The sequence below is a fragment of the Lithobates pipiens genome, unplaced genomic scaffold (assembly GCF_037356315.1).
Source record: "Lithobates pipiens isolate NorthernLeopardFrog02 unplaced genomic scaffold, aLitPip1_a1.2 Scaffold_63, whole genome shotgun sequence".
NCBI classification, from domain to species: Eukaryota; Metazoa; Chordata; class Amphibia; order Anura; family Ranidae; genus Lithobates; species Lithobates pipiens.
Window position 1 is genome coordinate 21,125 of NW_027507885.1, and position 60,948 is coordinate 82,072.

Consider the following 60,948-nt stretch of genomic DNA (forward strand, 5'->3'; position numbering starts at 1 on the left):
CAAATTACACCCCAACATAAATTCTGCTGCTTCTCCCGATTACGGGGATACCACATGTGGGGGACTTTTTGGGAGCCTAGCCAAGTACGGGACCCCGAAAACCAAGCACCGCCTTCCGGATTTGAATATAAAATTCGAAAATATTTCAACCAAATTCGAAAATATTTCTACCGGATTCCAAATTATTTCAACCGCATTGGAAACTATTTCAACAGGATTCGAAAATATTTCGCGACCCGAATTTAGGGCCATGTATCTCGGGGTCACTTGGTGCTAGAAAGCCCAAATTTGGAGATGTTGTAGTGCTAGGTCTACTGTGTTTGTATACCAAATTTGGTGTTTCTAACTATAAGTGACCCCGGGATACGTGGCCCCAAATTCGGGTCGCAAAATGTAATTTTTTGGAATTTGATTCGAATTTCGTTTGAATTGGTTAGCATTGTAATTCGGTTATTTGGATCCATCCGAATGTCCGAATAATGAAAATTCGTCCGAATTTCTATTCGGAACGAAACAAAATGCACATGTCTATAATAATTGTGCTCGCCCTCGGTGCAGACAAAAGAATGTTGAAATGTTCATTTCATCCGTGATATATTTGATCCAAAGAAGAACACCCTGGTGCTGACACCACATGCAAAAAGAAGGATGTGAGCTTACCGACTCCCAATGACCCTTATAAGCATACGCTCCAGGGGTCGGAAACGCTTTTCAATTGTATCGATAGAAGATCATCCAATCAGGAAAGATGAGCTTTAGATATTGATGCTAACTCCTCTCTCGTTCAAGCTGAGTTGGACACGGAAGCAATACTCCCAGAAAGATCGCACCCTCATTCATGGGATCATATTGGACAAGAAGAAATGAGGCCACATAGCATAATTCCGTATAGTGAATACATTTAATAAAGTAAAATCACACTTACATTAGAGAAGTGAGAAAAGCACTTTACAGATAATAAGCAGCAGTAGAGTCCTACCGACGCGTTTCGTCTCATTTAGACATCGTCTGGGGGTCACCTTTTAACAAAGGACTTCTTCACATTTTTTCTTGGCTTATTAAGTCAGCAGCTGCTGAATTTTAATTTTTTTTTTTTTTTTTTAAACGGCCCTCCTCTTTAATGTAGATAAATAGAGCATATAATACTCCCAAACGGTTACTTAAGTTCGGGAAAAAGAGCGGATGATAGCTGCCCGACATGTGGGGGTACCGGGGACCTTCTACATATGATGTTGAAATGCCCCAAATTATTCCGTTATTGGGAAGGAGTAATTAAAACCCCCACAAGAAAAACGTTTGATATTAGGCTGAAAAAAGAAGCGGCGGGATGCCTATTGGGTTACAGGCAGGAGCAAGGGGGGGAAATAGGAGCACAACGGTAGCAATTTGGAGGAGGATGTTTCAAGCTAGGAAACTGATAGCAATAAGATGGCAATCCAGGGCGCCGCCTACAGTTAAAAATGGGATTGATGCTATGAATGGAACCCTCCCTAAGGAGAGAGCAGTTTATGTAAGGAGACGCAAGCCTCAAGGAGTCTGTGGTTGAACTGGATGGACTTGTGTCTTTTTTCAACCTAACTATGTAACTATTAGAATGTGGGAACCCTGGTAGAAAAGGAAAATATAGTAACCTACCATGTGATTAAAATGTAGGGGGAGTTAATGGGGGGGGGGAGGGGGAGGGACTATAGGCCATAAAATGTAGGAGGATGGGGGGTAGGAATACCTGCCCTGTGTTCCTCCCACTACGACATATAGATGGACACCTTTATCCTGAGATTGATACTCGGCTAAAAGCAACCCTGGTTATCTGCTCTCTGCTTGTGGGTCCTTTTGGGATTAAAGGGGTTGTAAAGGTTCGTTTTTTATTTTCTAAATAGGTTCCTTTAAGCTAGTGCATTGTTGGTTCACTTACCTTTTCCTTCGATTTCCCTTCTAAATGTTGTTTTTCTTTGTCTGGATTTCTCACTTCCTGTTCCTCCTCAGTAAACTTCACACCATTATCCGAGCCGTGTTTAGTCAGCCAGAACAGCTTACTGAGGAGGAACAGGAAGTGAGAAATTCAGACAAAGAAAACAAAGAAAAAAAACATTTAGAAGGGAAATCGAAGGAAAAGGTAAGTGAACCAACAATGCACTAGCTTAAAGGAACCTATTTAGAAAATAAAAAACGAACCTTTACAATCCCTTTAAGTTAGAGGGTGTCTGTCTAAATATATTTATTAAGATTGTATGTTGTTATTGTTATTAAGGGGAATTCCTTGTATGGGGGGGGGGGTAAAAAGATGGAAAAAAATTAATAAAGATTAATTAAAAAAAAAAGTTTTGGGTTTATTTGTCTAAATTTCACTTCTGTGTCAGTCTGACTGGGCTGTGAGATGTTCAGCCTGGCCACAGGGGGCACTGTCTCTTGTGGCAGGCGTGGAACTACGGTCTGGTCAGGTGCATAAGTTACTCTCTTTTGGAGTCAGGTCAGGGGGAGTGGCGCTCTCGCTGTGCCCTCTGGGGGAGGGTATATAAGACACGGACATCACGTGGTTCGGGGGTTGCGGTCCAGTATGAAGTGCTGATTACATGGTCCTGGTCCTCCTGACCAGCCTCCAGGAAGGCTATGGCCTGGGGTGCGGATCCACCCGACTGTAATGTCTCGAGGCTGACTAGGCCAAGGCATGGAAACTAAAGGAGGATTCTGAGGTGGTTGGGTTCCGTCTCCAGTTCGGGAGAGACCCAGTGTACTTCAAGCATTCCAGGGGAGGACTCTTCAGAAGAAGACCACGTACGGGTTGGTTTTCTTAACAAGAGCCTGGAAGGGCTGAAGTACCCGAGAGAATCCGGTCTTGTGGATATCACCAAGTGGGCTGAGAGATCCAGGAATCCTACAAGAGTTCTACAGATTAGTGTCCTCCATGTTCTACAACAACGTCTGTGATAAAGACTTTGTTCCTGAGGAAGCACCTTGTTGGTTGCGAGACCTTGTGAGAGACGGACTGTCCAATCTGAGTGATCCTCCAGCTGTGATTGGCTGTTCTCTGGATGCAGTCAAAGTAATCAAGTTCTTCAATGTTTATAGACTTTGACACTAAGAGACCCGGAATTCCTTCCCAACCCTCTGATCCCAAGTTATAGACTCTTCAATGTCTGAGCTTTGCAAATAAATTCCATTCAACTGGATCTATTGTCAGTCTGAAGTTACTGGGCCACCGACCACGAGACACCGACCACGGGACACCAACCACGAGACACCGACCACGAGACACCGACCACGAGACACCGACCACGAGACACCGACCACGAGACACCGACCACGGGACACCGACCACGAGACACCGACCACGAGACACCGACCACGAGACACTGACCACGGGACACCGACCACGAGACACCGACCATGGGACACCGACCACGAGACACCGACCACGGGACACCCCCTAGAGGTGTCACAAGGAGAACGGAAGGTAACGGTAAGCCCAAAAATAACCAGCGGCTCCTTCTGGGGTCAGTGCTACATTTGTATATAGCTTAAGATGTACGTTGAAAAGCGATATAGGTCTATAACTACGGCACACTGTGGGGTCTTTTCCTTCTTTATGTATGACAGAGATGTGGGCTCCCAATGTGTCCCTGGCAAAAGAGGAGCCAGAGTCTATGGCATTAAATAGTTGGTAGTAATGTCTTATAGTATTGTATTGGGTAGCCGTCTGGGCCTGGTGCCTTCCCGGGATTCATGGATCCCAGTGCTGGCTGTAATTCTAGTAGGGAGATGGGGAAGTCTAATTCTTCGTGAAGTTTCCGGGGTAGGGTTGGTCATTGAGATGCTTTGACGTTTTCCTCCATGGTCAAATGGGTCGACTTGGTAATGGTAAATTTTACAGGTGAGAGTAAAAATGTCTGAACTCCTGCGTGATCTGTGCTGGGAGGACTACTTTTCTAGGGGGGATATATAAGGAACGTTTGTGTTCCCTGACCTGCCTCGCAAGGAGTTTCTCCCGATTCATAACTTGCCTTTGCGGCAAAACTGCAATAGCTCTTTAGCTTTATATAGAAGCAGATCGGTGATTTGCTTTCTGATCACCGTGAGATCCGCCGCCGCCGAGGCCTGGCAGGGGGCGTGTTTGTGTCTGGCTTCCGTGACTTCTAGTTTTTGTAGTAGTTGGGAAAGTTACTTCTGTCTTTCTTTTTTTTAATGCGGGCCCCGTGCTTGATGAGGATTCCCCTGAGAACAGGTTTGTGTGCTTCCCATAGTATGCTCGGGGCACATTCCGGTTGGTTTGTTTGAAGGTATAGTTCAAGTTCTTTTGTCAGCCTCTGTAAGCCCCCGTACACACGGTCGGAGAATCCGTCGGAATGTGTCCTATCGGACCGTGTCGTCGGATAATGCGACTGTGTGTGGTCTGCATCGGACTGATTCCGTCCGAATCTCAATTTTCCAACTTGTTGGAAATATTTCCCAACCAACTGGTCCGGTCGGACATACTCCGATCATGTGTAGAGAATTTTGATCGGACCAAGTGCCACGCATGCTCAGATCAAATTCCTACATCAAAGCTATTGGCTACTAGCCTGAATGTAGTCCCATCGTAACGAAATGACGTCATCACGTTCTGAATGATCGGATTTTCCGACAACTTAGTCCGACCCGTGTGTATGCAACAGTTTCGGACAAGATCCGACGGATTTGGTTGGCAGAATGTCCAACCCGTGTACAGGGGCTTAGAGGCTTTCATTCAGGCGCCAGAAGCAGTATGTGGGCTATGTGGCGCCAGACAGGGTGTATGTCCAGGGCCGGATTAAGAGTATCATGGGCCTGGTGCTGAGGATTTTGATGGGCCTTTTTAAAGTAAATTAAATATTTTAAACAAACCCCTCGTTCACACTGTATGCGCAAGAGAACCCATGTGAATGAGTCCTTGATTTTTTTTTAATTATTTATTACATTTTTTAATTATTTTCTTCATTTATTATTATTATTTGTTGGAGTTTTTTTTATTTTTTACATTTTTTTTTTACTACTTTTAATACTTTTTCAGGATAATGGAGCAGTGGAAGGTGTCAGTACTGCATACACATGGGGGGGGGGGCCCAGAGCAGGGGGAATCTAATGGACAGTCTGGGGTGATCAGTACTGGGGGGGGGGAGGAGCAATTACAAGAACTGAACTGACTTGACCGCTGCTGAAGACGTCAATGACGAAACGCGTTCGACAGAGTTACGCTTACTACGTCACTTCCAGGTCGCCTACGGTGGTTGGAACGCAGTTGGAGCGCACGCTGCGCATCCACCGAGCGGAACCCGCATTGTGCTTGAGATTTTCGCTATAAGGGCTCTACCCTAGGGGAATTTATAAATATTATATATATTTATACAGACAGAACTAATCTGGGAATATTGCTCATCATCATCATTTCTATTAGAGCAATTTACATTATTCAGGATTGCCCCTGTTCCCCTGGGACAGAGAGTCATTAGTGTTTATTTTAAGTTTGTTTTTTATTATATATATATATTTTTATCCTGATTTTTTTTGGGGTTGATATCTAAGAAATGGATCAATAACCCACGGAGTCTATGTTAAGTGGAAGTTTTGGTGGACTGTGTTCCATATTGATTACCATTCCTTTTTATCATATGAATTTTGTTTTTTGTTTTTTGTGGAAATAAACGTTTTTTATACGGATTACACTATGGAGATGATAATTTCTTTCTTATGAGGATATAAATGGAATTCCCTTCCGGACACGAATGATCATACAATATACGGACCAAGGAGCTGGATTTCTTCAAATTTGGTTTAAAGGCGAATTACCCCTGCAGGGGTGTATTCTTCTGGTGAGTGGGGGAGCACGGAAGTCACTCTGAAGATTTTACAACAAGCACTAAAGTCACCTTATGAACATTTATTGTTGGACTTATATATTATTGAAGATTTTTTTGGACAAGTGGACACTATATTATCTTTTTTTTTTTTTTTTTTTTTAATTAATTAATTTTGGTTTTTTATTCATTAATATTTTTTATTTTTATTTTATTTTTAGTTTCTGGTGTAGATTTTGTGAGGGGGGGGGGGGAGTAAAACGCGTAGTCACGTTCTCCAGAGTGTTGTAATCTCCAAGCATCTATTAATTGGGCTTTGTGTAAAGTTCTGAATATGCGTTTTGAGGTGGCTCGGGGGGAATTGACGATGTACCAGTTGAGGTATACGATGATGGTATTAGGGGGGGCGTTAAAGTCCCCCCCCTCCGAGGATCAGTTGTCCCAGTGTGAAGTCCTGGAGTTTGCTTAGGGTGTTGTCTAGGAATGAGGCCTGATTCTTATTGGGGGTGTAGACAGTCGCTAATGTGACTTGTGTATGTAGCACTAACCCCCGAAGGAGCTGCTGGTTATTATTTTTTTTTCCGTTCTCCTTGTGACACGTCTAGGGGGTGTCTCGTGGTCGGTGTCTCGTGGTCGGTGTCTCGTGGTCGGTGTCCCGTGGTCGGTGTCCCGTGGTCGGTGTCTCGTGGTCGGTGTCTCGTGGTCGGTGTCCCGTGGTCGGTGTCCCGTGGTCGGTGTCCCGTGGTCGGTGTCTCGTGGTCGGTGTCCCGTGGTCGGTGTCCCGTGGTCGGTGTCCCGTGGTCGGTGTCTCGTGGTCGGTGGCCCAGTAACTTGAGACTGACAATAGATCCACTTGAATGGAATTTATTTGCAAAGCTCAGAAATTGAAGAGTCTATAACTTGGGATCAGAGGGCTGGGAAGGAATTCAGGTTCTCTTAGTGTCAAAGTCTATAAACATTGAAGAACTTGATTACTTTGACTGCATCACAGCTGGAGGATCACTCAGGTTGGACAGTCCGTCTCTCACAAGGTCTCGCAGCCAACAAGGTGCTTCCTCAGGAACAAAGTCTTTATCACAGACGTTGTTGTAGAACATGGAGGACACTAATCTGTAGAACTCTTGTAGGATTCCTGGATCTCTCAGCCCACTTGGTGATATCCACAAGACCGGATTCTCTCGGTATCTTCAGCCCTTCCAGGCTCTTGCTCAGAAAACCAACCCGTACGTGGTCTTCTTCTGAAGAGTCCTCCCCTGGAATGCTTGAAGTACAATATCTCCCGAACCGGAGACGCCACCCAACCACCTCAGAATCTTTCCTTAGTTCCCTAGCAAAAAGTAAAAAATAATGCGTTTTTTTCAAAATCGTCGCTCTTTTTTTTTTGTTTATAGCGCAAAAAATAAAAACCGCAGAGGTGATCAAATACCACCAAAAGAAAGTTCTATTTGTGGGCAAAAAAGGACGTCAATTTTGTTTTGGGAGCCACGTCGCAACGACCGCGCAATTCTCAGTTAACCACTTGCAGACCGGACCATTTTGCTGGTCAAAGACCAGACCACTTTTTGCGATTCGGCACTGCGTCGCTTTAACTGACAATTGCGCGGTCGTGCGACGTGGCTCCCAAACAAAATTGATGTCCTTTTTTTTCCCCACAAATAGAGCTTTCTTTTGGTGGTATTTGATCACCTCCTGCGGTTTTTATTTTTTGCGCTATAAACAAAAATAGAGCGACAATTTTGAAAAAAACACATTATTTTTTTACTTTTTGTTATAATAAATATCCCCCAAAAATATATAAAAAAACTTTTTTTTCCCTCAGTTTAGGCCGATACGTATTCTTCTACATATTTTTGGTAAAAAAATCGCAATAAGCGATTATTGATTGGTTTGCGCAAAAGTTATAGCGTTTACAAAATAGGGGATAGTTTTATAGCATTTTTATTAATAATTTTTTATTATTTTTTTTTTACTAGTAATGGCGGCGATCAGCGATTTTTATTGTGACTGCGACATTGTGGGGGACCCATCTGACATTTTTGACACATTTTTGGGACCATTGTCATTTATACAGCAATCAGTGCTATATAAATGCAGTGATTCCTGTGTAAATGACACTGGCAGTGAAAGGGGTTAACCAGTGGGTGGCAGTGTAGGGGTTAACCAGTGGGTGGCAGTGTAGGGGTTAACCAGTGGGTGGCAGTGTAGGGGTTAAGTGTTCCTAGGAGTGTGTTACTAACTGTGGGGGGTTGGGCTTTCATTTAGTGAACACTGATCTCTGCTCCAATCACATGGAGCAGAGATCAGCGTCACTAGTTGCTAGGCAGAACGGGGAGATGCTGTTTACACGGCATTTCCTCCATTCGGCCGCTCCGTGAGACGATCGCAGGGACGCCCGCGTGGCGATCGAGTCCGCGGGTCCCGCGACCGGACTCACGGGGGTCCCGACCAGCGCGGGCGCGCTCCCGATGCAGGGCGGCATTGAATATTGGACGTACCTGTACGCCAATATGCCTGCCCCCGTGCCATTCTGTCGACGTACATTGTCGTGCGCTGGTCGGGAAGTGGTTAAAGAGACGCAGTGGCCGAATCGCAAAAAGTGGTCTGGTCAGGAAGGGGGTAAAATCTCTTCCGGGGCTGAAGTGGTTAACTTGTAAACACCAAACGCCAGAAATAGGCTTAGTCATGAAAGGGATAAATTCCCGATGTCACCCCGATGGCAAATCATACATAAGATAAGGTAAGGGTATCAGATATTTTCACTTATATTTAAAGGGACATGCACCTTTTATTGTTGGGTTTGCTCTGAAATGAACATGTGAAGAATTTATTTATTTATTTATTTTTGTCGTTTGACGCGATTTTCCCGTTTTGTATTTAGTTGTCACTGACTTAAAGGAAAAGCGCTACTATTTTATATTTCTTTTCTTTATGTTGTATTGAGGTATGCGGAGTTCTGCTTTCCTGTGTATGATAGATTATAGATTATATGCTGATCAGTAAGGAGAGCTCAATCATATCCGGTGCTTTCCTTTACCAATATGTCTGAGGAGAGGAGCACTGGCACACAGGAGAGGAGCACAAAGCTTATCAGGGTGGTAGGCACTGCCATTGGCTGCCCCCTTCTGATGAAAATACTACTGATGTAGAAGGTCCCGGACCCCCAAAGGCCTAATGATGACCTGCAGAGTCAGGGATAGCTTTGCAGAGGGGGTTACAAGGCATGGTGGGTGTGATGCAAGAAGGAGTGATGGACAACAGACACTTTTTGAATGCAAAAGAGGTTTATTGTCTCTTAACAGAACTGTGGGAGAGAGGGTTAGGGCCAGGACACCCTTAGGTAGATGCAATAGTAGTTGGCAGACTCCGAGATTTCTATAGGTAGACAGCCATACAGGGGAAGGCCTCCAACTGGACACCACTTCTGGATATGTAGGACCGCCGTCTCCTATGGCAACAAATCTTGTAACAGTCACTAAAGGTAGTTGTACTTGACATTTGGCAGCACAGAATAGTTCTTCTCTAAGCCGTTGTACAAACGGCGGGACATTCCGATGGAGAAAGGTCCGATCGGACCGTGTTCTCGGATAATCCGACCGTGTGTGTGGGCTCCATCTGACTTTTTCCGTCGGAATCTCCGACCGACAAAGTTTGAGAGCTGGATATAAAAATTTTCCGACGACATGATCCGATCGTTTGTAGAGAATTTCCAATCGGACAAAGTGCCGCGCATGCTCAGATCAAATTCCTAGACAAACGCTATTGGCTACTAGCCTGAATGTAGTCCCGTCGTAACTAAATAACGTCATCACGTTACGAACTAACGTATTTTCGGACAACTTTGTCTGACCGTGTGTATGCAACACCAGTTTCGAGACAAAATCCGTTGGAAAAAATCCGACGGATTTTGTTGTGGGAATGTCCGACCCGTGTGTACAAGGGGCTTACACTACATCCTCTCACTGTAGACTTTTACTCACTGAACTTCCAGTCTCTCACTAGACTCTCAGACCCAATCGCCACTGAATCTCCTGAGCTCCTACACTTCCATAACTCAGCATCTTCCTCAAGTGTCACCCCCACTTCCAGGCTGGGTCCCTGGCTTGGCACTCACTGATACTCCTCAATCATCACCTCTGCTGTCCCGTTGGGTCCCTGGCTTGGCACTCACTGATACTCCTCAATCATCACCTCTGCTGTCCCGTTGGGTCCCTGGCTTGGCACTCACTGATACTCCTCAATCATCACCTCTGCTGACCCGCTAAGTCCCTGGCTTGGCACTCACTGATGCTCCTCAATCGTCGCCTCTGCTGTCCCGTTGGGTCCCTGGCTTGGCACTCACTGATGCTCCTCAATCATCACCTCTGCTGACCCATTGGGTCCCTGGCTTGGCACTCACTGATGCTCCTCAATCATCACCTCTGCTGACCCGCTAAGTCCCTGGCTTGGCACTCACTAATGCTCCTCAATCGTCGCCTCTGCTGTCCCATTGGGTCCCTGGCTTGGCACTCACTGATGCTCCTCAATCGTCTCCTCTGCTGACCCGCTAAGTCCCTGGCTTGGCACTCACTGATACTCCTCAAGTGTCATCCCCACTTCCAGGCTGGGTCCCTGGCTTGGCACTCACTGATGCTCCTCAAGTGTCATCCCCACTTCCAGGCTGGGTCCCTGGCTTGGCACTCACTGATGCTCCTCAAGTGTCATCCCCACTTCCAGGCTGGGTCCCTGGCTTGGCACTCACTGATGCTCCTCAAGTGTCATCCCCACTTCCAGGCTGGGTCCCTGGCTTGGCACTCACTGATGCTCCTCAAGTGTCATCCCCACTTCCAGGCTGGGTCCCTGGCTTGGCACTCACTGATGCTCCTCAATCATCACCTCTGCTGTCCCGTTGGGTCCCTGGCTTGGCACTCACTGATACTCCTCAATCATCACCTCTGCTGACCCGCTAAGTCCCTGGCTTGGCACTCACTGATGCTCCTCAATCGTCGCCTCTACTGATCCGCTAAGTCCCTGGCTTGGCACTCACAGATACTCCTCAATCATCACCTCTGCTGTCCCGTTGGGTCCCTGGCTTGGCACTCACTGATACTCCTCAATCATCACCTCTGCTGTCCCGTTGGGTCCCTTGTTTCGCACTCACTGATGCTCCTCAATCATCATCTCTGCTGACCCGCTAAGTCCCTGGCTTGGCACTCACTGATACTCCTCAATCATCACCTCTGCTGTCCCGTTGGGTCCCTGGCTTGACACTCACTGATACTCCTCAATCGTCGCCTCTGCTGTCCCGTTGGGTCTCTGGCTTGGCACTTGCTGAAGTTTTCCCACTTCTTCACCGTCCCCGGCTGGTGAGAAGACTGCTCTGGTATTGGCTCCAACTTACACACGGTAGTCTCCGGTAATGAGGTGGACGATCCCCTTAGCGGCAACAGCTTCCCCTACACCTTCCGAACACAACTGCTTCCCCATCCGGCTGAACCGTTATGCCACGTACACGTGACCGGTTTTCCCGTTGGAATAAACTCCGAAGGTTTTTCTGACGGAGCTCCGACAGAGTTCCGCATACACACGATCACGCCAAAGTCTGACCGCTTGGAACGCGGTGACGTACAACACGTACGACGGGACTAGAAATAGGAAGTTCAAGATCCAGTGTGCCACCCTTTGGGCTCCTTCTGCTGATCTCGCGTTTTTATCTGGTGTTAGTAGAAGTTTGGTGAGAGACGATCCGCACTTTTCAGACTTAAGCTTATTGCGATCGTTTTGCTGCTGTGCGGGTTGTGCTTGTGGGTTCGTGTCTGGATTTCAGTGCGTTCTGCTCCGCTCGTTACTGTTCTTCAGCTCGCTCTTCACAGGCCTTGCTGTTCTTCAGCGCATTCTGTTAAGTTTGTTCTGACCAGCCGTCCGTTTTGAGGCCATGGTGCGCGGACGTACTCATCGTCGTGTTCGTACTGTGCGGGGGTTTGGTGTTGGGGGTTCATACTTTGACCCAAGCCCAGTCCATGAACAGGGAGGGGAGGAGTTCATGGACCAAGAATTGGTTACTCCAGCCTGACCAATTCTCTCACATGATTGAATGAATGAAATACTTGTATAGCGCACAATGCGAACTGAATCGCCTCTAGGCGCTGTGGCGAGCTTTGATCATCTGCTAGAAGAGGAAGGTCTTGAGTTTTTTCCTAAAAGCCAGGTGATTTTCTTCCAGGCGGATGTTGATTGGTAGAGCATTCCATAGCCGAGGCCCTTGGACAGCGAATCTCCGATCCCCCTTGGATTTATACCGGGCTTTGGGCACGAGGAGGAGGTTTTTGTTGGCTGATGGAAGACTGCGGTTTGGTGTGTAATGATTTATTTTCTCCATTAGGTATTGCGGAGCTTCTCTATGCACGCATTTGTGGGTGAGGCAAAGGGTCTTGAACGTGATCCCATTTTTTACGGTTAGCCAATGTAAGCTCCTCAGTGAAGGAGAGATGGATTCCCAGGGTTTTTTTTCCTGTTATCAGCCTTGCCGCCGTGTTTTGGATCACATGCCTTTGCTTCCTGAGATCCGGGAGAATAATCGTGATGATTTCAGGAATTATCTCCGGATGGCGGACCCCGTTTTTCAGTCTGTTGGCTTTGCTGTCCCCTTATATCACCAGGCAGGATACCTGCATGTGGCAAGCCATCGCTCCGGAGCAGAGGCTCATCGCCACGTTGCGCTACTTAGGGTTACTTACTATTTTTTTTCTTGCTTGACTCCACAGTTTCCTTCAACACCACTGGAATGGCAGAGTGCGGCCTCCCATTTTGCTGCCCATTGGGACTTTCCCAGCTGTGGAGGGGCGATGGATGGGAAGCACGTCCACATTGTGCCGCCACCCCATTCGGGGTCATACTATTATAACTATAAGGGGTTTAATAGTGTAGTGTTAATGGCGGTGGTGTCGGCACACTATGAGTTCCTCTATGTGGACGTGGGGAAGAATGGCCGGATGTCAGAGGAGTCTTCGCCCAGATGGAGTTTTACCAATGTCTCCAGACTGGTGGCCTGGCATTGCCACCTGATGCGGACAACGTGGAAGGACTCCCCTTTGTCTTCATTGCTGATGAAGCGTCTAGTGTGGGCAAGCACCTGATGAGGCCATTCCCCCAAAGGACCCTCACCCCGGAGAGGAGGGTTTTTAACTACAGGCTGGCCAGAGCAAGAAGAGTCATTGAGAATACCTTTGGGATAATGGCCAGCCGGTTCTGCCTGTTTCTGACAGCAATCCATATGGCGGACTACAAAATCATCCTGTGCTGCTGCACCCTGCACAATTAATTAAGGAAACATTCCCTGAATTATCTATCCTCAGGTGGGCCTGAGGCCAGACTTATTACAGACAATTCCCTGACAGGTCTGGGTACTGGCCATACTGGCTTGGCACCCCAAAGCGCCTGTGAAGTTCGGGAGAGATATGTTAACTATTTTACGGGTAGGGGGGCCATTACAATGCCAGACAATGTATAAAATTTTTAGTAATTCCATTTTTTTTTCTGATAAAATGTAGAATTTTGTGTAACGCCGGGTTCCTGAAGAGCATGCGCCATGTGTTTTTCAGAACTTAACTTTACCCAAACTACAGTTCGGTTTGGGTCTATTTGACTAAATTTGACTTCTGTGTCAATCTGACTGGGCTGTGAGATATTCAGCCTGGCTACAGGGGGGCGCTGTCTTTGGTGGCAGGCGTGGAACTATGGTCTGGTCAGGCGCTTAATTTACTCTCTCTCAGAGTCAGGTCAGTGGGAGTGGCGCTCTCGCTGTGCCCTCTGGGAGAGGGTATTTAAGATGTGGACGTCACGTGGTTCGGGGTTCCGGTCCAGTATACTGTGCTGATTACATGGTCCTGGTCCTCCTGACCAGCCCCCAGGAAGGCTATGGCCTGGGGTGCGGATCCACCCCACTTTAATGTCTCGAGGCTGACTAGCCCAAGGCAAGGGAACTAAGAATGGATTCCAAGGTGGTTGGGTGCCATCTCCGGTTCGGGAGAGGCCCAGTGTACTTCCAGCATGCCAGGGGAGGACTCTTCAGAAGAACACCACGTACGGGTTGGTTTTCTTAACAAGAGTCTGGAAGGGCTGAAGATACCGAGAGAATCCGGTCTTGTGGATATCACCAAGCTGGCTGAGAGATCCAGGAATCCTACAAGAGTTCTACAGCTTGGTTCCCCTACGAGTTCTACAACAACGTCTGTGATAAAGACTTTGTTCCTGAGGAAGCACCTTGTTGGCTGCGAGACCTTGTGAGAGAGGGACTGTCCAACCTGAGTGATCATCCAGCTGTGATTGGCTGTTCTCTGGATGCAGTCAAAGTAATCAAGTTCTTCAATGTTTATAGACTTTGACATTGAAAGTACCTGAATTCCTTCCCAACCCTCTGATCCCAAGTTATAGACTCTTCAATGGTTGAAGTTGGCAAATAAAATCCATTCAACTGGATCTATTGTCAGTCTCAAGTTACTGGGCCACCAACTACGGGACACCCCCTAGACGTGTCACAAGGAGAACGGCAGGTAACAGTAAGCCCAAAAATATTCAGCCGCTCCTTCGGGGGTAAGTGCTACATTTGTTTATTGCTTGCTTTTCTTTTTGGCTGTCTCCTAGGTTCTCCTAGTGCGCTTGTAGTGCCAAGTGGATTTTCCTTTAGTAAATAAGCCCCATTGTCACTGTAAACACAAAATGACTTACAAAACTGGTATTGAAAGAAGAAGCCGCACATTGTTGTATTTCAAAAGGTTACTATGTGCACATCACACATGTGTGTTTCTAAAATTAGTTAAAACTTTTTTTGTGTTTTTTCTCAATTTTTTGGGGTATTTCTTTTTGGTTTTCACAATATATATATTTTTTTTCATCAATTTTTTTTTCTTAGAAACAGATAAGTTTTAAAACATAACATACAACACTGGAACTTACAAAGTTCAATGTATAAAAACTTCATTTTTGACACTATAATGTCTGATATTGCCTTCATCAGATGGGGTGATGTCACCCCTGTAAAAGCCAAATTTTGAAGATGTACACAAATTGGGAGTCGAAATGGGTAATGTCAACATGTGCTGTCTCCCATCATGGGGGATCAATGGACATGTTTTGGGGGTGCAATCCCTTCCTCTTACCTACTAGCGTTATGAGGAAGGGGTTGCACTCACAAAACTCGTACATTGATGTAGCGCCGGTACTCCTAACGAGTACATGCTATGTATTTAAATTTAGTTTTTGCTAAAAACTATAGTAAGTTTTGGGGCTAATTGTGCTAAATTGTACTTTGGCATCAGTTTGGCTGGTCTGTATAGAAGTTCTGCCTGGTCATAGGTGGGGGTTGTACACCTGTGATAGGATTTGGAACGCAGTCTGGTTGGACGCATTGGGTACCAATCTCCATCTCGGAGCCAATCAGTGGGCGCGTTTGTCTCACTGCATAATCTGGGAGAGGGAACTTAAGGTGCCGAAGTCCCATGGTTCTGGGTTCTGGTCCAGTAGTTGTTGCTGACTCCGTGGTCCTAGTCCTCCTGACCAGCCCCCAGGAGCCTTCATGGCCTGGGGTGCAGATCCTTTAGTTTCTGAGTCTCGGAACTTGCTAGTTAGAGGTGCAGTAACTGGAAGGAGGATTCTAAGGTGTTCCGGTGCCGTCTCGGGTTTGGAGAGGCCCAGCGGCTCTACACGCGACCAGGGGAAGACTCTTCAGTAAGAGAGCCACACACGAGGCTGGCTGCTCGGTAAGAGCCTGGAAGCTGAGCTGCCATGGACATTGATTGAATCCACAATTCTTAAGGTATCGCCGGACCGGCTGAAAGATTCTGGTACAGTAAGAAAAGTTCCTACTTCTACCCTTCCAGTTATAACAAAGTTTCCAACCAAGTCTGTGTGAGAGACTTTGAAAGGCCAGAATTACCTGTTGGCTGCTAAACCAAAACGCAAGGATTTATCCAACAGGTGAAGATTCCAGTTGTGAGCGGCTGTTCCCTGGAAGGACAACGAGTACGAAACCCTGGGAACCCCTAGACAAGGACAATGAGTGCGAAACCCTGGGAACCCCTAGACAAGGACAATGAGTGCGAAACCCTGGGAACCCCTAGACAAAGACAACGAGTGCGAAACTCTGGGAACCCCTAGACAAGGACAACGAGTATGAAACCCTGGGAACCCCTAGACAAGGACAACGAGTACGAAACTCTGGGAACCCCTAGACAAGGACAACGAGTACGAAACCCTGGGAACCCCTAGACAAGGACAACGAGTATGAAACCCTGGGAACCCCTAGACAAGGACAACGAGTACGAAACCCTGGGAACCCCTAGACAAGGACAATGAGTGCGAAACCCTGGGAACCCCTAGACAAGGACAACGAGTGCGAAACTCTGGGAACCCCTAGACAAGGACAACGAGTATGAAACCCTGGGAACCCCTAGACAAGGACAACGAGTGCGAAACTCTGGGAACCATTAGACAAGGACAACGAGTACGAAACCCTGGGAACCCCTAGACAAGGACAACGAGTACGAAACCCTGGGAACCCCTAGACAAGGACAACGAGTGCGAAACTCTGGGAACCCCTAGACAAGGACAACGAGTACGAAACTCTGGGAACCATTAGACAAGGACAACGAGTACGAAACCCTGGGAACCCCTAGACAAGGACAACGAGTACGAAACCCTGGGAACCCCTAGACAAGGACAACGAGTGCGAAACTCTGGGAACCCCTAGACAAGGACAACGAGTACGAAACCCTGGGAACCCCTAGACAAGGACAACGAGTACGAAACCCTGGGAACCCCTAGACAAGGACAATGAGTACGAAACTCTGGGAACCCCTAGACAAGGACAATGAGTGCGAAACCCTGGGAACCCCTAGACAAGGACAATGAGTGCGAAACTCTGGGAACCCCTAGACAAGGACAATGAGTGCGAAACTCTGGGAACCCCTAGACAAGGACAATGAGTGCGAAACCCTGGGAACCCCTAGACAAGGACAATGAGTGCGAAACTCTGGGAACCCCTAGACAAGGACAACGAGTACGAAACCCTGGGAACCCCTAGACAAGGACAACGAGTGCGAAACCCTGGGAACCCCTAGACAAGGACAACGAATACGAAACCCTGGGAACCCCTAGACAAGGACAACGAGTACGAAACCCTGGGAACCCCTAGACAAGGACAACGAGTGCGAAACTCTGGGAACCCCTAGACAAGGACAACGAGTACGAAACCCTGGGAACCCCTAGACAAGGACAACGAGTACGAAACCCTGGGAACCCCTAGACAAGGACAATGAGTGCGAAACCCTGGGAACCCCTAGACAAGGACAATGAGTGCGAAACTCTAGGAACCCCTAGACAAGGACAACGAGTACGAAACCCTGGGAACCCCTAGACAAGGACAACGAGTGCGAAACCCTGGGAACCCCTAGACAAGGACAACGAGTACGAAACCCTGGGAACCCCTAGACAAGGACAACGAGTATGAAACCCTGGGAACCCCTAGACAAGGACAACGAGTACGAAACTCTGGGAACCCCTAGACAAGGACAACGAGTACGAAACCCTGGGAACCCCTAGACAAGGACAACGAGTATGAAACCCTGGGAACCCCTAGACAAGGACAACGAGTACGAAACCCTGGGAACCCCTAGACAAGGACAATGAGTGCGAAACCCTGGGAACCCCTAGACAAGGACAACGAGTGCGAAACTCTGGGAACCCCTAGACAAGGACAACGAGTATGAAACCCTGGGAACCCCTAGACAAGGACAACGAGTGCGAAACTCTGGGAACCATTAGACAAGGACAACGAGTACGAAACCCTGGGAACCCCTAGACAAGGACAACGAGTACGAAACCCTGGGAACCCCTAGACAAGGACAACGAGTGCGAAACTCTGGGAACCCCTAGACAAGGACAACGAGTACGAAACCCTGGGAACCCCTAGACAAGGACAACGAGTACGAAACCCTGGGAACCCCTAGACAAGGACAATGAGTACGAAACTCTGGGAACCCCTAGACAAGGACAATGAGTGCGAAACCCTGGGAACCCCTAGACAAGGACAATGAGTGCGAAACTCTGGGAACCCCTAGACAAGGACAATGAGTGCGAAACTCTGGGAACCCCTAGACAAGGACAATGAGTGCGAAACCCTGGGAACCCCTAGACAAGGACAATGAGTGCGAAACTCTGGGAACCCCTAGACAAGGACAACGAGTACGAAACCCTGGGAACCCCTAGACAAGGACAACGAGTGCGAAACCCTGGGAACCCCTAGACAAGGACAACGAATACGAAACCCTGGGAACCCCTAGACAAGGACAACGAGTACGAAACCCTGGGAACCCCTAGACAAGGACAACGAGTGCGAAACTCTGGGAACCCCTAGACAAGGACAACGAGTACGAAACCCTGGGAACCCCTAGACAAGGACAACGAGTACGAAACCCTGGGAACCCCTAGACAAGGACAATGAGTGCGAAACCCTGGGAACCCCTAGACAAGGACAATGAGTGCGAAACTCTAGGAACCCCTAGACAAGGACAACGAGTACGAAACCCTGGGAACCCCTAGACAAGGACAACGAGTGCGAAACCCTGGGAACCCCTAGACAAGGACAACGAGTACGAAACCCTGGGAACCCCTAGACAAGGACATCGAGTGCGAAACCCTGGGAACCCCTAGACAAGGACAACGAGTGCGAAACCCTGGGAACCCCTAGACAAGGACAACGAGTACGAAACCCTGGGAACCCCTAGACAAGGACAACGAGTGCGAAACCCTGGGAACCCCTAGACAAGGACAACGAGTACGAAACCCTGGGAACCCCTAGACAAGGACAACGAGTACGAAACCCTGGGAACCCCTAGACAAGGACAACGAGTACGAAACCCTGGGAACCCCTAGACAAGGACAACGAGTACGAAACCCTGGGAACCCCTAGACAAGGACAACGAGTACGAAACCCTGGGAACCCCTAGACAAGGACAACGAGTACGAAACCCTGGGAACCCCTAGACAAGGACAACGAGTATGAAACCCTGGGAACCCCTAGACAAGGACAACGAGTACGAAACCCTGGGAACCCCTAGACAAGGACAATGAGTACAAAACCCTGGGAACCCCTAGACAAGGACAACGAGTGCGAAACTCTGGGAACCCCTAGACAAGGACAATGAGTGCGAAACTCTGGGAACCCCTAGACAAGGACAACGAGTACGAAACCCTGGGAACCCCTAGACAAGGACAACGAGTACGAAACCCTGGGAACCCCTAGACAAGGACAACGAGTGCGAAACCCTGGGAACCCCTAGACAAGGACAACGAGTACGAAACCCTGGGAACCCCTAGACAAGGACAACGAGTACGAAACCCTGGGAACCCCTAGACAAGGACAACGAGTGCGAAACTCTGGGAACCCCTAGACAAGGACAACGAGTACGAAACCCTGGGAACCCCTAGACAAGGACAACGAGTACGAAACCCTGGGAACCCCTAGACAAGGACAATGAGTGCGAAACCCTGGGAACCCCTAGACAAGGACAATGAGTGCGAAACTCTGGGAACCCCTAGACAAGGACAACGAGTACGAAACCCTGGGAACCCCTAGACAAGGACAACGAGTGCGAAACCCTGGGAACCCCTAGACAAGGACAATGAGTACGAAACCCTGGGAACCCCTAGACAAGGACAACCAGTACGAAACCCTGGGAACCCCTAGACAAGGACAACGAGTGCGAAACCCTGGGAACCCCTAGACAAGGACAACGAGTACGAAACCCTGGGAACCCCTAGACAAGGACAACGAGTACGAAACCCTGGGAACCCCTAGACAAGGACAACGAGTACGAAACCCTGGGAACCCCTAGACAAGGACAACGAGTACGAAACCCTGGGAACCCCTAGACAAGGACAACGAGTACGCAACCCTGGGAACCCCTAGACAAGGACAACGAGTACGAAACCCTGGGAACCCCTAGACAAGGACAACGAGTACGAAACCCTGGGAACCCCTAGACAAGGACAACGAGTACGAAACCCTGGGAACCCCTAGACAAGGACAACGAGTACGAAACCCTGGGAACCCCTAGACAAGGACAATGAGTACAAAACCCTGGGAACCCCTAGACAAGGACAACGAGTACGAAACCCTGGGAACCCCTAGACAAGGACAACGAGTACGAGCTGGTGGACGTAATCGGTAAGCCCAGAAAAAAAATCAGCAGCTCCTTCGGGGGAAAGTGCTACATTGAGATCCCCTGATGGCAGATAGCACATGTTGACACACAGTGTGCCTCTTCAAAATTTGGCTTTTAAAATGTTAAAATCAAAAAAAAAGAATCTGATCACCTAAAAAGGAAATAAAGAACAAGTACGGTACTTACTTTTTTGAAGCACCTTCTTGATTCCTCGACACTGATCCAGTTCCCTCAGTTTAAGGTCGGACCAGCGCTTTCTCAATTGGCCTTTAGACCATCGTACCTCAAAATGCAGCTCCAGAGTGGTCACAACTGAGGACAGTGGCAGACAGGAGGAGGCCGTGCCCAGTGGCAGCCAGGAGGAGGCCATGCCAAGCATCAGCCAGGAGGAGGCCATGCCAAGCATCAGCCAGGAGGAGGCCATGCCAAGCATCAGCCAGGAGGAGGCCGTGCCCAGTGGCAGCCAGAAGGAGGCCGTGCCCAGTGGCAGCCAGGAGGAGGCCATGCCAAGCATCAGCCAGGAGGAGGCCGTGCCCAGTGGCAGCCAGGAGGAGGCAATGCCAAGCATCAGCCAGGAGGAGGCCGTGCCCAGAGGCAGCCAGGAGGAGGCCGTGCCCAGTGGCAGCCAGGAGGAGGCCATGCCAAGCATCAGCCAGGAGGAGGCCGTGCCCAGAGGCAGCCAGGAGGAGGCCGTGCCCAGTGGCAGCCAGGAGGAGGCAATGCCAAGCATCAGCCAGGAGGAGGCCATGCCCAGTGGCAGCCAGTAGGAGCCTTTCCCAATCCCAGGTGCCTCCCCTCTGCCTTACCACCAAAAGGCCCAGGAAGGGGACAATGACTGAGGACGCAGCACTGGGCCTCATTGGGGAAGCTAGTGATTTCCTGAGGAGCCCCCCTCAATGCTCAAGAGGCCTATGGCTGCTATCTAGCCACCAGGTTGCTGGAATTAGAGAAGGGCCAACGCCTCGTCTGTGAGGACATTTTTTATGAGGCCCTTCAGAAGGGGTTGAGGGGCCAGCTCACTGAGAACAGCCACATATATGAGAAAGCCCCTCCTCCTCCTCCTCCTGCCACAAGTCCACCAGCAGAGCCACAGCCTCCAAGGAGGGCAGCGTAGAGGGAAGGCTGCAGGGAAGAGAATAAGGCCCCATTCACACCTGAGCATAGCGCTTTCAGGCAGAAAATCGTGCGATTTTACCGCAATTTTGCGGCGTTTTTTACCGCGGTTTGCCGAGATTTTGTGCAGGGCAAAAGGTCACCAATGTAAAAAGAAGAAAAACACCCAAATCTGCCCAATTGGCTGCAAATGACACTGACAAGGCTGCAAATTACACTGAAAAGGCTGCAGATGGACACTAACAAGGCTACATTGGGCATTTAAATGTACGTTTTTTTCGTTAAATCATTTTTCCTTAAAATTCCCCCCTAAACTTGGAGTGCGTAAAAAATCATTTTTAATTAATCCTAAAATAAATCTTGATGAAATCAAAAATTATAAAAGATGAGTATAAAAAATGACCGTAAACATTATTCTGGAGATCGGGCTTTTAAAAACTAGAATATTATTCCTGAGATGAGGAGAAATAATGAAGAAAGAAGTTTGTGAGAACTCTGTGTGAATCTGAGCAGCAAAACGACTTCATTCCTCCAGCATTATAAAGAAGAAAAGGACGCTCTGTATTAAAAGATCAGAGAATTAGTAGCATGAGGAATGTGCTCGCTCCAATAGGAACGCTCGTTTTACCACACCGATCGCGTCCGTCTTGTACTTGCTGCAGAGCGTGCGTAGTTTTTGGTCCGTCGGACCAGCATACAGACAAGCGTTTTTTTTCCGATAGGAATTGATTCCATCGGAAAGATTTAAAACATGTTCTATTTCTGGGTCCTTCAGAATTTTTGAAAAAAAAGGTCCGCTGAGGCCCCACACATGATCGGAATATACGATGGAATGATTCCGTCTGACCTTTTCTGCCGGAAAGTGCGACGTGTCTACACGGCATTACTCTGGATTGGACAGTCCCAACCCTGAGCTGCGTCTCCTGCTTCTGGATAGGCCTCAGACAGGCAGGTGTCCCCAGGATAGGCCCTCAGACAGGCAGGTGTCCCCAGGATAGGCGTCAGACAGCCAGGTGTCCCCAGGATAGGCCCTCAGACAGGCAGGTGTCCCCAGGATAGGCCCTCAGACAGGCAGGTGTCCCCAGGATAGGCCTCAGACAGGCAGGTGTCCCCAGGATAGGCGTCAGACAGGCAGGTGTCCCCAGGATAGGCCCTCAGACAGCCAGGTGTCCCCAGGATAGGCCCTCAGACAGCCAGGTGTCCCCAGGATAGGCCTCAGGATTCCGGCCTAGCCACCCGCGGCAGCATAACACACATCCACCCAGACGGCTGTCCAAGTGGCACCGAACCCCGATCACCTGACTCCACCCAAATAAATAGGCTCTCCCAGCAGGCCAAGGGACTAAAGAAACCCCCGCCAATTGGCTGACACACCTCGTCCATTCATAACCTGACCTTGTCTATCTAATGTCACCAGCAGAGCACCACCTAGCGACAGTAGAGAGAAGGTGCAGCAAGTCCAGAACTAGAGAGGAATCAGTGGATCTACTAACAATTGACCAGGGCAACTACCGCCTGGCAAGCTAAATTTACTAGCAACCCTGCCCAAACACCAGGGCGCTACATCCATAACTGGTTATGTATTGTGATTAAATCTGTAGGAATTCTTTAGGCTTAGGTGTCACCTGTGTCCCTATATTCCAGGGTGTAAAGATGGCGGTCGGCTCTTCGGGGTGTCCGACTCACAATGTTATCCTGATGTCTGCGGTCACCTTCATCCTTCTCATACAGGTAAGTCACCAATCCTACATCTGGTTTAGGATCGGAGAACATTGTCTCTATAGTAATAATGTCCACCCCAAAGCAAACACCGCTCGATGTGTAACCGCCGCCATGATACAAAGAGAGATAGAATTACAATTCTAAATGTATTCAAATGTAAAATGAGGAGTAGCGGAGTGCCCCCTTACCTCCCATGAGAAGGCCCCTTTAATTCCTTTTCCCACAAAAGGACAGAGAAGATCCTCCCTCCCTCAGCCGCTCAAAGAGGCCACATCTGATGAGGTAGAGGTAGATAACTGGGTAGGTGATCTTCAGCTGGGTGAAAGGCCACATCTGATGAGGTAGAGGTAGGTAACTGGGCAGGTGATCTTCAGCCAGGTAAGAGGCCACATCTGATGAGGTAGGTAACTGGGCAGGTGATCTTCAGCCAGGTGAGAGACCACATCTGATGAGGTAGGTAACTGGGCAGGTGATCTTCAGCTAGGTGAAAGGCCACATCTGATGAGGTAGAGGTAGGTAACTGGGCAGGTGATCTGCAGCCAGGTGAGAGGCCACATCTGATGAGGTAGAGGTAGGTAACTGGGTAGGTGATCTTCAGCTAGGTGAAAGGCCAGAGGTAGAGGTAGGTAACTGGGCAGGGGATCTGTAGCCAGGTGCGAGACCATATCTGATGAGGTAGAGGTAGGTAACTGGGTAGGTGATCTGTAGCCAGGTGAGAGACCATATCTGATCAGGTAGAGGTAGGTAACTGGGTAGGTGATCTGTAGCCAGGTGAGCGGCCACATCTGATGAGGTAGAGGTAGGTAACTGGGCAGGGGATCTGTAGCCAGGTGAGCGGCCACATCTGAGGAGGTAGAGGTAGGTAACTGGGCAGGGGATCTGTAGCCAGGTGAGAGACCATATCTGATGAGGTAGAGGTAGGTAACTGGGCAGGTGATCTTCAGCCAGGTGAGAGGCCACATCTGATGAGGTAGAGGTAGGTTACTGGGCAGGTGATCTGTAGCCAGGTGAGCGGCCACATCTGATGAGGTAGAGGTAGGTAACTGGGTAGGTGATCTGCAGCCGGGTGAAAGGCCACATCTGATGAGGTAGAGGTAGGTTACTGGGCAGGGGATCTGCAGCCGGGTGAGAGACCATATCTGATGAGGTAGAGGTAGGTAACTGGGCAGGTGATCTGTAGCCAGGTGAGAGACCATGTCTGATGAGGTAGAGGTAGGTAACTGGGTAGGTGATCCTCAGCCAGGTGAGAGGCCACATCTAATGAGGTAGAGGTAGGTAACTGGGCAGGGGATCTGTAGCCAGGTGAGAGACCATATCTGATGAGGTAGAGGTAGGTAACTGGGCAGGTGATCTGTAGCCAGGTGAGAGACCATATCTGATCAGGTAGAGGTAGGTAACTGGGCAGGTGATCTGTAGCCAGGTGAGAGACCATATCTGATCAGGTAGAGGTAGGTAACTGGGTAGGTGATCTGTAGCCAGGTGAGCGGCCACATCTGATGAGGTAGAGGTAGGTAACTGGGCAGGTGATCTGTAGCCAGGTGAGAGACCATATCTGATGAGGTAGAGGTAGGTAACTGGGCAGGTGATCTTCAGCCAGGTGAGAGGCCACATCTGATGAGGTAGAGGTAGGTAACTGGGCAGGTGATCTGTAGCCAGGTGAGCGGCCACATCTGATGAGGTAAAGGTAGGTAACTGGGTAGGTGATCTGCAGCCGGGTGAAAGGCCACATCTGATGAGGTAGAGGTAGGTTACTGGGCAGGGGATCTGCAGCCGGGTGTGAGACCATATCTGATGAGGTAGAGGTAGGTAACTGGGCAGGTGATCTGTAGCCAGGTGAGCGGCCACATCTGATGAGGTAGAGGTAGGTTACATGGCAGGTGATCCTCAGCCAGGTGAGAGGCCACATCTAATGAGGTAGAGGTAGGTAACTGGGCAGGGGATCTGTAGCCAGGTGAGAGACCATATCTGATGAGGTAGAGGTAGGTAACTGGGCAGGTGATCTGTAGCCAGGTGAGAGACCATATCTGATGAGGTGAAGGTAGGTAACTGGGTAGGTGATCTGTAGCCAGGTGAGCGGCCACATCTGATGAGGTAGAGGTAGGTAACTGGGCAGGTGATCTGTAGCCAGGTGAGAGACCATATCTGATGAGGTAGAGGTAGGTAACTGGGCAGGGGATCTGTAGCCAGGTGAGAGACCATATCTGATGAGGTAGAGGTAGGTAACTGGGCAGGTGATCTGTAGCCAGGTGAAAGGCCACATCTGATGAGGTAGAGGTAGGTTACTGGGCAGGGGATCTGCAGCCGGGTGAGCGGCCACATCTGATGAGGTAGAGGTAGGTTACTGGGCAGGTGATCCGCAGCCAGGTGCGAGGCCACATCTCATGAGGTAGAGGTAGGTAACTGGGCAGGTGATCTGTAGCCAGGTGAGAGACCATATCTGATGAGGTAGAGGTAGGTAACTGGGCAGGTGATCTGTAGCCAGGTGAGAGACCATATCTGATGAGGTGAAGGTAGGTAACTGGGTAGGTGATCTGTAGCCAGGTGAGCGGCCACATCTGATGAGGTAGAGGTAGGTAACTGGGCAGGTGATCTGTAGCCAGGTGAGAGACCATATCTGATGAGGTAGAGGTAGGTAACTGGGCAGGGGATCTGTAGCCAGGTGAGAGACCATATCTGATGAGGTAGAGGTAGGTAACTGGGCAGGTGATCTGTAGCCAGGTGAAAGGCCACATCTGATGAGGTAGAGGTAGGTTACTGGGCAGGGGATCTGCAGCCGGGTGAGCGGCCACATCTGATGAGGTAGAGGTAGGTTACTGGGCAGGTGATCCGCAGCCAGGTGCGAGGCCACATCTCATGAGGTAGAGGTAGGTAACTGGGCAGGTGATCTGTAGCCAGGTGAGAGACCATATCTGATGAGGTAGAGGTAGGTAACTGGGCAGGTGATCTTCAGCCAGGTGAGAGGCCACATCTGATGAGGTAGAGGTAGGTTACTGGGCAGGTGATCTTCAGCCAGGTGAGAGACCACATCTGATGAGGTAGAGGTAGGTAACTGGGTAGGTGATCTGCAGCCGGGTGAAAGGCCACATCTGATGAGGTAGAGGTAGGTAACTGGGTAGGTGATCTGCAGCCGGGTGAAAGGCCACATCTGATGAGGTAGAGGTAGGTTACTGGGCAGGGGATCTGCAGCCGGGTGAGAGACCATATCTGATGAGGTAGAGGTAGGTAACTGGGCAGGTGATCTGTAGCCAGGTGAGAGACCATATCTGATGAGGTAGAGGTAGGTAACTGGGCAGGTGATCTTCAGCCAGGTGAGAGGCCACATCTGATGAGGTAGAGGTAGGTTACTGGGCAGGTGATCCGCAGCCAGGTGCGAGGCCATATCTGATGAGGTAGAGGTAGGTAACTGGGTAGGTGATCTTCAGCCAGGTGAAAGGCCACATCTGATGAGGTAGAGGTAGGTAACTGGGTAGGTGATCTGCAGCCGGGTGAAAGGCCACATCTGATGAGGTAGAGGTAGGTAACTGGGCAGGTGATCTTCAGCCAGGTGAGAGGCCACATCTGATAAGGTAGAGGTAGGTTACTGGGCAGGTGATCCGCAGCCAGGTGCGAGACCATATCTGATGAGGTAGAGGTAGGTAACTAGGTAGGTGATCTGCAGCCGGGTGAAAGGCCACATCTGATGAGGTAGAGGTAGGTAACTGGGTAGGTGATCTGCAGCTGGGTGAAAGGCCACATCTGATGAGGTAGAGGTAGGTAACTAGGTAGGTGATCTGCAGCCGGGTGAAAGGCCACATCTGATGAGGTAGAGGTAGGTAACTGGGTAGGTGATCTGCAGCTGGGTGAAAGGCCACATCTGATGAGGTAGAGGTAGGTTACTGGGCAGGGGATCTGCAGCCGGGTGAGAGGCCACATCTGATGAGGTAGAGGTAGGTAACTGGGCAGGTGATCTTCAGCTAGGTGAGGGGCCACATCTGATGAGGTAGAGGTAGGTAATTGAGTAGGTAATCTTCAGCTAGGTGAGGGGCCACATCTGATGAGGTAGAGGTAGGTAACTGGGTAGGTGATCTTCAGCTAGGTGAGAGGCCACATTTGATGAAGTAGAGGTAGGTAACTGGGTAGGTGATCCGCAGCCAGGTGATTCCAGAAGACAGTCCCTCCCCCTGTGGTCACAGATCTTCATTGGCCCATAAAGTCCTTACCAGATCTGCCATCTGTGTCAGCAACAAATAGAATTGCTATCTCTCTTGGGCAACCAAACTCTTTGCTGCCTTTATCAGTAGAGGAGGTAGACCTTTAATTAGCCCCTCCTCCAATCATATGCAGTATAAATGGGGAGTTGGGGACTTTAAATGAGGCACAATCTAATGTGCCTCCATCAATGAGACAAAAAGAGGGAAATTTGGGACTTTGAATGAAGTGGTTGACTCGTGTAGATGAATATGGTCAAGTTTAATTATTGGAGTAAAACGTATATAAATATATAACAGTCAATGGATAAATGTTACCATAATTGTACATAATAGTAGTACCATCCTGTTTATAAATGTATACAGCACATAGCAACAGTATATAGCATGGTCAATTCACATATCAATTGGTAATTTAATAGATTAAAAAATGAATGGTGTATCCAGATATATATCCTAATAAAGCACATAGCTAGATCCTCACAGCCCGACGCGTTTCTGTGTAAAAACACTTCTTCAGGGGCGGATGTTGTAGGGTATTTATAAAAACATATAAAGGGTAAGTACAACAGGACAAGACAATGTCACCAACCCTGAGTGCTCACGTGCCACGGGTAGTGACGGTGTGCAGTGTATGCAGAACCCGGGCCATAGTTCCTCCAATCATAGAGCAACTTTCTTTTTTTTTTCAATAAATGTTTATTAAAATTTCCCAGATATACAATAAATCCCAGTTATCAGGTATACAGTGAAACAGAAGCTGTTAATACAATCAATAATTGGTACAATAAACATGTATAGCAGAAATATAATAACAAGTTCAGAACTCGGCCAAGTGAGCCTCTTATTGGTCACTTCTGCAATGGCGGGGGAGGGGAAGTTCTGACCCAGTAAAGTCTGCCTCTGGTAAAGCGGGAATACAATAATTAACAAGTGTATTAACTGAGGATCGTTAAGCATCTCCGTGTGAGGGAGAAGGGGTGGGGGTGGGGGTCCGTGTGAGGGAGAAGGGGTGGGGGTCCGTGTGATGGAGAAGGGGTGGGGGTCCGTGTGAGAGAGAAGGGGTGGGGGTCCATGTGAGGGAGAAGAGGGGGGTGGTGGGGATCCGTGTGAGGGAGAAGGGGTGGGGGGTGGGGGTCCATGTGAGGGAGAAGGGGTGGGGGTCCGTGTGAGGGAGAAGGGGTGGGGGTGGGGGTCCATGTGAGGGAGAAGGGGTGGGTGTAGGGGTCCGTGTGAGGGAGAAGAGGGGGGTGGTGGGGATCCATGTGAGGGAGAAGGGGTGGGGGTCCAATCGGGGTAATGTTATGTACCAATCAAAGCCACCCTTGAACCCATTCACTCCTAAAGGGTTCTAACTGTGAATGGGTGGGGGTCATGTGTAGTAATGAATGTGGGTTAAACCTATTCGGTGTCCATATGTTTGAGGGAAAGCTCTATAATAGTAATGTGTTATCTAGGCATGGGGGGGAGTAAGGAATCCAGAAACCGTTAGGGTGTGTGTTCCTGCTGGAACAGTGAAGGAGGTAGGTTGGTATGAAGTTGAGAGGGTGTGGAGATCGCCTAAGTAGGATCGGTGAGGATCAATTGGGTAAGGGCGAGGGTATGGATGGAGGGAGGGTATGAGCGGAGGAAGGGTATGGACGGAGGGAGGGTATGGACGGAAGAAGGGTATGGACGGAGGAAGGGTATGGATGGAGGGAGTGTATGGGCGGAGGAAGGGTATGGGCGGAGGGAGTGTATGGACGGAGGAAGGGTATGGACGGAGGGAGTGTATGGGCGGAGGGAGTGTATGGGCGGAGGAAGGGTATGGACGGAGGGAGGGTATGGACGGAGGGAGGGTATGGGCGGAGTAAGGGTATGGATGGAGGGAGGGTATGGGCGGAGGGAGTGTATGGGCGGAGGAAGAGTATGGACGGAGGGAGGGTATGGACGGAGGGAGGGTATGGGCGGAGGAAGGGTATGGATGGAGGGAGGGTATGGGCGGAGGGAGTGTATGGGTGGAGGAAGAGTATGGACGGAGGGAGGGTATGGACGGAGGGAGGGTATGGGCGGAGGAAGGGTATGGACGGAGGGAGGGTATGGGCGGAGGAAGGGTATGGATGGAGGGAGGGTATGGGCGGAAGGTGTGTATGGACGGAGGAAGGGTATGGGTGGAGGAAGGGTATGGGCGGAGGGAGTGTATGGACGGAGGGAGGGTATGGACGGAGGGAGGGTATGGACGGAGGAAGGGTATTGGCGGAGGAAGGGTATGGACGGAGGAAGGGTATGGACAGAGGGAGTGTATGGACGGAGGAAGGGTATGGACGGAGGGAGTGTATGGAAGGAGGGAGTGTATGGACGGAGGGAGTGTATGGGTGGAGGGAGTGTATGGACGGAGGAAGGGTATGGACAGAGGAAGGGTATGGACGGAGGAAGGGTATGGACGGAGGGAGTGTATGGACGGAGGAAGGGTATGGACGGAGGGAGTGTATGGAAGGAGGGAGTGTATGGACGGAGGGAGTGTATGGGCGGAGGGAGTGTATGGACGGAGGGAGTGTATGGACGGAGGGAGTGTATGGGCGGAGGAAGGGTATGGACGGAGGGAGTGTATGGGCGGAGGAAGGGTATGGATGGAGGGAGGGAGGATATGGGCGGAGGAAGGGTATGGACGGAGGGAGTGTATGGGCGGAGGAAGGGTATGGATGGAGGGAGGGTATGGGCGGAGGGAGTGTATGGACGGAGGAAGGGTATGGACGGAGGGAGTGTATGGACGGAGGGAGTGTATGGGCGGAGGGAGTGTATGGACGGAGGGAGTGTATGGGCGGAGGAAGGGTATGGACGGAGGGAGGGTATGGACGGAGGGAGGGTATGGACGGAGGGAGTGTATGGACGGAGGGAGTGTATGGACGGAGGAAGGGTATGGACGGAGGGAGTGTGTGGGCGGAGGGAGTGTATGGACGGAGGGAGTGTGTGGGCGGAGGGAGTGTATGGACGGAGGAAGGGTATGGACGGAGGAAGGGTATGGACGGAGAGAGTGTATGGACGGAGGAAGGGTATGGACGGAGGGAGTGTATGGGCGGAGGGAGTGTATGGGCGGAGGGAGTGTATGGGCGGAGGAAGGGTATGGATGGAGGGAGTGTATTGGCGGAGGAAGGGTATGGGCGGAGGAAGGGTATGGATGGAGGGAGTGTATGGACGGAGGGAGGGTATGGACGGAGGAAGGGTATGGACGGAGGGAGTGTATGGACGGAGGAAGGGTATGGACGGAGGAAGGGTATGGACGGAGAGAGTGTATGGACGGAGGAAGGGTATGGACGGAGGGAGTGTATGGGCGGAGGGAGTGTATGGGCGGAGGGAGTGTATGGGCGGAGGAAGGGTATGGATGGAGGGAGTGTATTGGCGGAGGAAGGGTATGGGCGGAGGAAGGGTATGGATGGAGGGAGTGTATGGACGGAGGGAGGGTATGGACGGAGGAAGGGTATGGACGGAGGGAGTGTATGGACGGAAGGAGTGTATGGACGGAGGAAGGGTATGGACGGAGGGAGTGTATGGGCGGAGGGAGGGTATGGACGGAGGGAGGGTATGGACGGAGGGAGTGTATGGGCGGAGGAAGGGTATGGACGGAGGAAGGGTATGGACGGAGGGAGTGTATGGACGGAGGGAGGGTATGGACGGAGGGAGGGTATGGACGGAGGGAGGGTATGGGCGGAGGGAGTGTATGGGTGGAGGGAGTGTATGGACGGAGGGAGTGTATGGGCGGAGGGAGTGTATGGGCGGAGGGAGTGTATGGACGGAGGGAGTGTATGGGCAGAGGAAGGGTATGGGCGGAGGAAGGGTATGGACGGAGGGAGTGTATGGGCGGAGGAAGGGTATGGGCGGAGGGAGTGTATGGACGGAGGGAGGGTATGGGCGGAGGGAGTGTATGGGTGGAGGGAGTGTATGGACGGAGGGAGTGTATGGGCGGAGGGAGTGTATGGGCGGAGGGAGTGTATGGACGGAGGGAGTGTATGGGCAGAGGGAGTGTATGGACCGAGGAAGGGTATGGGCGGAGGGAGTGTATGGAAGGAGGGAGTGTATGGGCGGAGGAAGGGTATGGACGGAGGAAGGGTATGGACGGAGGGAGTGTATGGGCGGAGGGAGGGTATGGACGGAGGGAGGGTATGGACGGAGGGAGTGTATGGGCGGAGGAAGGGTATGGACGGAGGAAGGGTATGGACGGAGGGAGTGTATGGACGGAGGGAGGGTATGGACGGAGGGAGGGTATGGACGGAGGGAGTGTATGGGCGGAGGAAGGGTATGGGCGGAGGGAGTGTATGGACGGAGGGAGGGTATGGGCGGAGGGAGTGTATGGGTGGAGGGAGTGTATGGACGGAGGGAGTGTATGGGCGGAGGGAGTGTATGGGCGGAGGGAGTGTATGGACGGAGGGAGTGTATGGGCAGAGGGAGTGTATGGACCGAGGAAGGGTATGGGCGGAGGGAGTGTATGGAAGGAGGGAGTGTATGGGCGGAGGAAGGGTATGGACGGAGGAAGGGTATGGACGGAGGGAGTGTATGGACGGAGGGAGGGTATGGACGGAGAGAGTGTATGGACGAAGGAAGGGTATGGACGGAGGGAGGGTATGGACGGAGGGAGTGTATGGACGGAGGGAGTGTATGGACGGAGGGAGTGTATGGGCGGAGGAAGGGTATGGACGGAGGAAGGGTATGGACGGAGGGAGTGTATGGACGGAGGGAGGGTATGGACGGAGGGAGGGTATGGACGGAGGGAGTGTATGGGCGGAGGAAGGGTATGGACGGAGGAAGGGTATGGACGGAGGGAGTGTATGGACGGAGGGAGGGTATGGACGGAGGGAGGGTATGGACGGAGGGAGTGTATGGGCGGAGGAAGGGTATGGGCGGAGGGAGTGTATGGACGGAGGGAGGGTATGGGCGGAGGGAGTGTATGGGTGGAGGGAGTGTATGGACGGAGGGAGTTTATGGGCGGAGGAAGGGTATGGACGGAGGGAGTGTATGGACGGAGGAAGGGTATGGACGGGGGGAGGGTATGGGCGGAGGAAGGGTATGGACGGAGGGAGTGTATGGGTGGAGGAAGGGTATGGACGGAGGGAGTGTATGGACGGAGGAAGGGTATGGACGGAGGGAGGGTATGGGCGGAGGAAGGGTATGGACGGAGGAAGGGTATGGACGGAGGGAGTGTATGGGCGGAGGAAGGGTATGGACGGAGGGAGTGTATGGGTGGAGGGAGGGTATGGACGGAGGGAGTGTATGGGCGGAGGGAGGGTATGGACGGAGGGAGGGTATGGAAGGAGGGAGTGTATGGGCGAAGGAAGGGTATGGACGGAGGGAGTGTATGGGCGGAGGGAGGGTATGGACGGAGGGAGTGTATGGGCGGAGGGAGGGTATGGACGGAGGGAGGGTATGGACGGAGGAAGGGTATGGACGGAGGGAGTGTATGGACGGATGGAGTGTATGGGCGGAGGAAGGGTATGGACGGAGGCAGTGTATGGGCGGAGGAAGGGTATGGATGGAGGGAGGGTATGGGCGGAGGGAGTGTATGGACGGAGGAAGGGTATGGACGGAGGGAGTGTATGGACGGAGGGAGTGTATGGGCGGAGGGAGTGTATGGGCGGAGGAAGGGTATGGACGGAGGGAGGGAGGGTATGGGCGGAGGAAGAGTATGGACGGAGGGAGTGTATGGGCGGAGGAAGGGTATGGACGGAGAGAGTGTATGGACGGAAGGAGTGTATGGACGGAGGGAGTGTATGGGCGGAGGGAGTGTATGGACGGAGGGAGGGTATGGATGGAGGAAGGGTATGGACGGAGGAAGGGTATGGACGGAGGGAGTGTATGGACAGAGGAAGGGTATGGACGGAGGGAGTGTATGGACGGAGGGAGTGTATGGGTGGAGGAAATGTATGGGCAGAGGAAGGGTATGGACGGAGGTAGTGTATGGGCGGAGGAAGGGTATGGATGGAGGGAGTGTATGGGCGGAGGAAGGGTATGGACGGAGGTAGTGTATGGGCGGAGGAAGGGTATGGATGGAGGGAGTGTATGGACAGAGGAAGGGTATGGACGGAGGGAGTGTATGGGCGGAGGGAGTGTATGGGCGGAGGGATTGTATGGGCGGAGGAAGGGTATGGACGGAGGGAGTGTATTGGCGGAGGAAGGGTATGGACGGAGGGAGTGTATGGACGGAGGGAGGGTATGGACGGAGGAAGGGTATGGACGGAGAGAGTGTATGGACGGAGGAAGGGTATGGACGGAGGGAGTGTATGGACGGAGGGAGTGTATGGACGGAGGGAGTGTATTGGCGGAGGAAGGGTATGGACGGAGGGAGTGTATGGACGGAGGGAGGGTATGGACGGAGGAAGGGTATGGACGGAGAGAGTGTATGGGCGGAGGAAGGGTATGGACGGAGGGAGTGTATGGACGGAGGAAGGGTATGGACGGAGAGAGTGTATGGACGGAGGAAGGGTATGGACGGAGGGAGTGTATGGACGGAGGGAGTGTATGGGCGGAGGGAGTGTATGGGCGGAGGGAGTGTATGGGCGGAGGGAGTGTATGGGCGGAGGAAGGGTATGGATGGAGGGAGTGTATTGGCGGAGGAAGGGTATGGGCGGAGGAAGGGTATGGATGGAGGGAGTGTATGGACGGAGGGAGGGTATGGACGGAGGGAGTGTATGGACGGAGGAAGGGTATGGACGGAGGGAGTGTATGGACGGAAGGAGTGTATGGACGGAGGGAGTGTATGGACGGAGGTAGGGTATGGACGGAGGGAGTGTATGGGCGGAGGGAGTGTATGGACGGAGGGAGTGTATGGGCGGAGGAAGGGTATGGGCGGAGGGAGTGTATGGACGGAGGGAGTGTATGGGCGGAGGGAGTGTATGGACCGAGGAAGGGTATGGGCGGAGGGAGTGTATGGAAGGAGGGAGTGTATGGGCGGAGGAAGGGTATGGACGGAGGAAGGGTATGGACGGAGGGAGTGTATGGACGGAGGGAGGGTATGGACGGAGAGAGTGTATGGACGAAGGAAGGGTATGGACGGAGGGAGGGTATGGACGGAGGGAGTGTATGGACGGAGGGAGTGTATGGACGGAGGGAGGGTATGGGCGGAGGGAGTGTATGGGCGGAGGAAGGGTATGGACGGAGGAAGTGTATGGACGGAGGGAGTGTATGGACGGAGGGAGGGTATGGACGGAGGAAGGGTATGGACGGAGGGAGGGTATGGACGGAGGGAGGGTATGGACGGAGGGAGTGTATGGGCGGAGGAAGGGTATGGGCGGAGGGAGTGTATGGACGGAGGGAGGGTATGGGCGGAGGGAGTGTATGGGCGGAGGAAGGGTATGGACGGAGGGAGGGTATGGACGGGGGGAGGGTATGGGCGGAGGAAGGGTATGGACGGAGGGAGTGTATGGGCGGAGGAAGGGTATGGACGGAGGGAGTGTATGGACGGAGGAAGGGTATGGACGGAGGGAGGGTATGGGCGGAGGAAGGGTATGGACAGAGGAAGGGTATGGACGGAGGGAGTGTATGGGCGGAGGAAGGGTGTGGACGGAGGGAGTGTATGGGTGGAGGGAGGGTATGGACGGAGGGAGTGTATGGACGGAGGGAGTGTATGGACGGAGGGAGGGTATGGAAGGAGGGAGTGTATGGGCGAAGGAAGGGTATGGACGGAGGGAGTGTATGGGCGGAGGGAGGGTATGGACGGAGGGAGTGTATGGGCGGAGGGAGGGTATGGACGGAGGGAGGGTATGGACGGAGGAAGGGTATGGACGGAGGGAGTGTATGGACGGATGGAGTGTATGGGCGGAGGAAGGGTATGGACGGAGGCAGTGTATGGACGGAGGGAGTGTATGGACGGAGGGAGTGTATGGACGGAGGAAGGGTATGGACGGAGGGAGTGTATGGACGGAGGGAGTGTATGGGCGGAGGGAGTGTATGGGCGGAGGAAGGGTATGGACGGAGGGAGTGTATGGGCGGAGGAAGGGTATGGACGGAGGGAGGGAGGGTATGGGCGGAGGAAGAGTATGGACGGAGGGAGTGTATGGGCGGAGGAAGGGTATGGACGGAGAGAGTGTATGGACGGAAGGAGTGTATGGACAGAGGGAGTGTATGGGCGGAGGGAGTGTATGGACGGAGGGAGTGTATGGACGGAAGGAGTGTATGGACGGAGGGAGTGTATGGGCGGAGGAAGGGTATGGACGGAGGGAGTGTATGGGCGGAGGGAGGGTATGGACGGAGGGAGGGTATGGACGGAAGGAGTGTATGGACGGAGGAAGGGTATGGACGGAGGGAGTGTATGGGCGGAGGAAGGGTATGGACGGAGAGAGTGTATGGACGGAGGGAGTGTATGGGCGGAGGGAGTGTATGGACGGAGGGAGTGTATGGACGGAAGGAGTGTATGGACGGAGGGAGTGTATGGGCGGAGGAAGGGTATGGACGGAGGGAGTGTATGGGCGGAGGGAGGGTATGGACGGAGGGAGGGTATGGACGGAAGGAGTGTATGGACGGAGGAGTGTATGGGCGGAGGGAGTGTATGGACGGAGGGAGGGTATGGACGGAAGGAGTGTATGGACGGAGGAGTGTATGGGCGGAGGGAGTGTATGGACGGAGGGAGTGTATGGGCGGAGGAAGGGTATGGACGGAGGGAGTGTATGGGCGGAGGGAGAGTATGGACGGAGGGAGTGTATGGGCGGAGGGAGTGTATGGACGGAAGGAGTGTATGGACGGAGGGAGTGTATGGGCGGAGGGAGTGTATGGACGGAGGCAGGGTATGGACGGAGGGAGTGTATGGACGGAGGGAGTGTATGGACGGAGGGAGTGTATGGGCGGAGGGAGTGTATGGACGGAGGGAGTGTATGGGCGGAGGAAGGGTATGGACGGAGGGAGTGTATGGACGGAAGGAGTGTATGGACGGAGGGAGTGTATGGGCGGAGGGAGTGTATGGACGGAGGGAGTGTATGGACGGAAGGAGTGTATGGACGGAGGGAGTGTATGGGCGGAGGAAGGGTATGGACAGAAGGAGTGTATGGACGGAGGGAGTGTATGGGCGGAGGGAGGGTATGGACGGAAGGAGTGTATGGACGGAGGGAGTGGATGGGCGGTGGAAGGGTATGGGCGGAGGAAGGGTATGGGCGGAGGGAGGGTATGGACGGAGGGAGTGTATGGGCGGAGGGAGTGTATGGGCGGAGGGAGTGTATGGGCGGAGGGAGGGTATGGACGGAAGGAGTGTATGGACGGAGGAGTGTATGGGCGGAGGGAGTGTATGGACGGAGGGAGTGTATGGGCGGAGGAAGGGTATGGACGGAGGGAGTGTATGGGCGGAGGGAGGGTATGGACGGAAGGAGTGTATGGACGGAGGGAGTGTATGGGCGGAGGGAGTGTATGTACGGAGGGAGTGTATGGACGGAAGGAGTGTATGGACGGAGGGAGTGTATGGGCGAAGGGAGTGTATGGACGGAGGAAGGGTATGGACGGAGGGAGTGTATGGGCGGAGGGAGGGTATGGACGGAGGGAGTGTATGGACGGAAGGAGTGTATGGACGGAGGGAGTGTATGGGCGGAGGGAGTGTATGGACGGAGGGAGTGTATGGGCGGAGGAAGGGTATGGACGGAGAGAGTGTATGGACGGAAGGAGTGTATGGACGGAGGGAGTGTATGGGCGGAGGGAGTGTATGGACAGAGGGAGTGTATGGGCGGAGGAAGGGTATGGACGGAGGGAGGGTATGGAAGGAGGGAGTGTATGGGCGGAGGGAGGGTATGGACGGCGGGAGTGTATGGGCGGAGGGAGGGTATGGACGGAGGGAGGGTATGGACGGAGGAAGGGTATGGACGGAGGGAGTGTATGGACGGAGGGAGTGTATGGGCGGAGGGAGTGTATGGGCGAAGGAAGGGTATGGACGGAGGGAGTGTATGGGCGGAGGGAGGGTATGGACGGCGGGAGTGTATGGGCGGAGGGAGGGTATGGACGGAGGGAGGGTATGGACGGAGGAAGGGTATGGACGGAGGGAGTGTATGGACGGAGGGAGTGTATGGGCGGAGGGAGTGTATGGGCGGAGGAAGGGTATGGACGGAGGGAGTGTATGGGCGGAGGAAGGGTATGGACGGAGGGAGGGAGGGTATGGGCGGAGGAAGAGTATGGACGGAGGGAGTGTATGGGCGGAGGAAGGGTATGGACGGAGAGAGTGTATGGACGGAAGGAGTGTATGGACGGAGGGAGTGTATGGGCGGAGGGAGTGTATGGACGGAGGGAGGGTATGGACGGAGGGAGGGTATGGATGGAGGAAGGGTATGGACGGAGGAAGGGTATGGACGGAGGGAGTGTATGGACAGAGGAAGGGTATGGACGGAGGGAGTGTATGGACGGAGGGAGTGTATGGGTGGAGGAAATGTATGGGCAGAGGAAGGGTATGGACGGAGGTAGTGTATGGGCGGAGGAAGGGTATGGATGGAGAAAGGGTATGGGCGGAGGAAGGGTATGGATGGAGGGAGTGTATGGGCGGAGGAAGGGTATGGATGGAGAAAGGGTTTGGACGGAGGAAGGGTATGGACGGAGAGAGTGTATGGGCGGAGGGAGTGTATGGGCGGAGGGATTGTATGGGCGGAGGAAGGGTATGGACGGAGGGAGTGTATTGGCGGAGGAAGGGTATGGACGGAGGGAGTGTATGGACGGAGGGAGGGTATGGACGGAGGAAGGGTATGGACGGAGGGAGTGTATGGGCGGAGGGAGTGTATGGGCGGAGGGAGTGTATGGGCGGAGGAAGGGTATGGATGGAGGGAGTGTATTGGCGGAGGAAGGGTATGGGCGGAGGAAGGGTATGGATGGAGGGAGTGTATGGACGGAAGGAGTGTATGGACGGAGGGAGTGTATGGACGGAGGTAGGGTATGGACGGAGGGAGTGTATGGGCGGAGGGAGTGTATGGACGGAGGGAGTGTATGGGCGGAGGAAGGGTATGGGCGGAGGGAGTGTATGGACGGAGGGAGTGTATGGGCGGAGGGAGTGTATGGACCGAGGAAGGGTATGGGCGGAGGGAGTGTATGGAAGGAGGGAGTGTATGGGCGGAGGAAGGGTATGGACGGAGGAAGGGTATGGACGGAGGGAGTGTATGGGCGGAGGAAGGGTATGGACGGAGGGAGGGTATGGACGGGGGGAGGGTATGGGCGGAGGAAGGGTATGGACGGAGGGAGTGTATGGACGGAGGAAGGGTATGGACGGAGGGAGGGTATGGGCGGAGGAAGGGTATGGACAGAGGAAGGGTATGGACGGAGGGAGTGTATGGGCGGAGGAAGGGTGTGGACGGAGGGAGTGTATGGGTGGAGGGAGGGTATGGACGGAGGGAGTGTATGGACGGAGGGAGTGTATGGACGGAGGGAGGGTATGGAAGGAGGGAGTGTATGGGCGAAGGAAGGGTATGGACGGAGGGAGTGTATGGGCGGAGGGAGGGTATGGACGGAGGGAGTGTATGGGCGGAGGGAGGGTATGGACGGAGGGAGGGTATGGACGGAGGAAGGGTATGGACGGAGGGAGTGTATGGACGGATGGAGTGTATGGGCGGAGGAAGGGTATGGACGGAGGGAGTGTATGGGCGGAGGAAGGGTATGGATGGAGGGAGGGTATGGGCGGAGGGAGTGTATGGACGGAGGAAGGGTATGGACGGAGGGAGTGTATGGACGGAGGGAGTGTATGGGCGGAGGAAGGGTATGGACGGAGGGAGTGTATGGGCGGAGGAAGGGTATGGACGGAGGGAGGGAGGGTATGGGCGGAGGAAGAGTATGGACGGAGGGAGTGTATGGGCGGAGGAAGGGTATGGACGGAGGGAGTGTATGGGCGGAGGGAGGGTATGGACGGAGGGAGGGTATGGACGGAAGGAGTGTATGGACGGAGGAAGGGTATGGACGGAGGGAGTGTATGGGCGGAGGAAGGGTATGGACGGAGAGAGTGTATGGACGGAGGGAGTGTATGGACGGAGGGAGTGTATGGGCGGAGGGAGTGTATGGACGGAGGGAGTGTATGGACGGAAGGAGTGTATGGACGGAGGGAGTGTATGGGCGGAGGGAGGGTATGGACGGAGGGAGGGTATGGACGGAAGGAGTGTATGGACGGAGGAGTGTATGGGCGGAGGGAGTGTATGGACGGAGGGAGGGTATGGACGGAAGGAGTGTATGGACGGAGGAGTGTATGGGCGGAGGGAGTGTATGGACGGAGGGAGTGTATGGGCGGAGGAAGGGTATGGACGGAGGGAGTGTATGGGCGGAGGGAGAGTATGGACGGAGGGAGTGTATGGACGGAAGGAGTGTATGGACGGAGGGAGTGTATGGGCGGAGGGAGTGTATGGGCGGAGGGAGTGTATGGACGGAGGCAGGGTATGGACGGAGGGAGGGTATGGACGGAGGGAGTGTAAGGACGGAGGGAGTGTATGGACGGAGGGAGTGTATGGGCGGAGGGAGTGTATGGACGGAGGGAGTGTATGGGCGGAGGAAGGGTATGGACGGAGGGAGTGTATGGACGGAAGGAGTGTATGGACGGAGGGAGTGTATGGGCGGAGGGAGTGTATGGACGGAGGGAGTGTATGGACGGAAGGAGTGTATGGACGGAGGGAGTGTATGGGCGGAGGAAGGGTATGGACAGAAGGAGTGTATGGACGGAGGGAGTGTATGGGCGGAGGGAGGGTATGGACGGAAGGAGTGTATGGACGGAGGGAGTGTATGGGCGGAGGAAGGGTATGGGCGGAGGAAGGGTATGGGCGGAGGGAGGGTATGGACGGAGGGAGTGTATGGGCGGAGGGAGTGTATGGGCGGAGGGAGGGTATGGACGGAGGGAGGGTATGGACGGAAGGAGTGTATGGACGGAGGAGTGTATGGGCGGAGGGAGTGTATGGACGGAGGGAGTGTATGGGCGGAGGAAGGGTATGGACGGAGGGAGTGTATGGGCGGAGGGAGGGTATGGACGGAAGGAGTGTATGGACGGAGGGAGTGTATGGGCGGAGGGAGTGTATGGACGGAGGGAGTGTATGGACGGAAGGAGTGTATGGACGGAGGGAGTGTATGGGCGAAGGGAGTGTATGGACGGAGGAAGGGTATGGACGGAGGGAGTGTATGGGCGGAGGGAGGGTATGGACGGAGGGAGTGTATGGACGGAAGGAGTGTATGGACGGAGGGAGTGTATGGGCGGAGGGAGTGTATGGACGGAGGGAGTGTATGGGCGGAGGAAGGGTATGGACGGAGAGAGTGTATGGACGGAAGGAGTGTATGGACGGAGGGAGTGTATGGGCGGAGGGAGTGTATGGACGGAGGGAGTGTATGGACGGAAGGAGTGTATGGACGGAGGGAGTGTATGGGCGGAGGAAGGGTATGGACGGAGGGAGTGTATGGGCGGAGGGAGGGTATGGACGGAAGTAGTGTATGGACGGAGGGAGTGTATGGGCGGAGGAAGGGTATGGGCGGAGGAAGGGTATGGGCGGAGGGAGGGTATGGACGGAGGGAGTCTATGGGCGGAGGGAGTGTATGGGCGGAGGGAGGGTATGGACGGAGGGAGTGTATGGGCGGAGGGAGTGTATGGGCGGAGGAAGGGTATGGACGGAGGGAGTGTATGGACGGAGGGAGTGTATGGACGGAGGGAGGGTATGGACGGAGGGAGTGTATGGACGGAGGGAGTGTATGGGCGGAGGAAGGGTATGGACGGAGGGAGTGTATGGGCGGAGGGAGGGTATGGACGGAAGGAGTGTATGGACGGAGGGAGTGTATGGGCGGAGGAAGGGTATGGGCGGAGGAAGGGTATGGGCGGAGGGAGGGTATGGACGGAGGGAGTCTATGGGCGGAGGGAGTGTATGGGCGGAGGGAGGGTATGGACGGAGGGAGTGTATGGGCGGAGGGAGTGTATGGGCGGAGGAAGGGTATGGACGGAGGGAGTGTATGGGCGGAGGAAGGGTATGGACGGAGGAAGGGTATGGACGGAGGGAGGGTATGGACGGAGGAAGGGTATGGGCGGAGGAAGGGTATGGACGGAGGGAGTGTATGGACGGAGGGAGTGTATGGACGGAGGGAGTGTATGGACGGAGGGAGTGTATGGGCGGAGGAAGGGTATGGACGGAGGGAGGGTATGGACGGAGGGAGTGTATGGACGGAGGGAGTGTATGGGCGGAGGGAGTGTATGGACGGAGGGAGTGTATGGGCGGAGGGAGTGTATGGACGGAGGGAGTGTATGGGCGGAGGAAGGGTATGGACGGAGGGAGGGTATGGACGGAGGAAGAGTATGGACGGAGGGAGGGTATGGACGGAGGAAGAGTATGGGCGGAGGGAGAGTATGGACGGAGGGAGGGTATGGACGGAGGGAGTGTATGGGCGGAGGGAGTGTATGGACGGAGGGAGTGTATGGACGGAGGGAGGGTATGGACGGAGGGAGTGTATGGGCGGAGGGAGGGTATGGACGGAGGGAGTGTATGGGCGGAGGGAGTGTATGGGCGGAGGGAGTGTATGGACGGAGGGAGTGTATGGGCGGAGGAAGGGTATGGACGAAGGGAGGGTATGGACGGAGGAAGAGTATGGACGGAGGAAGGGTATGGACGGAGGAAGAGTATGGGCGGAGGGAGAGTATGGACGGAGGGAGGGTATGGACGGAGGAAGGGTATGGCGGACAATTTTGAGTCAAAACTTCTTTCTAGTCCGCCGGAGCCCACACACGGGCGGATTGTCTGATCGTGTGTACGCGGCATAAGTGTCAAAGTCAATAATAAAGGACTTGCTTACTTTGAATAAATCCAGAGAACAGCCAATCACAGCTGGATGGTCACTCAGGTTGGACAGTCCGTCTCTCACAAGGTCTAGCAGCCAACAAGGTGCTTAAAAAAAAAGTCTCTGGCACAGACGTTGCTGTAGAACACGTAGGAAACTAGAACTTGTAGAACATTCCTGTGGTACCAGAATCTTTCAGCCAGTTCAGCGATACCCACGCAATTGGATTCACTCAGGTACTTCAGCTTCACTCAGGCTACGAAGTTGCTGGGCCTCTCCATGACCGGAGATGGCACCGGACCACCTCTGAATCCTTTCTTTTGTTTCCTTGCCTCTGGCTAGCCAGCCCCGAGACACAAAGCCAGGTAGATCCGCACCCCAAGCCATAGCCTTCCCGGGGGCTGGTCAGGAGGACCAGGACCATGGAGTCAGAACATACTTCTGGACCGGAACCCCGAACCACGTGACATCCACATCTTAAGTACCCTCTCCCAGAAAGCACAGCAAGAGTGACACTCCCACTGGGCGGGCTCCGAGAGATAGTAACCCTAAAGTACCCAACCAGACTGTGGTTCCATGCCTGCCAGAAGAGACAGCGCCCCCTATGGCCAGGCTGAACACCCTATAGTCCAGTCAGACTGATGCTGAGGTCAAAATTTGGAACAGATATACCCAAACCAAACTGCAGTTCAGGTGTAACTTAAATTTCAAAACATATAGCGCATGCTCTTCAGGAGCCGGCACTACATCTACATCTACATCTACAAGTTCGCTGCTTTTAAATTTCAGCATCTAAGCAGTCACACTTCTAAGTCCTGTACTTCACTATATAAACGGACTTTACTGTTATAAATACGTCTATAATGCAAAACTCCGGTGGGTGTAACAACATGTCCACTTTCCCCCTTCTTTGTGTATCCTTACTGTGGACGAGTGTGGGGTGTAGCAAGATGGCGGCAACGGAACGTCACTTCCGTAGCAAACTGCGATGGGTCGCCGAATATGTCGTTACAGAGGCACTTGAGGAAGGGGGGGAGGAGGCCGGTGACGTCGATGTCCATGACGTCACTGGATCTCTGTCAGAACTCCCTGGAGGCCCGGAAGCCGGTGGAGAGGTGAGTACCGATTAAAAGAATTTTGCTCGATCAAAAAAAAAATTGATCGATCAAAAAAATGAACGATTAATCGAGTAATTAATCTTTACATTTCCCAGCCCTAATATATATATATATATATATATATATATATATATATATATATATATACTAAATACTCTGCAGCTAACTGAATCAACTGCCTGTCTGAAGTAGATTAGAAACAGTACAGCAGGAACGGTCTGCAGTGAGATCTAGCTAACTGAATCAACTGCCTGCTCAAAGTAAATGAAAAGGAAAGCCCGGCGACGCAGGGGTTAACAAAACCCCGTAGGCAGCGGGCTGGCATGACTGTGTGAACAGTGCATGTTAGCCCTGCATGATAGGGGGGCTCGGGATTGGCTGGGAGTGTAGGGGGGGTGATCCCGCCCCCTCCATGAGGCATCATTCCGGAAGAACATTTCTGGTGAGTGGTAGCATGGTGGCCGTGGAGGAGCTCATAGCCAGGCTCAGGGAGGAGGCAGCTGCCCGGGGGGAGAACTGGGTGCAGAATGCATTAATGGGGGGGGGCGTGCACGGAGGTCCTGGCTGCCATCTCAGTTTTCCCCTGACCCCCCTGGGAGAGGGAGGACAGGGGCCAGCAGTCCGGGGAGGGCTCCATCGAAGGTGATCAGGACTGGAGTGGGGAGACTGCGGAGCCCATCCCCACGGAGGCTAGGTCAGAGGAGCAGGCCGGAGGGTGGGTCAGCAGGGGCTGCAAGGCCGCTGAGGAGCACTGTAGGAGCTGATGCGGGCCCCCCACCTGGTGTGGAACACGTGGGGTTAGGGCCTCAGCGGGGGAGATCCCGAGCCGCGGGGGTGGGTTCCCCCTCCCAGTGCTAGCGTCACCAGGTCGTCGGAGGAGGGACGGAGGCTTGTGTCAAGGAATGGGGATCGGTCAGACGGGGCTGCACCGGCCCTGCGAAAGCGACCAGGAAATCCGCAAGCAGGTACTCAGCACGGCGGCAGGCCAGGTCGGCTATTTTACCCTCGGCAGCCAGGGCCGTGTCCCCTGGTGGGCTGTCCGGAGAAGACGCACAGATATCCGGTCACAGGTCGGAGGGTGAGGTTCCGAGGAGGCTAACCCCTGTAAGGGAGTCCGTGAGATCGGCTGGTGGGATCGCTCCTGTGCAGCCCGGTGAGTACCCTTTAAGTTTACCTGTTGGTGGGGGGGTTGTATCGGGTGCTGCGGGCGGTGCTGAGGGAGTGGGTACTCCGGTGGTGGTGGAACAAGTGGGCTTGGGGATAGGCGGGGGCTGTCAGGGCCGAGAGCAGGTTACTAGGTTTTTTGGCTGGGATTAAGGAGCTAGTAGGCAGGTTTGAGAACCAGGAGAGGGCTGCCGCCGGCCCGACGGCTGCTTGGGTCCCCTCCGGCAGGGTGGCCGGGAGAGGCGCAAAAGGCGTGGGAGAGTCGGTCGGCTCCCAGGGGGTGGTTGTCACTGCGGTGGCTGGGCCCGCAGGGCAGGAAACACCAGTGCCCTCTAAGGCCTCAAGCGGGAGTGAGTCCTCAAATAGGCAGGACATTGTACATTTGGCGGACTCTTCGAAATGCGAAGTGTATGTCTGCTTTGAGGGGCCGTTGGGGGCTCATTTAAAGCCGGAGGTACGGGAGAAAATATGGAAAGGTGAGTATGTGGAGATATTTTCCCTACTACCGCAAGAGAAGTTCAACTCAGACAGGGTCAAGCCGGACGATACTAAAAAATACGATGAGGAGAAGCGAAGGTACAGACTGATACCAAGGACCTTTGCAAATTGGCTGCAGGCATTCGCCATCATGGCGAGTGCGATTGGTGAAAAGAACGCTGAGCATTGCTCGGCTCTTTTCTTTTACATGGATTTGGTTGGGGAAGCTTACCGAGTGTACGGGGGAACCGCGTGGCTGAGGTACGATGAACAGTTTCACCAGCGGAGAGCGGTGCGGCCGTCGCTGAGATGGGACCACAAGGACATTAGTCTGTGGATGCGCCTGATGATGTCGGCGTGGGCACCGGGCCAGTTTTTTCGGGACAATCGGCCAGTAGAAAGAAGGGAACGTGTTGGCAGTACAACGAGGGATCCTGTAAGTTCGGCGGATCCTGTCGGTACAAGCACGAGTGTTCCGGCTGCGGGGGAACGCACCCTTTGTCACACTGTTTCAAACAGGGTAGAGGTAGGTCTGGAGATGCTGCGCAAAAGAGGGAGGACGCCAGTGATGGTGGAAAGGATGCGACAGCTTCTCTGTAGGTATCCGGATAGAGAGGCAGCATGCCTATTGGAGGAGGGTTTCACAGAGGGGTTTCGGATACCGGGTAGGTTGGAGGTGGTCCCGCCGGTGCCACGGAACCTGAAGTCGGCCCTGCTGCATTCGGACGTGGTTTCTCTGAAACTGCGTAAGGAGGTAGAATTGGGGCGGATTGGGAGGCCCTTTTCCGGTGGCACCTTTCCCTGATCTTGTGGTTTCTCCTTTGGGAGTGGTCCCAAAGAAGGAACCGCAGAAATGTAGGCTTATTCCCCACCTGTCTTTTCCGAAAGGGGGTTCGGTCAATGATTCCATCGATCCGGGGGAGTGTATGGTTAGCTACACATCCTTTGATGCGGTGGTGGGTTGGGTCCGCCAATAAGGGCGGGGTGCGCTGATGGTGAAGCCCGACATTGAGTCGGCTTTTCGGTTGCTACCCGTGCATCCCGAGAGCTTTCGGTTGTTGGGGTGTCATTGGGACAACATGTTTTATGTTGACCGTTGTCTCCCGATGGGGTGCTCCATTTCGTGCCCGGTGTTTGAAACATTTAGCTCATTTGTGGAATGGGTGATGCTGAACTCTATTATCCATTATTTGGATGATTCCTTTTGCGTGGGTCCGTCGGATTCCAGAGTGTGCGGGGTGTTGCTGGCGACGCTGGAGCACATAGCGGATTGGTTCGGCATCCCGTTGGCACCAGACAAGACGGAGGGGCCCAGGAAGGTCATCACCTTTCTGGATATTGTGTTGGATTCTGAAGCGATGGAATGCCGGCTGCCAGAGGACAAGCTCGTGGACCTTAAGACCGGGATTCAGGGACTACTGGACAAGCGCAAGGTGCAGCTTAAAGTTCTACAATCACTGTTGGGCAAACTCAATTTTGCTCGTAGAATTCTTCCGATGGGTAGAGTGTTTTGTCGACGGCTGTCGGCGAGCACGGCTGGGGTGAGGTCGCCCGTGCACTATGTGCAGCTGCAAAAAGTGCATAGGGATGATCTACGGATTTGGCACCATTTCTTGGAGGCCTTCAATGGAAGGGCTTTGTGGATGACTGGCCCGGTGAGTAATTTCAATCTGGAATTGTTCACCGACACGGCTGGAGCATCGAGCCTTTTCCAGGGCCGCTGGAGCGTGGGTGGAGGCAGAGTTCACCAAAAATCTGGTGCTATTGGGATTGTTTCCGGTGGTGCTGGCGGTGGAGCTGTGGGGTGCATCGTTCCGAGACAGGAAGGTGCGGTTCCATGGTGATAACCTGGGGGTGGTGCAGGTGATTAACAGAGCATCTGCATCGTCCCCTCCGGTTATAAGGCTACTGCAACACCTGGTTTTACGGTGTTTGCAGCTGAATATCTTCGTTTATGCGGTGCACTTGCTGGGGGTCGAGAACGTGATTGCTGATGCGTTGTCTCGCTTTCAGTGGGACAGGTTCTTGGAGTTGGTGCCGGCTGCGGAGCGACACGGAGTGCCCTGTCCCAACTGGTTGTAGACGATTGCATTGGGCGAATCGCAGGATGGATCCGGAGGTCGGTGAGCGAGCCCACATGGAGAGCATATGGTAAGGTATGGGAGGAATGGTGGGCTTTCGTTCAGGGTTTGGGTGAGGATCCCATGGGCCCGGTAGTGCGGTGGATGGTGCTGTATTACCTTTCTAGACGGATGGAAGAGGGAGCCTCTGGGGCTGCAGTAAGCAGGAAGATGGCGGGTTTGGCATTTCTGTTCAAATGGCAGGGGCTTCCTGACTTTACGAAGGATTTCTGGGTGCGCCAGGCAATAGAAGGCTACAAGAAGACGGTAGGGCAGAAAGACGCTAGGCGACCTGTGTCTTTTGAGATTCTGAGGGGCATTCTAGAGTTGGGGTTATTCAGGGTGGCTTTTTTGTTGGCTTTTTTTGGGGCGTTCTGGATTGGGGAATTGGTTAGCCCCTGTAAGAAAGTGCAGGGGGCATTGGGTTCCAGGACGTCCAGTGGACAGTGGATGGGGTTTCCATTAGCCTTCGTACACACGGTCGGACATTCTGACGGAAAATGTCCGATCGGACCGTGTTGTCGGGTAATCCGACTGTGTGTGGGCTCCATCGGACTGTTTCCGTCGGAATATCCGACCAACAAAGTTTTAGAGCTTGGCTATAAAACTTTCCGACAACATCATGATCCGATCGGACCTTGTCCGATCATGTGTAGAGAATTCCGATCGGACAAAGTGCCACGCATGCTCAGATCAAATTCCTACACCAAAGCTATTGGCTACTAGCCTCAACGTAGTCCCATCGTAACGAAATAACGTCATCACGTTCTGTACGATCAGATTGTCCAACAACTTTGTCCGACTGTGTGTATACAACAGTTTCGGACAAAATCCGTCGGACAAAATCCAACGGATTTGGTTGTCAGAATGTCCGACCCGTGTGTACAAGGGCTTAGGCTGCGGAGATCTAAAACGGATCAGGCTGGAAGGGGTAAGTTGGTATGCGTTTACCCCTAGCCAGGTTTGGCTTTATGTCCGGTGGAGGTGGTAAGGGGATTTTTGGAACGCAGACCGGGGTTTGCAGGTTCTTTATTAATGCATGGGGACTGGTCCCCTCTTTCGAAATTTCAATTTGTCTCTGTTTTTCGGAAGTGTTTACGGGGTATGGGTTTGGAGGACAAAAGTTTCTCTTCCCATTCGTTCAGGATAGGGGCGGCGACCGAAGCGGCTAGGTCGGGTCTGGACGAGGACGCAGTAAAACGCATTGGGCGGTGGGAATCCAGGAGGTTTAGACTATATGTCCGCCCTCACTTGTTGTGATGACAGTTGGTTTTGGGGGGGGGGGGGGGCTCAGGATCTGTTGAGTTGGGTGTTATGTTGGTTGGAAGGTCATGGAGGCATGTTTGTCTTTCTTTTATTCCAGATGCGGTGCAGTGCCTGATCTGGATTTTGGGCCACTCATATGTTTGCTGGGGGGCCAGAAGGGCGGCTGTCCGGCCTAACGGGCGGCAGCTGGGGTTTTCCAAGCAAGAAGCCTGTGTCCGTTGGTTGGGGTTTCTGGGTATGTTGTGGAGCAGAATGGTATCCGAGGTTCACCATTTTGCACGGCGGGACAGGCCTCCTGATGTTTTGATTCTACATGTGGGGGGAAATGACTTGGGAGCCAGGTCCATGTTGGATATCACACGGGATATGAAGTTCGACATACTGCGGCTGCGTAGGTCTTATCCATACACTATCATCGTGTGGTCCGACATGGTGGCTCGTCATTCTTGGAGGATGGCCAGATCAGTGGAGGGCGTGAACAGGGCCAGGCGAAAAATAAACAGGGACATCAGCAGATTTGTGGTACAGAACGGTGGTTTGGGGATAAGACACCTGGAGTTGGAAGTGGAGACGCTGCGTTACTGGAAGAAGGATGGAGTGCACCTCAATGATGTGGGGAACGATCTGTGGGCCCTGGGGATCCAGGATGGAGCGCAGCGAGCATTGTGAGTGTGGAGGGGCTCCCAAGGGTAAGGGGTTACCCTTGTTAGCTGTGGGTGGTGTTTGGTCTTTGCGAGTGGAGGAAGAGAGTTCGGAATGAAGAGTCAGGATCTGTCGGTGGGACGGGTCCTGAGGGTGGTACCCCAGTTAACGGAGGTTATCTGGTAATTGGTTATGGGGGCACTGAGTCAGCCTGTCGGCTTGAGGCCTAATAACCCACCATATAGCAGAATGATGGCGGCAAAGTGGTTGTGATATCCTGACCGGACATCATATGATGTGACCAGGATAACACAGCGGAGGTGCGCAGCGCGGCGATCGCTGGTGCTGTGTGTCAGTCTGACACGCCGCAACTCCGATCGTGGAATGAAGCCTCTAACAGCGTGAACCAGGAAGTGCCGATAAACAGAACCAGGAAGTGCCGATAAACAGAACCAGGAAGTGCCGATAAACAGAACCAGGAAGTGCCGATAAACGGCTTTCCTGGGACATGGGAACAAGAGAGGACAGCAGGAGAGCACTGCCAGGCAAAGTCCCCAAGAGAGGAACAACAGGTCACAGCTGAATGGGCTGGTGAGTGAAACACATTCAGGAGATGACTGGGGAGGCACGCCTGAGAAGACTGGGAGATTGCGGTCTGGGATGGGGGCAGAGCCAGTGAAGTGGACTGTGGTGGCATGGGCAGTAGAGAAAGGCAGTTGCAGCCAGGAGAGCTGGCAGGGCCTGAAGAGGTGGTACTGGGAGCAGAAAGCACATGGACAGCTAGCACCAGGACTTTCTACATTTTGCTACACTAAAGGGGCCAGCGGTCCCTGCCTGCAAAGGGCATCTGCTTTAGGCCTTTCTGAGCCAGTGTCAGGCCTACAAAAGGTTATTACCTGGTCCGGAAAGTGCAAGCAAGTGATGTGCTGGAGGTGTTGAGGAGAGATAGTCTGCAAGCAAGTGAAATGCTGGAGTTGGATATACCAGAGGTGTATATAGTTGCCCCATGTATTTTTCTGCAATCAGTTGGGAATCTCATTAATCTCCCATCCCCATCCAAGTTTATTCCTCTCAATAAAAATACAAAACAAAGTTCAAGGACTGTTTTTCTGGCTGAGGGTGAATGAGAACTGTATGCCTGGCTGGGAAGGGTGACAGATGGACCACAACACTCAGCAGCCCCTACGGGGGTACCGCTACACTTATGGTCTACCAGAACCCCCAGATCCTTCTCCACCATGGACTCCCCCAGATTCTTCTCCACCATGGACTCCCCCAGATTCTTCTCCACCATGGTCTCCCCCAGATCCTTCTCCACCATGGACTCCCCCAGGTTCTTCTCCACCATGGACTCCCCCAGATCCTTCTCCACCATGGTCTCCCCCAGATCCTTCTTCACCATGGACTCCCCCAGATCCTTCTCCACCATGGACTCCCCCAGATGCTTCTCCACTATGGTCTCCCCCAGATCCTTCTCCACCATGGACTCCCCCAGGTTCTTCTCCACCATGGTCTCCCCCAGATCCTTCTCCACCATGGTCTCCCCCAGATCCTTCTCCACCATGGATCCCCCAGATCCTTCTCCATCATGGTCTCCCCCAGATCCTTCTCCACCATGGTCTCCCCCAGATCCTTCTCCACCATGGACTCCCCCAGATCCTTCTCCACCATGGACTCCCCCAGATCCTTCTCCACCATGGTCTCCCCCAGATCCTTCTCCACCATGGACTCCCCCAGATCCTTCTCCACCATGGACTCCCCCAGATCCTTCTCCACCATGGACTCCCCCAGATCCTTCTCCACCATGGTCTCCCCCAGATCCTTCTCCACCATGGTCTCCCCCAGATCCTTCTCCACCATGGACTCCCCCAGATCCTTCTCCACCATGGACTCCCCCAGATCCTTCTCCACCATGGTCTCCCCCAGATCCTTCTCCACCATGGACTCCCCCAGATCCTTCTCCACCATGGTCTCCCCCAGATCCTTCTCCACCATGGATTCCCCCAGATCCTTCTCCACCATGGTCTCCCCCAGATCCTTCTCCACCATGGTCTCCCCCAGATCCTTCTCCACCATGGACTCCCCCAGTTGTACTCCCCCTAGTATATATGAGGCATATTCTTAGCCGCAAGTGCAGAACTTTACATTTATCAATATTGAACCCCAACAGTGCATTGAGGTTGGCTTTTGAGACATCCTGTAAGGATACAATACCATTGTTGTGTTCTTGGATATAATAGGGAAGGGTTTAGATTGCAGCCTGGAGACCATTTTGTGTAGCAATCTATTTTATCCAAAACGAATGCAGTTGTCTGGAGACTCATTTCAGGCATTTGTCCCGTCCCTCCTAAATAAAAAGACCTTTGGAGTTGCCTTTTGCAGATTATAGGTTCCCTGTGTAGCTTCCAGCTAGAGCGAATATAATCGAGTTCCTAATGTCTGAATGATGCTGAAATTTCAGGGAGACTCCGAAGCTTTCATGCGTTCACTTACTGTAAGGGATCAGTATTGGTACCAATGTGAGGCCGGTACATCCCATGCTAGCCCAGGGCCAGGCATTTGTTAGTGTTGTTTTTGGTAATATCTTTGTTCCTTGCATTACCCAGTATAATAATTCTATGAATGTACCTGGAAACTGAAAGCTGGAATCTGATAGGTCACTTCTAATGTCAGATATTTTAACAATAAAGGACAATTACATGTTGTGTAGCAAGGACCTTATCTTAATCGGACATATTTCTACATTTTGGTCAGGTGGATGGAAGACGAACCTCTAAACGAGATGTTTTTTCAACGAAAGAATCTTCTCTTGACATGGCACGTTCTTCATATGATGATCAGTATAAAGGGTGTGGAGATATCATGGAGGCTGAAGTTCCTCATCTCTTCCAGGCTGAGTATTCCACAAATAAGGAGTTTGCTGATGCCTGGGACACTGCAACCTTTAAATGGGACAAGGAGAAGAAGAGACAAACATTTTTACCCAAAGGATTTAAGGATGAATATGCCATTGCTTTGCTAGCATACACCATTAACGGACCTCTTCACAAGATCTTCAATGAAGCTGTGAGAGAGGCTGGACGGTCTAAGGAATATTACTTGAGAAACTTCAATTTTAAGGTCCTCCACTATTACCTGACCAAAGCTCTTCAAGTGTTGGATGTGGTGGAGACTCCTGCTTGCCATAAGGTCTTCAGAGGGATAAAAGGATTGCGAATTAAGGCGGAGAGCCAGAGTCCCATCCGCTTGGGGCAGTTCACTTCGTCCTCCATGAATGACCAGAATGCTCTTCAGTTTGGCGAGGACACCTTCTTTAGCATATACACCTGCTATGGAGTCAGCATCAAGAACTTCTCCTTCTTTCCGGGTGAGGATGAAGTACTTATACCGCCCTATGAGAAATTTCAAGTCTCCAATTTCTCCAAGGAGGGAAACAGGAACTTTATCACTTTGAAGTCTCTGGAGAAGTCAAGCGTTTACAACTGCGAGCTGGCGAAAGGTAACCCCCATATTTCCATTCTTCAAAATGTCAAGTAGTCGGTTTGCATAGTAGTTTGTTACACCACATGAAATCATATCTATATTTTATGTCTTTTTGTCTCTTTATGGACCTCTACTTTTACTTTTACATGAGTTGTAATGATTTGTGCTTGGAAATGCCTTAAGATATCTTTTTTTTCCACAAGGAAAATACTTCTTGATCTAACGCTGCAGTGCTGTGTGCTGGCAGAGCTGAGTACTAGACATGCCCGATTCGTTTCGTACGAATCTCAAATTCGTACGAATTTCCCTAAATTCATACGTTCGGGAGGATCCGAAATAGTTACATAGTTAGTAAGGTTGAATAAAGACACCAGTCCATCCAGTTCAACCTCAGTGAGTATCTACAATTGTCCCTATCCCTGTACATTGCACACTCACATAGGTCCCTACCCTCAAGGAGCCCACAATCCAAGGCCCCCATTCATATATTGGGGCCAATTTTGGACAGAAGCCAATTAACCTACCTGCATGTCTTTGGAGTGTGGGAGGAAACCGGAGTACCTGGAGGAAACCCACACAGAGACAGGGAGAACATGCAAACTCCAGGCAGGTGGTGTTGTGGTGGGGATTTGAACCAGCGACCCTTTTTACTGCTAGGCGAGAGTGCTAACCACTACACCACGGTGCTGCCTTCAACACCACGGTGCTGCCTTAAATACGAAATGCCATGCGTCTGAATTTTGTAGGAAATACGAACTTTTGTTTACGAACCCCCAGGAGGAAGTCAGCACAGCGCAGGGATGGCGGGAGCCCCTCATCTAACGAAAAATTCGTATTTCGGATAGGAAATTCTTCAACGTAATTTCGTATTTCGGATAAAAACCAAACTTCCATCAGCATTGACTGTCATTATTTAAGTATATTTTTGCCTTTAAACTCATCGTAAAGAACGTTCGTACACGTTAAAGAGGGATTGCACTGTGGAAAAAAATATTAAAAGCCAGCAGCTACAAATACTACAGCTGCTGACTTTTAATAAATGGACACTCACCTGTCCCGGGTTCCAGCGATGCCGGCAGCCGAGGCCGATCGATCGCTCGCTCGGCTCTCGGCTGCTGCCGCCACCATTCTAGGTGAGGGAATCAGGAAGTGAAGCGCTGCGGCTTCACTTCCCGGTTCCCTACTGTGCATGTGCGAGTCGTGCAGCGCAATAGGAATTGTCCGCGCTGTCACTGGGACCCGTGTGTGTCCCAGCAGACAGCGCGCAGGGACAGGAAGAGGCGTAGACTCCCGTGGGAGTCTATGCCCGGAAGTGGGTGTAAATACCTGTCTTTGACAGGTATCTCCACCCCCCTCCCCCCTGAAAGGTGCCAATTGTGACACCGGAGGGGGGGGAGGGTTCCGATCAGCGGAAGTTCCACTTTAGGGTGGAACCCCGCTTTAACGAACCTAACGACAATTTGTATTTCGTATGAATCGACATTGAATCGCGGACACGAAATACGAAGTACGAATTAATTTTAATACGAACCGTAATGGAACAGAATGAAACAAATTTATTGACGGTGCCCATGTCTACTGAGTACCAGCCACACCCTCAGGACAAATGTTCTTTCACAGACGAGATCTTGTCTGTTACATTACAGAGTGCAGTTGGTCTAAGCCCCTGTACACACGGGTCGGAGATTTTGGCAACCAAATCCGTCGGATCTTGTCCGAAAATGTTGCATACACACGGTCGGGCCAAGTTGGCGAAAAATCTGATCTTTCAGAACGTGATGATGTAATTTCGTTACGATGGGACTACGTTCAGGCTAGTAGCCAATAGCTTTGATGTAGGAATTTGATCTGAGCATGCGTGGCACTTTGTCCGATCAAAATTCTCTACACATGATCGGATTAGGTCCGTCCGGCCCAGTTGGTCGGGAAATATTTCCAACATGTTGGAAAATTGGGTCCGACGGAGATTCGGACGGAATCAGTCCGATGCAGACCACACACAGTCGGATTATCCGACGACACGGTCCGATAGGACACATTCCGACGGATTCTCCCACCGTGTGTACAAGGGCTAAGACTGGAGCCTATGGACTGCACAATCATATTTCGCCAATCCGCAAAGCAGCTGCAATAGGAAATGGGAAGAAGGACTGAATAGAGGTTATCACCGTATTTACTTCTGTATGTGAATAATGATGTATTTCTGTGACTTCCAAATCTGTAAAGAAAGAGGGGAGTTCTTGAGTCATTTGGGGTTTTAATGTTTTGTGGAAGTAGCTTGTTCAAGGCCTATTATAGTCCTGTGTACCTCCATACATTGTGTCTGGTATCACGCCAGCAGTGGTAGGTTATAGTGTGAAATTGATGTGACCAACTCACCTGTCATTCCTGAAATTTGCAAAAAAATAAAGTCCAAGGGCTAACGCTGCGCTACAAATATAAATGTAGGATATAAGATACAGCTGCTAGCACCCCCAAGTCAAATACAAACTCAAATAGATATAAAATGCAAAATAAGTGCAGCAATAACAAAGGACTTTCTTATGGTTTACAAGTGAATATCTAAAGCCAACACCTTTTATAATGGAATGGGGAAGGGTTAAACTCACTGCGGGGTTTCTATTGCTGATTGTGACCCCACAGGACAGACTTATGCCCCGTACACACGAGAGGACTTATGTCCGACAGACTTCCAAAGGAGTTCTGCCGGAGTTCCGACGGAGTTCTGACAGACTTTTCGGCCGAACGGACTTGGCCACACACGATCACACTAAACTCCGACGGATTCGAACGTGATGACGTACGACCCGACTCGAATAAGGAAGTTCATAGCCAGTAGCCAATAGCTGCCCTAGCGTCGGTTTTAGTCCGTTGGAGTAGCACACACACGAGCGAATTTTTCGAAGGGGACCGGGTCCGGCGGAGTTCCGTCTGGAAAATTTGAAGCATGCTTCATTTCTAAAGTCCGTCAGACTTTAGCGAAGCTAAAGTCCGTTGCAGCCCCACACACGATCGGATAGTCTGACGGACTCGGTCCGTCGGAGTTTGGATGTCGAAAAGTCCGCTCGTGTGTACGGGGCATTACCCTCTCTATTTGTCTGGAGGACCATTGTCAAGTGATAGAAAGTGATGGGAAATCCAACATTTCTGTTATTATTGGAGATGGATGGAACTCTTCCAATGAGGACACCTGTTTTGGTAACAACTGTCTACACATTTTCCACCTCTAGAGAGATTTCCTCTCTCGTCATGATTTGTCTGGTAACGGAATAACTGACATACTTTAAACAAAGCTAAAAACTTTCTGGCTTTAGATATTCTGTGGTTGGAAGGACCGTAAGTTACCATCAAGGGCTATATGTCAGGTACATTTCAGGAATGAAATGCAAAATAAGTGCAGCGCTATATGAAGTTAGAATTACATGAGTTAAAAAAGGCTTAAAAGGAAAACGAATGAAGAGTCCCAAATGCACAGTCCATATGGACAGGAGAAACCAAAATCCATTCTCCGTATAGATGAAAAAGCTGTAGGTGAGGGGAAAGTCCCGATCCTTCACATTAGATAGATCCTTCTCCACACCCAGGTGGGAGTAATGCCGCGTACACACGAGCGGACTTTTCAACATCCAAAGTCCGACGGACTGATTCCGTCAGACTATTCGATCGTGTGTGGGGCTGCAACGGACTTTTGATTCGCCAAAGTCTGACGGACTTTAGAATATGGAACATGCTTCAAATTTTTCCGACGGAACTCCGCCGGACCCGGTCCCTTCGAAAAATTCGCTCGTGTGTGTGCTATTCCGACGGACTAAAACCGACGCTAGGGCAGCTATTGGCTACTGGCTATGAACTTCCTTATCCGAATCCAGTCGTACGTCATCACGTTCCAATCCGTCCGAGTTTGGTGTGATTGTGTGTGTCCAAGTCCGCTCAGTCGAAAAGTCCGTCAGAACTCTGTCGGAACTCCGGCAGAACTCCGGCAGAACTCCTTCGGAAGTCTGTCGGACATAAGTCCTCTCGTGTGTACGGGGCTTAAGTAGTCCTTCTTACCAGCTTCTTGTGACCACTATGCAGGGGTCTCACCGGGCACATGGAAATAGGTCTCCCCAGGAACCCTAAGCCCTTGTACACACGGTCGGAGAATCCGTCGGAATGTGTCCTATCGGACCGTGTTGTCGGATAATCCGACTGTGTGTGGTCTGCATCGGACTGATTCCGTCCGAATCTCCGTCGGACCCAATTTTCCAACATGTTGGAAATATTTCCCAACCAACTGGGCCGGACGGACCTAATCCGATCATGTGTAGAGCATTTTCATCGGACCAAGTGCCACGCATGCTCAGATCAAATTCCTACATCAAAGCTATTGGCTACTAGCCTGAATGTAGTCCCATCGTAACGAAATAACGTCATCACGTTCTGAAAGATCGGATTTTTCGACAACTTGGCCCAACCGTGTGTATGCAACAGTTTCGGACAAGATCCGTCGGACTAAATCCGACGGGCAAAATCCGACAGATTTGGTTGGCAAAATCTCCAACCGTGTGTACAGGGGCTAATACTGCCCGGGATCCCCGCTTTACAGATGGAGCTCAGAAATGTAAAACAAAAGAAAATCTCCCATAGACCAGTACTTCAAAATTCCAAATGTAATGGTGTAAAAAGATTGCACTAACAGCCTTTTTACACCATTACATTTGGAATTTTGAAGTACTGGTCTATGGGAGCTTTTCTTTTGTTTTTTACATTTCTGAGCTCCATCTGTAAAGCGGGGATCCCGGGCAGTATTAGGGTTCCTGGGGAGACCTATTTCCATGTGCCCGGTGAGACCCCTGCATAGTGGTCACAGGAAGCTGGTAAGAAGGACTACTTACTCCCACCTGGGTGTGGAGAAGGATCTATCTAATGTGAAGGATCGTGACTTTCCCCTCACCTACAGCTTTTTCATCTATACGGAGAATGGATTTTGGTTTCTCCTGTCCATATGGACTGTGCATTTGGGACTCTTCATTAGTTTTCCTTTTAAGCCTTTTTTAACTCATGTAATTCTAACTTCATATAGCGCTGCACTTATTTTGCATTTCATTCCTGAAATGTACCTGACATATAGCCCTTGATGGTAACTTACGGTCCTTCCAACCACAGAATATCTAAAGCCAGAAAGTTTTTAGCTTTGTTTAAAGTATGTCAGTTATTCCGTTACCAGACAAATCATGACGAGAGGAAATCTCTCTAGAGGTGGAAAATGTGTAGACAGTTGTTACCAAAACAGGTGTCCTCATTGGAAGAGTTCCATCCATCTCTTGCTCCAATAATAACAGAAATGTTGGATTTCCCATCACTTTCTATCACTTGACAATGGTCCTCCAGACAAATAGAGAGGGTAAGTCTGTCCTGTGGGGTCACAATCAGCAATAGAAACCCCGCAGTGAGTTTAACCCTTCCCCATTCCATTATAAAAGGTGTTGGCTTTAGATATTCACTTGTAAACCATAAGAAAGTCCTTTGTTATATCAAATACGTGTTCTTATTTGGAAGAAGATCTGTTGTACTATCAGATATTTTTGGGCCACATTGTACTAGTGTGTCATTGTGTGTTTTTCAGAGAAACGGTGTAAATCAAGACGATGTACTTTCAATTCAGGTAAGAGAAAAACGATATCACCAGACGATACCGCTGACCATGATATGCATCCCTTCTAAGTCCTTGTACACACGGGTCGGACATTCTGACAACCAAATCCGACGGATTTTGTCCGAAACTCAGTGGTGTAACTAGAACCTTCAGGGCCCCGATGCAAGAAACCATGAAGGCCCCCCCTGAACCCCAGCCAGGGCCCTTCCCTCCGAGTCTGGCGGTGGATCTCCAGGGCGTGGTCACAGGTATGACCTTTGTGAGCCCTGTAGTTCCACCACTGGTATCAGTAGTTTTTTGTTTTTTTTAGGTGCCCCATTGGGGGACTGTCCCTAGGCAGGATGGGGTCCCCGTCCCCAGAAGAAATGAGGTGCTTTTCTCCAGGGCAGATGAAGTTACTGCCTCCAGGTGAGAAGGGGTCCCTGTCCCCAGGGGAGGAGGGGGTCCTTATCCCCACGTGAGAAGGGGTCCCTGTCCCCAGGGGAGGAGGGGGTCCTTGTCGTCCCCAGGGGGAGATGGAGGGGGTATGTAATGGTGTGTGGGGGATGGGGTCCTCTCACTCACCATGACCTGTAGGCCGCGCACTCATCCATGTTGGCCTGGGCTCCATCCAGTGTGCTGGACGGGCGATCAGCATATCTCCCAGAAAGGCCTTTCATCATCTGTGTATGACGGGGGAGGGGGGGGGGCTGGCAGACAAGCCTGCAGTGTCCTCCGGTGAGCCGCCTCTCATAGGGCTGCACTGCATCTGTGTGCTTAAAGTTTGTTTACCCGGGAGAAGTATGCAGTGCAGTGTGGGCCTGACTCGGGGGGGGGGGGGGGGGGCGGGACTCTGGCTGGGGAGAACAGACATCGGACTGAGAGGCGCCGGCAATGCATGGAGCAGGAGAGGGGTACTCTGAGGAGCCGGCCGAAGACACAGGTCATGCGCGGAATGCACAACTAAAGAGCAGCCAGTGCAATAGTCGAGCATGGAGCTCTGCTAGTCACCCTCCACCTCCAGCCACCCATGTGCATGGTGCACTGGTACCCCTAGATGCCTATGCTGCTGCCGGCCATATGTAGAGGGGGCTGCATGGGCCCCCAGCATCACAGGGCCCAGTTGCGGTCGCAACTGCTGCACCCCCTATAGTTACGCCCCTGCCGAAACTGTTGCATACACACGGTCGGACGAAGTTGTCGGAAAATCCGATCGTTCAGAACGTGATGACGTAATTTCGTTACGACGGGACTACGTTCAGGCTAGTAGCCAATAGCTTTGGTCTAGGAATTTGATCTGAGCATGCGTGGCACTTTTTTCCGTCTGAGTAGGCTACACATGATCGGAGTATGTCCGATCGGAGCATTTTGTCGGAAATTTTTTTACGTGCAAGTTGGAAAACTTGGGCCGTCGGATAGTCCGATGGAAACAGTCCGATGGAGACCACACATTATTATCCGACAACATGGTCCAATAGGACACATTCCGTCAGAATCTCTGACCGTGTGTACAAGGGGTCAGACCAGAATTGTCCATGTGATAACATACACCCAGTGGGAAGGGATGGGCACCTATCACATTTCCTGCTTATTGATATTATCATTATTTTAACACATTTACCAACAAAAAGACACAAAATAGGACCAAGGTGGAGAGGAGGACTTCCAATCTAAGATGTAAGGAAACATTTGTAATGAAAGGTAAGGGAGAGGTCTGGAGGTGGCCAAATGGGGAAGGAATAGTCAATTCGGAGGGAAGGATAGGACATATTGAATAACTGTATAAAATCGTGAATTTTGGAAGAAACGGGACAGGGATGAAGGTTCCAGAGGACGGGAGAGTCTTGGAGAAGTCTTGGAGTTATCAGTGGAGGAGATAAGAGCAGTGGGCATAGGAAGAGGGTTGTGAGGTTGCTTCTGCTCCTATAGGGCATATATGTTCTACCTGACCCTAAACACTCTCTGCATCTCCTCCAGACAATATGCAGCTAAATTAAGGACCCTTCTCTATTATGTTATATTCTCTTATCTCTTAATAATTCTACAGAAATAGTAACATTTCTATATAACATACGAGACCAATAATAAAGAGATGGAAAAGAACAGAACCCGGCATCAGTCCCCAACTCCTAACTTTAGCTCATTCGGACTATTTCTACGCCTGTCCTTTGTCTTCTCAGAGGTGTCTCTCATTCAAACTGATTTACTTCTGTTTCATTCCACCAGCCATAGATATCAGGATGAAGAACACCCGCCATATTCTTCTGATGAGTGGGCTCGCTGTCCTGTCACACATACCGGGACTGCTATAATACAAGGACTCTACAAGGTCCGTGGAGAAGTAGCCTCGTCCTTTAGAAGAGTCATTACAGGAACTAGACATGTGCAAAAGGAAAAAATTTGTTTAGTTTCGTTTTAATTTGTTAATTCATTAATTTCGTTTAGTTATATTCGTTAACTTCCTTAAATTCGTTTTCGGATTTCGTTTAGTTTTGTACCGAATTCGAAAAATCGGACACATTTGAAAATATTTCAACCAAATTCGAAAATATTTCTACCGGATTCGAAATGATTTCTCGTTCAGAATTTTTTATTTTATGTTAAAATAAATTACAAGTACAGAATATAAGACAAATTATGTGATACCAGAAATAGACATATTGAAGTTCGGATGATACAAAGCAAAGAAGAATTTCAAGATATTCTCGTGGGAATGACAATAAATGGCCTTATATATTTTAGAATTTGAAAACATTCTGATAGCTGAGTTTTAAACATTTTAATCCCAAGAAAATATAAATATGTTTAAAAGAAAATATATGATTTTAAAGTTTTGACAATAACTTCTAAAGTATGTTTATAGTAAGTATTATATAGTAAGGGAAGAACATAAAAGGTATATAGGAGGGGAAGGGGAGGGAATAATCCTCCGGAGGAGGTTTTCTATATCATCTAATGTTGTAATTCTATAAAAAATCTTAATCACCATAACAATAAAACTCGGTTGTCAATATTATCTGACGTCTAATATTTAATCCAGGGTTTCCATATGATATCAAACTTTGTCATCTGGTTTTTATCTATAGCGTCCATTTTAGCATGGATGAAAGACGAAATGATTTCAACACGATTCGACATTATTTCAACCGCATTCGAAAATATTTTGTGACCCGACTTTAGGGCCATGTATCTCGGGGTTACTTGGTGCTAGAAACTCCAAATTTGGATATGTTGTAGTGCTAGTACTATTGTGTTTGCATACCAAATTTGGGGTTTCTAGCTATAAGTGACCCCGAGATATGTGGCCCCAAAATCGGGTCGCAAA

General features: G+C 51.5%; 1 protein-coding gene across 1 annotated transcript; it reads left to right on the forward strand.

Moving 5' to 3' along the window:
- Positions 1–22,744: 22,744 nt before the first annotated feature.
- Positions 22,745–60,639, forward strand: LOC143958878 (erythroblast NAD(P)(+)--arginine ADP-ribosyltransferase-like). Its single transcript, XM_077467860.1, has 4 exons — positions 22,745–22,852; positions 51,281–52,025; positions 57,615–57,653; positions 59,850–60,639. The coding sequence occupies exons 1-4, from the start codon at positions 22,775–22,777 to the stop codon at positions 59,933–59,935; spliced, it is 948 nt and encodes a 315-aa protein (XP_077323986.1). The 5' UTR covers positions 22,745–22,774; the 3' UTR covers positions 59,936–60,639.
- The last annotated feature ends 309 nt before the right edge of the window (positions 60,640–60,948 follow it).

Excerpts from the sequence above, each read along its gene's own strand:
- LOC143958878 (XM_077467860.1), top strand. The coding sequence starts at position 22,775 with ATGGCGGTCGGCTCTTCGGGGTGTCCGACTCACAATGTTATCCTGATG. Across the intron at positions 52,026-57,614 it reads CAACTGCGAGCTGGCGAAAG|AGAAACGGTGTAAATCAAGA; the intron begins GTAACCCCCATA and ends TGTGTTTTTCAG. Across the intron at positions 57,654-59,849 it reads ACGATGTACTTTCAATTCAG|CCATAGATATCAGGATGAAG; the intron begins GTAAGAGAAAAA and ends TCATTCCACCAG.